Source organism: Triticum aestivum, chromosome 4B, assembly GCF_018294505.1.
Source record: "Triticum aestivum cultivar Chinese Spring chromosome 4B, IWGSC CS RefSeq v2.1, whole genome shotgun sequence".
NCBI classification, from domain to species: Eukaryota; Viridiplantae; Streptophyta; class Magnoliopsida; order Poales; family Poaceae; genus Triticum; species Triticum aestivum.
In genome coordinates, this window is record NC_057804.1 from 482,757,308 (window position 1) to 482,829,396 (window position 72,089).

Genomic DNA, 72,089 nt, shown 5'->3' on the forward strand with positions numbered 1-72,089 from the left:
GAAAGATGACATGATGTAGAGGGATAAACTCACGCAATATGATATAAACCCCATCTTTTTATCCTCGATGGAAACATTACAATACGTGCCTTGCTGCCCCTGCTGTCACTGGGAAAGGACACCGCAAGATTGAACCCAAAGCTAAGCACTTCTCCCATGGCAAGAAAGATCAATCTAGTAGGCCAAACCAAACCGATAATTCGAAGAGACTTGCAAAGATAACTCAATCATACATAAAAGAATTCAAAGGAGATTCAAATATTTCTCATAGATAAACTTGATCATAAACCCATAATTCATCAGATCTCGACAAACACACCGCAAAAAGAGTTACATCGAATAGATCTTCACAAGAGAGGGGGAGAACATGGTATTGAGATCCAAAAAGAGACAAGAAGCCATCTAGCTAATAACTATGGACCCGAAGGTCTGTGGTAAACTACTCACAACTCATCGGAGAGGCCTTGGGGTTGATGTAGAGGCCCTCCATGGTGGATTCCCCCTCTGGCAAAACCCCGGCGACGGCTCCAAGATGGTATCTCGCGGATACAGAAGGTTACGGTGGCGGAAATATTTCTTCGGTGGCTCTCTCGAACGGTTTCATGGTATATGGGTATATATAGGAGGAAGAAGTACGTCGGTGGACGCCCGAGGGGCCCACAAGATAGGGGGCGCTCCCTGTAGGCGGGGCGCGCCCTCCACCCTCGTGGCCACCTTGGGAGCTTCTTGACTTGCACTCCAAGTCCTCTGGATCACGTTCGTTCCAAAAATCACGCTCCCAAAGGTTTCATTCCGTTTGGACTCCGTTTGATATTCCTTTTCTTCGATATACTGAAATAGGCAAAAAAAAAACAATATAGGCTCAGCCTCTGGTTAGTAGGTTAGCCCCAAAAATGATATAAAAGTGTAAAGTAAAGACCATAAACATCCAAAACAGGTAATATAATAGCATGGAACAATCAACAACTATAGATACGTTGGAGACGTATCAAGCATCCCCAAGCTTAATTCCTGCTCGTCCTCGAGTAGGTAAATGATAAAAACAGAATTTTTGATGTGGAATGCTACCTAGCATAATTCTCAATGTAATTTTCTTTATTGTGGCATGAATGTTCAGATCCAAATGATTCAAAATAAAAGCTTATAAAACATAAAAATAGTAATACTCAAAGCATACTAACAAATAATCATGTCCTATCAAAATAGCATAGCCAATGAAAGCTTATCCCTACAAAATCATATAGTTAGGCCATGCTTCATTTTCATTATACAAATACTCCCATCATGCACAACCCCGATGACGAGCCAAGCAATCGGTTCATACTTTTTAATGCGCTTTAGCTTTTTTCAACTCTTATGCAATACATGAGCGTAAGCCATGGGCATAGCACTATGGTGGTATATGGTGGTGGTTGTGAGGACAAAAAGGGAGAAGATAGTCTCACATCAACTAGGCGTATTAATGGGCTATGGAGATGCCCATCAATAGATATCAATGTGAGTGAGTAGGGATTTCCATGCAACAGATGCACTAGAGCTATAAATGTATGAAAGCTCAACAAAAGAAACTAAGTGGGCGTGCATCCAACTTGCTTGCTCACGAAGACCTAGGGCATTCTAAGGAAGCCCATCATTGGAATATACGAGCCAAGTTCTATAATGAAAAATTCCCACTAGTATATGAAAGCGACAACAAAAGAGACTCTCTATCATGAAGATCATGGTGCTATTTTGAAGCACAAGTGTGGAAAAGGAGATAGTAGCATTGTCCCTTCTCTCTTTTTCTCTCATTATTTTTTTCTTTTTCCTTTTTTTTTCTTTCTTTCTCTTTTTTTTCTTTTCTTTTTTTTTCTTTTTGGTGGGCTTCTTTGGCCTCTTTTTTTCATGGGCTTCTTTGGCCTCTTTTATTTTTATAAAGTCCGAAGTCTCATCCCGACTTGTGGGGGAATCATAGTCTTCATCATCCTTTCCTCACTTAGGACAATGCTCTAATAATGAAGATCATCACACTTTTATTAATTTACAACTCGAGAGTTAGAACTCAACACTTAGAACAAAATATGACTCTATATGAATGCCTCCGGCGGTGTACCGGGATATGCAATGAATCAAGAGTGACATGTATGAAAATTATGAAGGTGGATTTGCCACAAATACGATGTCAACTACATGATCATGCAATGAGCAATATGACAATGATGGAACGTGTCATAATAACGGAACGGTGAAAAGTTGCATGGCAATATATCTCAGAATGGCTATGGAAATGCCATAATAGGTAGGTATGATAGCTGTTTTGAGGAAGGTAAATAATGGGTGCATGATACCGGCGAAGTTTGCGCGGCACAAGGAGGCTAGCAAAGTGGAAAGGTGAGTGTGCGTATATCCATGGACTCACATTAGTCATAAAGAACTCATATACTTATTGCAAAAAACTACTTAGCCCTCGAAGCAAAGTACTACTACGCATGCCCCTAGAGGGATAGATTGGTAGGAAAAGACCATCGCTCGTCCCCGACTACCACTCATAAGGAAGACAATCAAAATAGTACTTCATGCAACAAATTTGTCACACAACTTTTACCATACGTGCATGCTACGAGACTTGCTAACTTCAACACAAGTATTTCTCAATTTCAAAATTACCCACTAGCATGATTCTAACATTACTACCTTTATATCTCAAAACAATTATCAAGCATCAAATTGATCCTAGTGTTTAATGCACTTTCTATGATAGTTTTTATTATACCCAACTTGGATGCCTACCATTCTAGGACCAATTTTATAACCATAGCAAATACCATGCTGTTATAAAAGACTCTCAAAATAATATAAGTGAAGCATGAGAGATCAATAATTTCTTCAAAATTAAGCCACCGCCATGCTCTAAAAGATATAAGTGAAGCACTAGAGCAAAAATTATCTAGCTCAAAAGATATAAGTGAAGCACATAGAGTTATTCTAATAAATTTCAATCAAGTGGGCTTCTCCCAAAAGGTGTGTACAGCAAGGATGACTGTGGTAAACTAAAAATCAAAGACTAATACCATACACGACGCTCCAAGCAAAACACATATCATGTGGCGAATAAAAATATAGCTCCAAGTAAAGTTACCAATGAACAAAGACAAAAGAAGGGATGCCTTCCCGGGGCATCCCCAAGCTTAGGCTTTTGGCTATTCTTGAATATGTTGGGCTGCCATGGGCATCCCCATGTTGGGGAACGTTGCAGAAAATAAAAAAATTCTATGCTTCACCAAGATCAATCTACGGAGTCATCTAGCAACGAGAGAGAGGAGTGCATCTGCATACCCTTGTAGATCGCGAGCTAAAGCGTTCAAGAGAACGGGGTTGAGGGAGTCGTACTCGTCGTGATCCAAATCACCGAAGATCCTAGTGCCGAACGGATGGCACCTCCGCATTCAACACACATACGGTTGGGGAAGACGTCTCCTCCTTCTTGATCCAACAAGGGGAAGAAGAGGTTGATGGAGATCCAGCGGCACAACGGCGTGGTGGTGGAAGTAGCGGTGATCTCGGCAGGGCTTCGCCAAGCTCAGCGAGAGGGAGAGGTGTTACGGGAGGAGAGGGAGGCGCCAGGGACTAGGGTGCGGCTGCCCTCCCTCCCCCCTCTTTATATAGGGGCCCTGGGGGGCGCCGTCCCCCTAGAGATCTAATATCAAGGGGGGGCGGCGGCCAAGGGGGGACTTGCCCCCCAAGTCAAGTGGGGCGCCCCCACCCCTAGGGTTTCCAACCCTAGGCGCAGGGGGAGTCCCAAGGGGGGCGCACTAGCCCACCAGGGGCTAGTTCCCTTCCCACTTCAGCCCATGTGGCCCTGCGGGATAGGTGACCCCACCCGATGGACCCCCGGGACCCTTCCGGTGGTCTCGGTACAATACCGGTGACCCCCGAAACTTTCCTGGTGGCCGAAACTGGACTTCCTATATACAAATCTTCACCTCCGGACCATTCCGGAACTCCTCGTGATGTCCGGGATCTCATCCGGGACTCCGAACAACTTTCGGGTTACCGCATACTAATATCTCTACAACCCTAGCGTCACCGAACCTTAAGTGTGTAGACCCTATGGGTTCGGGAATCTTGCAGACATGACCGAGACAGCTCTCCGGCCAATAACCAATAGCGGGATCTAGATACCCATGTTGGCTCCCACATGTTCCACGACGATCTCATCGAATGAACCACGATGTCGAGGATTCAAGTAATCCCGTATACAATTCCTTTTGTCAATCGGTATGTTACTTGCCCGAGATTCGATCGTCGGTATCCCAATACCTCGTTCAATCTCGTTACCGGCAAGTCACTTTACTCGTACCTAATGCATGATCCCGTGACCAACCACTTGGTCACATTGAGCTCATTATGATGATGCATTACCAAGTGGGCCCAGAGATACCTCTCCGTCATACGGAGTGACAAATCCCAGTCTCGATCCATGTCAACCCAACAGACACTTTCGGGGATACCTGTAGTATACCTTTATAGTCACCCAGTTACGTTGTGACGTTTGGTACACCCAAAGCATTCCTACGGTATCCGGGAGTTACCCGATCTCATGGTCTAAGGAAATGATACTTGACATTGGAAAAGCTCTAGCAAACGAACTACACGATCTTGTGCTATGCTTAGGATTGGGTCTTGCCCATCACATCATTCTCCTAATGATGTGATCCCGTTATCAATGACATCCAATGTCCATAGTCAGGAAACCATGACTATCTGTTGATCAACGAGCTAGTCAACTAGAGGCTCACTAGGGACATGTTGTGGTCTATGTATTCGCACATGTATTACGATTTCCGGATAACACAACTATAGCATGAATAATAGACAATTATCATGAACAAGGAAATATAATAATAATCATTTTATTATTGCCTCTAGGGCATATTTCCAATAGTCTCCCACTTGCACTAGAGTCAATAATCTAGTTACATTGTGATGAATCGAACACCCATAGAGTTCTGGTGTTGATCATGTTTTGCTCGTGGAAGAGGTTTAGTCAACGGATCTGTGACATTCAGATCCGTATGCACTTTGCAAATATCTATGTCTCCATCTTGAACATTTTCACGAATGGAGTTGAAGCGACGCTTGATGTGCCTGGTCTTCTTGTGAATCCTGGGCTCCTTGGCAAGGGCAATAGCTCCAGTGTTGTCACAGAAGAGAGTGATCGGCCCCGATGCATTGGGTATGACTCCTAGGTCGGCGATGAACTCCTTCATCCAGATTGCTTCATGCGCTGCCTCCGAGGCTGCCATGTACTCCGCTTCACATGTAGATCCCGCCACAATGCTTTGCTTGCAACTGCACTAGCTTACTACCCCTCCATTCAAACTACACACGTATTCGGTTTGTGACTTAGAGTCATCCAGATCTGTGTTGAATCTAGCGTCGACGTAACCCTTTACGACGAGCTCTTCGTCACCTCCATAAACGAGAAACATGTCCTTAGTCCTTTTTAGGTACTTCAGGATATTCTTGACTGATGTCCAGTGTTCCATGCCGGGATTACTTTGGTACCTTCCTACCAAACTTACGGCAAGGTTTACATCAGGTCTGGTACACAGCATGGCATACATAATAGACCCTATAGCCGAGGCATAGGGGATGACACTCATCTTTTCTCTCTCTTCTGCCGTGGTCGGGCATTGAGCTGAGCTTAATTTCACACCTTGCAACACAGGTAAGAACCCCTTCTTGGACTGATCCATATTGAACTTCTTCAATATCTTATCAAGGTATGTGCTTTGTGAAAGACCTATGAGGCGTCTCGATCTATCCCTATAGATCTTGATGCCTAATATGTAAGCAGCTTCTCCAAGGTCCTTCATTGAAAAACACTTATTCAAGTAGGCCTTAATGTTGTCCAAAAGTTCTATATAATTTCCCATCAAAAGTATGTCATCTACATATAATATGAGAAATGCTATAGAGCTCCCACTCACTTTCTTGTAAACGCAGGCTTCTCCATAAGTCTGCATAAACCCAAATGCTTTCATCATCTCAAAGCAAATGTTCCAACTCTGAGATGCTTGCACCAGCCCATAAATGGATCGCTGGAGTTTGCATACCTTGTTAGCATTCTCAGGATCGACAAAACCTTCCGGCTGCATCAAATACAGTTCTTCCTTAAGATAGCCGTTAAGGAATGTTGTTTTGACGTCCATTTTCCATATCTCATAATCATAGTATGCAGCAATTGCTAACATGATTCGGACGGACTTTAGCTTCGCTACGGGAGAGAAAGTCTCATCGTAGTCAACCCCTTGAACTTGTCGATAAACCTTAGCAACAAGTCGAGCTTTATAGATGGTAACATTACCATCCGCGTCCGTCTTCTTCTTCAAGATCCATTTGTTTTCTATCGCTCGCCGATCATCGGGCAAGTCTTTCAAAGTCCACACTTTGTTTTCATACATGGATCCTATCTCGGATTGCATGGCTTCAAGCCATTTGTTGGAATCTAGGCCCGCCATTGCTTCTTCATAGTTCAAAGGTTCACCGTTGTCTAACAACATGATTTCCAGGACAGGGTTGACATACCACTCTAGTGTGAAACGTGTCCTTGTGGACCTACGAAGTTCAGTAGTAACTTGATCCGAAGTACCTTGATCATCATTATTAATTTCCTCTCTAGTCGGTGCAGGCACCACAATAACATCTTCCTGAGCTATGCTACTTACCGGTTCAAGAGGTAGTACTTCATCAAGTTCCACTTTCCTCCCACTTACTTCTTTTGAGAGAAACTCTTTCTTCAGAAAGGACCCATTCTTGGCAACAAAGATCTTGCCTTCGGATCTGAGGTAGAAGGTATACCCAATGGTTTCCTTAGGGTATCCTATGAAGACGCATTTTTCCGACTTGGGTTCGAGCTTCTCAGGTTGAAGTTTCTTGACATAAGCATCATATCCCAAACTTTTAGAAACGACAGCTTAGGTTTCTGCCCAAACCATAATTCATACGGTGTCGTCTTAACGGATTTAGACGGTGCCCTATTTAAAGTGAATGTAGCTATTTCTAGAGCGTATCCCCAAAATGATAGCGGTAAATCGGTGAGTGACATCATAGATCGCACCATATCCAATAGAGTGTGATTACAACGTTCAGACACACCGTTACGCTGAGGTGTTCCAGGTGACGTGAGTTGTGAAACTATTCCACATTTCCTTAAGTGAGTACCAAATTCGTGACTTAAATATTCTCCTCCATGATCTGATCGTAAGAACTTTATTTTTCGGTCACGTTGATTCTCTACCTCATTCTGAAATTCCGTGAACTTTTCAAAGGTCTTAGACTTGTGTTTCATCAAGTAGGCATACCTATATCTACTTAAGTCATCAGTGAGAGTGAGAACATAACGATAGCCACCGCGAGCCTCAACGCTCATTGGACCGCACACATCAGTATGTATAATTTCCAATAAGTTGGTTGCTCGCTCCATTGTTCCGGAGAACGGAGTCTTGGTCATTTTACCCATGAGTCATGGTTCGCACGTGTCAAATGATTCGAAATCAAGAGACTCCAAAAGTCCATCTATATGGAGCTTCTTCGTGCATTTGACACCAATGTGACCAAGGCGGCAGTGCCACAGATATGTGGGACTATCATTATCAATCTTACATCTTTTGGTATTCACACTATGAATATGTGTGACATCACGTTCGAGATTCATTAAGAATAAACCATTGACCAGCGGGGCATGACCATAAAACATATCTCTCATATAAATAGAACAACCATTATTCTCGGATTTAAATGAGTGGCCATCTCGTATTAAACAAGATCCAGATACAATGTTCATGCTCAAAGCTAGCACTAAATAACAATTATTGAGGTTTAAAACTAATCCCGTAGGTAAATGTAGAGGTAGCGTGCCGACGGTGATCACATCGACCTTGGAACCATTCCCGACGCGCATCGTCACCTCGTCCTTCGCCAGTCTCCGCTTATTCCGCAGCTCCTATTTTGAGTTACAAATATGAGCTACCACACCGGTATCAAATACCCAGGAGCTACTACGAGTACTGGTAAGGTACACATCAATTACATGTATATCACATATACCTTTAGTGTTGCCGGCCTTCTTGTCCGCTAAGTATTTGGGGCAGTTCCGCTTCCAGTGTCCGCTTCCCTTGCAATAAAAGCACCCAGTCTCAGGTTTGGGTCCATTCTTTGTCTTCTTCCCGGCAACTGGCTTACCGGGCGCAGCAACTCCCTTGCCGTCCTTCTTGAAGTTCTTCTTACCCTTGCCTTTCTTGAAACTAGTGGTTTTATTGACCATCAACACTTGATGTTCCTTTTTGATTTCCACATCCGCTGATTTCAGCATTGAAAATACTTCAGGAATAGTTTTCACCATCCCCTGCATATTGTAGTTCATCACAAAGCTCTTGTAGCTAGGTGGGAGCGACTGAAGGATTCTGTCAATGACCGCTTCGTCCGGGAGGTTAATGTCCAGCTGGGACAAGCGGTTGTGCAACCCAGACATTTTGAGTATGTGCTCACTGACAGAACTATTTTCCTCCATCTTACAACTATAGAACTTGTCGGAGACTTCATATCTCTCGACCCAGTCATGAGCTTGGAAAACCATTTTCAACTCTTCGAACATCTCATATGCTCCGTGTTGCTCAAAACTCTTTTGGAGCCCCGGTTCTAAGCTGTAAAGCATGCCGCACTGAACGAGGGAGTAATCATCAGCACGCGACTGCCAAGCGTTCATGACGTCTTGGTTCTCTGGGATGGGTGCTTCACCTAGCGGTGCTTCTAGGACATATGCTTTCTTGGCAGCTAGGAGGATGATCCTCAGGTTCCGGACCCAGTCCGTATAGTTGCTGCCATCATCTTTCAGCTTGGTTTTCTCTAGGAACGCGTTGAAGTTGAGGTTGACATGAGCGTGGGCCATTTGATCTACAAGACATTTTGCAAAGGTTTTTAGACTAAGTTCATGATAATTAAGTTCATCTAATCAAATTATTTAATGAACTCCCACTCAGATAGACATTCCTCTAGTCATCTAAGTGATCCATGATCCGAGTCAACTAGGTTGTGTCCGATCATCACGTGAGACGGACTAGTCATCATCGGTGAACATCTCCATGTTGATCGTATCTTCTATACGACTCATGTTCGACCTTTCGGTCTCTTGTGTTCCGAGGCCATGTTTGTACATGCTAGGCTCATCAAGTCAACCTAAGTGTTTTGCATGTGTAAATCTGGATTACACCCATTGTATGTGAATGTTAGGATCTATCACACCCGATCATCACGTGGTGCTTCGAAACAATGAACTTTCGCAACGGTGCATAGTTAGGGGGAACACTTTCTTGAAATTATTATGAGGGATCATCTTATTTACTACCGTCGTTCAAAGCAACATGATATGGCCAATATCATATTGCTCCTTTGATCTCCATCTTCGGGGCGCCATAATCATCTTCATCACCGGCATGACACCATGATCTCCATCATCATGATCTTCATCATCGTGTCTCCATGAAGTTGTTCGCCAACTATTACTTCTACTACTATGGCTAACGGTTTAGCAATAAAGTAAAGTAATTACATGGCGTTTATTCATTGACAAGCAGGTCATACAATAATTAAGACAACTCTTATGGCTCCTGCCGATTGTCATACTCATCGACATGCAAGTCGTGATTCCTATTACAAGAACATGATCAATCTCATACATCACATATATATCATTCATCACAACCTTTTTGGCCATATCACATCACAAGGCATATGCTGCAAAAACAAGTTAGACGTCCTCTAATTGTTGTTGCATGTTTTTACGTGGCTGCAATAGGGTTCTAGCAAGAATGTTTCTTACCTACATAAAAACCACAACGTGATATGCCAATTTCTATTTACCCTTCATAAGGACCCTTTTCATCGAATCCGATCCGACTACAGTGGGAGAGACAGACACCCGCTAGCCACCTTATGCAACTAGTGCATGTCAGTCGGTGGAACCTGTCTCACATAAGTGTACGTGTAAGGTCGGTCCAGGCTGCTTCATCCCACGATGCCGCCGAAACAAGATAAGACTAGTAGTGGTAAGAAAATTGACAACATCTACGCCCACAACAAGATTGTGTTCTACTCGTGCATAGAAACTACGCATAGACCTAGCTCTAATACCACTGTTGGGGAACGTTGCAGAAAATAAAAAATTTCTACGCTTCACCAAGATCAATCTATGGAGTCATCTAGCAATGAGAGAGAGGAGTGCATCTACATACCCTTGTAGATCGCGAGCGGAAGCGTTCAAGAGAACGGGGTTGAGGGAGTCATACTCGTCGTGATCCAAATCACCGAAGATCCTAGTGCCGAACGGACGGCACCTCCGCGTTCAACACACGTACGATTGGGGAAGACGTCTCCTCCTTCTTGATCCAGCAAGGGGAAGGAGAGGTTGATGGAGATCTAGCAGCACAACGGCGTGGTGGTGGAAGTAGCGGCGATCTCGGCAGGGCTTCGCCAAGCTCAGCGAGAGGAAGAGGTGTTACGGGGGGAGAGGGAGGCGCCAGGGACTAGGGTGCGGCTGCCCTCCCTCCCCCCTCTTTATATAGGGGCCCTGGGGGGGGGCGCCGACCCCCTAGAGATCTAATCTCAAGGGGGGGGACAGCCAAGGGGGGGACTTGCCCCCCAAGTCAAGTGGGGCGGCCCCCACCCCTAGGGTATCCAACCCTAGGCGCAGGGGGAGGCCCAAGGGGGGCGCACCACCCACCAGGGGCTGGTTCCCTTCCCACTTCAGCCCATGTGGACCTCCGGGATAGGTGGCCCCACCCGGTGGACCCCCGGGACCCTTCCGGTGGTCCCGGTACAATACCAGTGACCCCTGAAACTTTCCTGGTGGCCGAAACTGGACTTCCTATATACAAATCTTCACCTCCGGACCATTTCGTAACTCCTCGTGACATCCGGGATCTCATCTAGGACTCCAAACAACTTTCGGGTTACCGCATACTAATATCTCTACAACCCTAGCGTCACCGAACCTTAAGTGTGTAGACCCTAAGGGTTCGGGAATCATGCATACATGACCGAGACAGCTCTCCGGCCAATAACCAACAGCGGGATCTAGATACCCATGTTCACTCCCACATGTTCCACGATGATCTCATCGAATGAACCACAATGTCGAGGATTCAAGTAATCCCGTATACAATTCCCTTTGTCAATCGGTATGTTACTTGCCCGAGATTCGATCGTCGGTATCTCAATACCTCGTTCAATCTTGTTACCGGCAAGTCACTTTACTCGTACCATAATGCATGATCCCGTGACCAACCACTTGGTCACATTGGGCTCATTATGATGATGCATTACCGAGTGGGCCCAGAGATACCTCTCCGTCATACGGAGTGACAAATCCCAGTCTCAATCCGTGTCAACCCAACAGATACTTTCGGGGATACCTGTAGTATACCTTTATAGTCACCCAGTTACGTTGTGACGTTTGGTACACCCAAAGCACTCCTATGGTATCCGGGAGTTACACGATCTCATGGCCTAAGGAAATGATACTTGACATTGGAAAAGCTCTAGCAAACGAACTACACGATCTTGTGCTATGCTTAGGATTGGGTCTTTATCCATCACATCATTCTCCTAATGATGTGATCCCGTTATCAATGACATCCAATGTCCATAGTCAGGAAACCATGACTATCTGTTGATTAACGAGCTAGTCAACTAGAGGCTCACTAGGGACATGTTGTGGTCTATGTATTCACACATGTATTACGATTTCCGAATAACACAATTATAGCATGAATAATAGACAATTATCATGAACAAGGAAATATAGTAATAATCATTTTATTATTGCCTCTAGGGCATATTTCCAACACCCCAAGCTTAGGCTCTTGCCACTCCTTATTCCATAGTCCATCAAATCTTTACCCAAAACTTGAAAACTTCACAACACAAAACTCAACATGAAATCTCATAAGCTTCGTTAGTGCAAGAAAGAAAAACCACCACATAAGGTAATGTAATGAACTCATTCTTTGTTTATATTGGTGTTAACCCTACTGTATTCCAAGTTCTCTATGGTTCATACCCTTACATACTAGCCATAGATGCATCAAAATAAGCAAACAACACACGAAAGGCGGAATCTGTCAAAAACAGAACAGTCTGTAGCAATCTATAACTTTCGGTTACTTCTGTAACCCCAAAAATCCTACCAAAATAAGAAGTCATAAGAAATTTGTCTATTGATCTACAGCAAAAAGAATCAATGCAAAAGCACATTTTTGTGATTTATCGAATTTTTTCTCGTGAGCGCAAAGTTTCTATTTTTCAGCAGAATCAAATTAACTCATACCATAGGTTATCCTATAGGTTCTACTTGGCACAAACACTAAATAAAACATGAAAACACATCTAAACATAAAGTAGATGCAAATTTTACTATTAAACAGGAACAAAAATAAATAACACAAAGAAAATTGGGTTGCCTCCCAACTAGCGCTATCGTTTAACGCCCCTAGCTAGGCATAAAAGCGAAGATAGTTCTAAGTAGTGCCATTTATCTTTTTAATGGAGTTATGCTCGGATCCGGGAGGCTCCTTGCGTTTCCCCTCATGCTCAGAGATCTTTTGATCTAAAGCATCCAACCGCTTATTGCAAAGTGTAATCAAATTATTCATGCGATTGATATTCGCACCAATATTTTTAAGAGGTTCAACAAATTTTTGCAATTCACATAACTTCTCTAGAATTTGGGTTCCTTCTTGAGTGAAGGGTGATCCCTTTTGTAGAGGAAGTACTCCTACTATCCCCTCTATAATTTCATAAGCGAAACTAGGATCAATTTCAATAAAACTCCCTTTAGCTGCAAAATCAAGTAGTTGTCTATGGGATAAGGTTAACCCAACATAGAAATTGCAAAGCAAAATCTTGAAGTCTCCTTCTATGGTGCAACTACGATAAGATTCTAACATCCTAAACCAAACATCCTTTAAATTTTCTCCTTGTCTTTGCTTGAAGTGAAGAACTTCAAAATCGGGAGACGAAGGGATAAAGACCGAGCTAGCCATAATGACGAGATAAACGATCTAACACACGGGCAAAAAGGCAAGCGAAAGAGAGAATAAGGAGAAGGCAAGCGGAAAAGAGAGGAGATTGGGAAAGAGAGGGCGAATAAAACGACAAGGGTGAAGTGGGGAGAGGAAAACGAGAGGCAAATGGTAAATAATGTAAATGCGAGGGAGATGAGTTTGTGATGGGTACTTGGTATGTCTTGACTTGAGCGAAGACCTCCCCGACAACGGCGCCAGAAATCCTTCTTGCTACGTCTTGAGCTTGTGTTGGTTTTCCTTGAAGAGGAAAGGGTGATGCAACACAGTAGCGTAAGTATTTCCCTCGGTTTTTGAGAACCAAGGTATCAATCCAGTAGGAGGCTCCTCACAAGTCCCACGCACCTACACAAACAAACAAAAGAACTCGCAACCAACGTGATAAAGGGGTTGTCAATCCCTTCACGGCCACTTGCGAAAGTGAGATCTGATAGAGATAATATGATAAGATAAATATATTTTTGGTATTTCATGATATAGATTGGAAAAGTAAAGATGCAAATAAAAGTAGATCGAAAGCTTATATGATAAAAGATAGACCCCAGGGCCATAGGTTTCACTAGAGGCTTCTCTCAAGATAGCATAAGTATTACGGTGGGTGAACAAATTACTGTCGAGCAATTGATAGAAAAGCGAATAATTATGAGATTATCTAGGCATGATCATGTATATAGGCATCACGTCCGTGACAAGTAGACCGACTCCTGCCTACATCTACTACTATTACTCCACACATCGACCGCTATCCAGCATGCATCTAGAGTATTAAGTTCATAAGAACAGAGTAACGCTTTAAGAAAGATGACATGATGTAGAGGGATAAACTCATGCAATATGATATAAACCCCATCTTTTTATCCTTGATGGCAACAATACAATACGTGCCTTGATGGCCCTGCTGTCACTGGGAAAGGACACCGCAAGATTGAACCCAAAGCTAAGCACTTCTCCCATGGTAAGAAAGATCAATCTAGTAGGCCAAACCAAACCGATAATTCGAAGAGACTTGCAAAGATAACTCAATCATACATAAAAGAATTCAGAGGAGATTCAAATATTTCTCATAGATAAACTTGATCATAAACCCACAATTCATCGGATCTCGACAAACACACCGCAAAAAGAGTTACATCGAATAGATCTCCACAAGAGAGGGGTAGAACATGGTATTGAGATCCAAAAAGAGAGAAGAAGCCATCTAGCTAATAACTATGGACCCGAAGGTCTGTGGTAAACTACTCACAACTCATCGGAGAGGCCTTGGGGTTGATGTAGAGGCCCTCCATGGTGGATTCCCCCTCCGGCAGAACGTCGGCGACGGCTCCAAGATGGGATCTCGCGGATACAAAAGGTTACGGTGTCGGAAATATTTCTTCGGTGGCTCTCTCGATGGTTTCGGGGTATATGGGTATATATAGGAGGAAGAAGTACGTCGGTGGATGCCCAAGGGGCCCACGAGATAGGGGCGCGCCCTGTAGGGGGCCCCCTCCACCCTCATGGCCGCCTCGGGAGCTTCTTGACTTGCACTCCAAGTCCTCTGGATCACGTTCGTTCCAAAAATCACGCTCCCGAAGGTTTCATTCCGTTTGGACTTCATTTGATATTCCTTTTCTTCGATATACTGAAATAGGCAAAAAAAACAGCAACACGGGCTGGGCCTCCGGTTAGTAGGTTAGCCCCCAAAATGATATAAAAGTGTAAAGTAAAGCCCATAAACATCCAAAATAGGTAATATAATAGCATGGAACAATCAAAAATTATAGATACGTTGGAGACGTATCACCTATGCAAGCATGTTCCTTATTACTTGGTAGACCATGACAATTTGATAAAAATTCTATACACAATGGTAGAAACAATCATTATACTATTGTTCATAAGGATAAAAATATTACTTTGCTTCCAATGAATCCTGATTCTATTTTGAAAGATGATATTAATAGATCTAATAAAGCAAAACAGGAGAAAAATAAGAGTAAAAATCAGATTGTGGCAAAATAATTTGAGCAACAAATGAAGCCTAATAATAAACCATCTACTGTTGCTTCTGAAATTAAATTGAAAAGTGCATGTTTACTTGCCACCAAATCTGATATTGATGATCTAGATTTTAACAAATCGGTTTGCTATGCTTTTGTGTGCAAAGAGGCCTTATTTTCTTTCGAGGACGTGCCTTCCTCTTTGCCTCCTGCTGTCACTAACATTTCGCAGGAGTTCACCGATGTCTTTCCACAAGACGTGTCACCGGGATTACCACCCATTCGAGGGATTGAGCATCAGATTGACTTAATTCCCGGTGCATCACTACCCAACCGTGCACCATACCGTACCAATCCAGAGGAGACAAAGGAGATTATGCGTCAAGTACAGGAGCTGCTCGACAAAGGTTATATACGTGAATCTCTTAGTCCTTGTGTTGTTCCTATTATACTAGTGCCAAGAAAGGATGGTACGTCGCGTATGTGTGTTGATTGTAGAGGCATTAATAATATTACTATTCGTTATCGTCATCCTATTCCTAGGCTAGATGATATGCTTGATGAATTGAGTGGCTCTATAATATTCTCCAAAGTTGATTTGCGTAGTGGATACCATCAAATTCGTATGAAATTGGGGGATGAATGGAAAACAACATTTAAAACTAAGTTTGGATTATATGAATGGTTAGTCATGCCTTTTGGCTTAACTAATGCACCTAGTACTTTCATGAGATTAATGAACGAAGTTTTACGTGCTTTCATTGGACTATTTGTAGTAGTCTATTTTGATGATATACTGATTTATAGCAGATCTTTGGAGGAACATTTGGAACATTTACATGCTATTTTTATTGCTTTACGTGATGCACGTTTGTTTGGTAACCTTGGGAAGTGCACCTTTTGCACCAACCGAGTATCTTTTCTTGGCCATGTTGTTACTCCACAGGGAATTGAAGTTAATAAAGCCAAGATTGAAGCTATTGAGAGCTGGCCGCAGCCCAAAATGGTCACACAAGCGAGAAGTTTTCTTGGACTCGCTGGTTTCTATAGGCGTTTTGCGAGATATTTTATCACCATTGCTGCACCTCTCAATGAGTTTACAAAGAAGGATGTGCCTTTTATTTGGGGTACCGCACAGGAAGAAGCCTTCACGGTATTAAGAGATAAGTTGACACATGCTCCTTTACTCCAACTTCCTAATTTTAATAAGACTTTTGAGCTTGAATGTGATGCTAGTGGAATTGGATTAGGAGGTGTGTTATTACAGGATGGCAAACATGTTGCATACTTTTCTGAAAAATTGAGTGGGCCTAGTCTGAATTATTCTACTTATGATAAAGAATTATATGCTCTTGTTCGGATTTTACAAACATGGCAACATTATTTATGGCCCAAAGAATTTGTTATATATTCTGATCATGAATCTTTGAAACATATTAAAAGTCAAGCTAAACTGAATCATAGACATGCTAAATGGGTTGGATTCATTGAGACTTTCCCTTATGTCATTAAACACAAGAAGGGTAAAGAAAATGTTATTGCTGATGCATTGTCTCGTCGCTATATTATGCTTTCACAACTTGACTTCAAAATATTTGGTTTGGAGACCATCAAAGATCAATATGTGCATGATGCTGATTTTAAAGATGTAATGCAGAATTGTAAAGAAGGAAGAATGTGGAACAAGTTCGTCGTTAATGATGGATTTGTGTTCCGTGCTAACAAGATTCCAGCTAGCTCCGTTCGTCTTTTGTTGTTGCAGAAGGCGCATGGAGGAGGATTAATGGGACACTTTGGTGTGAAGAAGACAGAGGACGTACTTGCTACACATTTCTTTTGGCCAAATATGAGACGGGATGTTGAGCGTTTTATTGCTCGCTGCACTACATGTCAAAAAGCTAAGTCACAACTCAATCCTCATGGTTTATATATGCCTTTGCATGTACCTAGTGTTCCTTGGGAGGATATATCTATGGACTTTGTTTTAGGTTTACCTCGAACAAAGAAGGGGAGGGATAACATATTTGTTGTCGTGGATAGAATCTTGAAAATGTCACACTTTATACCATGTCATAAAAGCGATGATGCTGTTAATATTGTTGATTTGTTCTTTCGTGAAATTATTCGCTTGCATGGTGTGCCAAATACTATTGTTTCAGATCGTGATACTAAATTTCTTAGCCACTTTTGGAGATGTTTATGGGCTAAGTTGGGGACTAAACTGCTTTTTAGTACTACTTGTCACCTCCAAATTGATGGACAAACTGAAGTAGTCAATAGAACATTGTCTACTATGTTTAGGGCTGTTTTGAAGAATAATAAGAAAATGTGGGAGGGATGCTTGCCTCATATTGAATTTGCTTATAATCGTTCATTGCATTCTACTACTAAGATGTGCCCTTTTGAAATTGTGTATGGTTTCCTACCTCGTGCACCTATTGATTTGTTACCTCTTCCATCTTCGGAGAAGGTTAATTTTGATGCTAAACAATGTGCTGAATTGATTTTAAAAATGCATGAGTTAACTAAGGAAAACATTGAGCGTATGAATGCTAAATATAAACTTGCTGGAGATAAGGGTAGAAAACATGTTGTGTTTGCACCTGGAGATCTTGTTTGGTTACATTTGCGTAAGGATAGATTTCCTGATTTGTGCAAATCAAAGCTAATGCCACATGTTGCTAGACCTTTTAAGGTGTTAGAGAAAATAAATGATAATGCATATAAACTTGAGCTGCCTACAGATTTTGGGGTTAGTCCCACTTTTAACATTGCAAATTTGAAGCCTTATTTGGGAGATGAAGATGAACTTCCGTCGAGGATGACTTCATTGCAAGAAGGGGAGGATGATGAGGACATCAATACCATTATTACACCCACAACCCCTATTGCTATACATACTGGACCATTTACTAGAGCTCGCGCACGCCAATTAAATTACCATGTGCTTTCGTTTCTTGGTGATGATTCTAATGTTCATGAGAATATGATGTTGCCTAAATTGGATACATTTGTTTTGCTTACAAATGAAGGGCCTAGCTTGGAGAAGGATGAACATTGGAGCAAGAACAAGCATGGAGGTGATGGCATGCGCAAGGGGAACAAGAACGGAGTTACAAGTGATGATTTCAGGATGTTGAAGCCACCATAATGAGTGCATGAAGCCTTGGACGAAATATACAAGATGCTACTTCATAATTTTCGTCCACATGCTATTCTAGGTGCCGCGTCACCTTATTATTGGGCCAGGTCCATGTAATTTCGAAATACTTGATTATAGGCTGTTTTTAGAGTCCGTATGTGTGGGGAAACAAAAGTTAGGGTTGGTTTCGGACCCCTCCCTCAAGGGACACGAAATTCCCCCCTCTTCCTCCATATATACAGCCCTTAGGGCGTCGTTTAGACTTTGGGGTTTTTTTTAGATTAAAGTTCGCCATAGCTGCAACTTCGCGTACTTCGTTTGTGTTCAACGACCAGACAAAGATGTCATAGAACCCCACATTCATCAATAAAGCTTTCCACTTATATTCGTAATATCCAGATTGCAATCTCAGTTTCTTGCTTCTTCTTCATTTGCTTGCAGGAAATAGACCCTTGTGGTCAGGTTGATCATGCTCTGGCGTGGTCAATAACCTCTCGGAGTTGGTTTAGTGATTGCTAAGGTGCGACGTCCTCGCACGTTCGTAGTCGGATTGTCGAAGTCTACTCCACCCAAAATGATACTACAATCTCATCGAAAGATGGGACACCTTTGCATCTATCATAAGGTCTTTTGACCTAAAAAATAAAGAGATGACTTTCAGGACGGAGTGCCGTCGTCTCGAGGCGGAACTTGGGCAGTAGCACTTTTGCCCTCCAACGGAGCGATTCTTCAACAACACCATCTCATGTCAAACCCTAGTTAATCTCTTGTGTTCAATCTTTGTATTAAAACCTCAGATTGGCACCTATGGGTGACTAGTAGTGTTGATTACATTTTGTAGTTGATGCTAGATGGTTTATTTGGCGGAAGATCATATGTTTAGATCCATTATGTTATTTAATATCCCTCTGATCTTGAGGATGAATATTATTTGTGAGTAGTTGTCCTTGTTCTTGAGGCCACAAGAGAAGTCCTGTTGCAAGTAATCATGTGAACTTTATATTCGTTATATATTTTGATGGTATGTATGTTGTGATTCCCTTAGTGGTGTTATATGAACGTCGACTACATGACACTTCACCATCTTTGAGCCTAAGGGAATGCATTGTGGAGTAGTTATTAGATGATGGTTGCTAGAGCGACAGAAGCTTAAACCTTGGTTTATGCGTTATTTTGTAAGGGGATGATTTAGATCCACATGTTTAATGCTATGGTTAGGTTGCTATCTTAATTCTTCTTTCGTTGTTGCAGATGCTTGTGAGGGGGTTAATCATAAGTGGGAGGCTTGTTCAAGTAAGAATAACACCCAAGCACCGCTCCATCCACATACCATATTATCAAAGTAGCGAACATGAATCAAACCAACATGATGAAAGTGACTAGATGAAATTCCCGTGTGCTCTCAAGAATGTTTTACTTACTATATGAGACCGTTCCGACCTATCCTTTTCCACAAAAGGATTGGGCTACCTTGCTGCACTTTTGCTACCGTTACCATTACTTGCTCGTTACAAATTATCTTACTATCAAACGATCTGTTACCTACAATTTCAGTGCTTGTAGAAATTACCTTGTTGAAAACCGCTTGTCATTTCCTTCTGCTTCTCGTTGAGTTCGACACTCTTACTTATCGAAAGGACTATGATTGATCCTCTATATTTGTGGGTCATCAGTGCCCAGTCTTTGTTTGTCAGAATGTTTCAGCTGGGCGCAATAGTTGATGGGGAGGAGGCATTGATGAACATGATCCACGACAATGGTGCCCACGTAGAAGGGCAAGTGGAATACTCCTAGTCGGAGCCGAACACATAGAAGATGCACACCCATATGCCATCCACCCAGTAGACGCACACCCAGCAGCCGGACGACGACCAGCCGGATGGTGATCCGGACAACATCTAGGCACCCGGTGCGTACCCAAAGAAGAAGACATGGGGATTTTCAACTTGAAGGAGGATGAATTGTTGCTCCATGTGTGGTTGGCCACAAGCATTGATCTTATTCATGGCACAAAGCAAATGGGTGAAACCTTTTGGGTAAGTGTGCATGCTTGGTTCCATGAGAAAAAGCACTATGGTTCCTATCGCAAGGAAGTGATCCGTGAGCGCAATTCAAAGCTGCTCGCTCATTAATCGATGGTACACCATTCAAGAGGCCACAAGCAAGTATTACAACTTTTACAAACAATAGGAAATTTGGTGACCAATTGGCACGACACCCCAAAAGATTATAAGTTAGTTTATGTGTGTTGTCATTTGGTCACATATGCTCGATGTGTTGGTCATTTGGCCAAATATGTTATACGTGTTGGTCAATTGAGCAGATATGCTATGTGTGTTGGGTCATTTGGCCGGATATGCGACTTGTTGTTCATGTCTTTTCTTTCTACTAGGTCGGTCGTGCGTGCACATTGTTCTTTATGACAGAGAAAACTCTTCATGTATTTTTGGTCGAAGTTGAATGGGCACCCAAAATGGCTCAACATCGTTGCCAATTTCATCAAGGCTGCCGCCATAGGGAATGTAGATGAAGATGGTGATACAACAAAAGGAGGCCTTGCTCTGGCCAAAAGGATGACTAGGAACAGGGGAGGAAGTGGGAGGAGAAGAAAGGAAAGTTAGAAGGGGCGGCGACCAAGATGACGAAGTGGTTCGAGGACATCATGGCGAAGGAGCTAAGGAGACATGCGTCAAGCGCCAAGGAGGAAAAGAATATCGAGATGGTTGATGGCATTTGGTGCACCGTGTTGGATGATCGGATCCTCTACCGCTGTCCGCAAACACGACACGTCCGGATGTGTCCGCGGACATTTGGGATGTCCGATTTGATGCACGAGGTTGGAGTTGCCCTAGCAAGAAATAAAGTTTTGCAATTATATAAGTTCAAGAGGACATGGATGCAATATTGCCAATAAAAATGAAGACTAATGAGGAGGCAGCAGCGGAGATAATCTTCGCTGCTTCGCCGTCGTCCCTGTCCCTGGCTTCAGTAATTGACTAGAGGTGGCTGTTGCGCTAGTCTCCAAATAAGGAGGAGTCAACTCAGCGTTCATCGAGCATTCGGAGCTTTATTTGAAAGGGGAACAGCCCTCGGAGCTTCCAAGCCGCATTCATGGGTTCGTCGGTGGGAGGAGAAGAGGAGGAACGGATCCTGCTAGCGCGCGCGACGCCGCCGGAGGTACTCCCGTCTTCTCAATTCTCATCCTCCCTCCATGAAATTTCCAATGGTTCCGCTTGTTTGTTCCATCAAGATTCAAGAATCCTGAGTAGGGTTGCGACTTCTCTAATCCCCTTTAGTTTCTTGTTTTGGTTGCGTATTGCTATCGATTGTTTGGTCCTTCTCAATGGTTTCTTGTGATTGGACGCAAACGCTAGAAAAAAGAAGAGGGGATATACTTGGGAAAAAAATTCTATGAGACCAGGTCTCACGGATTAGCAGGTGAGACCCATCCTGATGGATGACACGTGGCATTTACAAATCAAAAAGCATGCACCCCACCCCCACCTGAAATCAGGGGGGAAGATTAGATGCTTTATGATTTGTGAATGCCACATGTCATCCATCAGAGCGGGTCTTACCTGATTTATACTTCGATTGTTGGATTCTTGGATCCGCTTTCAGCTTGAGTGGTTTGGCATGCACTTCCCTGATTGATTTGATGCGAAATAATGGTCGTCGGGAAGAAAAAAGACGAAGGGGGGATTCTGTAGAGGACTAGTGGCGGCTGACAAATGAGGCCCACATGAGGACATCTACCGCTTAAGAATTGCGGCCCCATTTTAGACTGAATTCTGGTATACCTTGCCATTGGATGTATTATATTGGAGCACACAATTATTCTGAGGGCTGCAGATCGCTTGACTTGTAGAAAATACTTAAATTTTGAAATTGAATAAATTGTTTTTCCTGAAATTAACATTTGCTTTTTTCTGTGAACTTGCTTGTGAGGTTGGATGGTTAATTTGACTGGTGCGTTCTTTGATGGTTTGGTTGAAAGCGATGGAATGGAATGGGATAAACGTGTTTGACTGGAAGGTTATGATTGTGAATGTTATAATATGGATCACTGTCTTTCAATCAACTTATCCGCGAAAAGAAACTTCAAATATTGAGCAATAGGCTATTCCAGATTACTACGTAATAAAAGTAGAACACTGTAAAATTTGGAGTTATATACTTATATGCATCTAGGATGTATCGGATTATTATTTTATCCAAAATGATAGTTGAATTTTGGATGCTTTACTGTACTATTCATAAAAAACACTATAAAGTGACAATCGGATGTACACTGTCTCTTTATCCAGTTGTCATATCTGAACTATCGGATCCCTTTCCAATCCATCAAAACATGATATGCCTCCCTGCTAATTTGTGTTCTTAAACTGTAGCTGTAGTAATCTGTACTTGAGTAACAAGAAGGAAAAGCCCTGTGAAATGTTCAACTCTTTAGACTGATCATTCATTTTGGAAAATAATGTACTGCATACTATTTATGAAGTTGAAAATTTGTTGCATGACTAGAATTTTCCAGATGGACAACTCTTTGGTCTGAGCGTCTCAGATTTCTTTCCCACTTTGTGCATATTTTTTCTCAATGCCTTGTGCATACACACATGCTCCTAAAACATCAAGCATCTTGGTAGCTCTTTTTTGCATGTTTGAATCTACATTTATTCTGAACCCACAATGTTTTTTCCTTTTCTTTTTGAGCAACACAGAAGCTCTGTGTATCAATGTACTGGTAGATGGAAAAAGTATTTACATGGTTACAAGCATCCAGTCACAACGACCACCTGTGCCACAGCCTTAAGCGCTAAGCTCCTCCAGTACTGACGCTTGGAGTCTAGTCACTCCCGCTCAGATACAAAACCTTGCCTCCCGTGGCCAAGTAGCACGAGCCAGTGAACGCGTCTCCAGCAGCAGAAGGGCACACAGTCGATCAGATCCATGAGAGCACCTTGTTCCTCCAGGGTCGGGAGAAGGGATAGTCCAGCAAGAGGTATCCCATGGAAACTAGGGCCCTCTCCAGAGAAACCCACGTATAGGATCTTGTCAACACGTTTTTGCATTTTCTTGTAGAGTCCGAGCACCGTAAGCTAGCAAAGTGCATAGACATCAACACCGATTTGACCAGAACCAGTCATCATGCCCCCTTTCCAGTATGGTAGGTGGCCAGCAATCCGATCCACCAGCTGCTTAGAAGGCTCGCTGGGTAATTTGCGAACCGTCACTAGGGTCCCTAGGTACTTCGCCCGGAAGGTGGTAATGGCATCCCATTAGCTTTCTTGCTTATTTTCGTGCTGTCCTTCTGAGGCTAATCTGGTAAGAAATCTGTCCGTATGAAAATAAAGACAAATTTCCTTCTTATTTTGTGTGTGCTAGTTCTACTTTTAGTACAAATGCTAATCAGTAATTTGATAAGGATCAATAAATAAAGCACATAATGATATTTTGTTGATAAGTAGATGTGTCTGAACAATGTATGATGATCATATGGACACCTGCCAAGGGCATCTTCTCATATTGATTCTGAGAAAGATCAGGGATCATCTGCTGTACTAGTTTTAGGAAGCCTGCTTTACATAATTGATCACTATGAGAATGCTGGGTCACATTTTCTGCAATTAATTGTAGTGATCTATATTGGATTTATTTTATCTGTGGGGTCAACTAGGAGTATTAATTTTAAATATTCAGTGAGACAGATCCTTTAAAAAATACAACTGTTCACGTTTATCACGCTGTCACAGGCTCACAACCTCTGCCAATGTATATTGTGTGTTCTTTTTGTTTCATTTAACAGTTTTTTCATGCTTCAATTTTCTGCTGACTTGGATGGAGCTATGAAAAGCTTCCACTTGTCAAATGATTTGTAGATCAACCATTAACAAGTTTACTTTATTCACAGAACTTTGATGAACACACAGGCGATGGCTCAGTTGATTTCAGAGGTCACCCTATTTTAAAGCACAATACAGGAAACTGGAGAGCATGCTCATTGATTCTTGGTAATAATTCATCAAGAAATCTCCATTAAGGAACAACGTAACCCTCTTCTTTGTTAGGGACAAAACCATCAAGATCCTGTGAGACCATCTTTAAGAAAATACATTCTTAGTTGACTTGCAAAATTTTAAGCTTGCAATTCATTGAATTGGATATAGTTTCATTAAAGTCTATGGGAAGCATTTGTCAGCTTAAGACACTATGTTTGACGATATTTTATTTCGAGAATTGAGTCTATGTTTCATGATAATCTTGTATCCCTAAACATAAGAAAGAAAAGCCTTTGTACTTGTATGATTAAATGTAATGTTAAATTCACATGACATTCTTTTATTTATTACATGGCAGGGACTGAAGTGTGCGAACGCTTAGCCTACTATGGGATCTCCAAAAGTTTGGTCACTTACCTTTCAACAAGACTGCATGAAGGCAATGTGTCTGCAGCCAGAAACTTCACGACCTGGCAAGGAACTTGTTATCTCACACCACTTATTGGAGCAACCTTAGCAGATTCTTACTGGGGAAAGTATCGGACTATTGCTGTTTTCTCAACTATTTACTTCCTTGTAAGTTTCAACTAACCACATCCAAATGCACCTCAAAATTTCTTACTGGGGGAAAAGAACTCTCTTTCTCGTTGGTTCAGTTGAATTGGCTTTGTAGTAATGTTTAGTACTTTACACATGTTAATGTATTTGGTGCCAAATAATCATGTCCTGGTGTTATTTTCGTTGGTATTTCTTGATGGATGAAAGATTAGCCATAGACAATTTGATTGTGGACCTGTGGAGCTTATCTTTTTCTCGAACACCCATACATAGCTTATTTTATCGAATGCGTGTATATAGCTTATTTCATGACAAAGATTATGAACACTGCATGATAGTGAGTTCAGATATACTCCATCCGTTCACTATTATAAGATGTTCTAACTTTTTTCTGATTCGGATGTATATAGACACATTTAGTGTGTTTGTTCACTCATTTCAGTCTGTTTGTAGTCCATATTGAAATATCCAAAACATCTTATATTTGTGCACGGAGGGAGTAATTCTTAACATGATAGATAACTAGCATATTTTCACATATGTTTGCAAACCTACATGTCTTAGTTGTGCATCTGATGTCCCAGTACGTGCTTATTTCTGCTGATATATTGTGCTAATGACTCCTCAATGTGCATTTTGATTGAAGGGGATGTCAGCATTGACACTTTCAGCATTGATTCCTTATCTCCAGCCCCCTCAATGTATTGGGTCTTTTTGTCCACAACCAGCCTTACACCAGTATTTGATATATTTTGTTGGACTATACATGATTGCTTTAGGGGCTGGAGGTATCAAGCCATGTGTTTCGTCCTTCGGTGCAGACCAATTCGATGATACCGATCCAGTTGAGCGAACAAAGAAAGGCGCTTTCTTCAATTGGTTTTATTTCTCCATAAATATTGGTTCATTGATCTCTGGCACTGTTCTTATTTGGGTACAAGAAAAATATGGATATGGCATTGGATTTGCAATCCCTACCTTTTTCATTGCCTTAGCTATCGGAAGCTTTTTTCTAGGCTCAGAGGTATACAGATTTCAGATACCTGGAGGAAGCCCGCTTACAAGAGCATGCCAGGTAGTTGTTGCAGCCATTTACAAGCGAAATGTGGACTTGCCAGTTGATAGTTCTCTTCTCTATGAGTGTCGTGGCAAGAGATCAGCTATTGAGGGGAGCCGTAAGCTGGAGCACAGCAGTGAATTCAGGTACTTTTCTTGGTTATCATCAGGAACCATTTGTTGTGCAAGATGCTTTTACCTTGCCAAATTAATTAGTTGCAAAAACAATTCACATGCTGTTCACATGTTGGTATTAATTAATTAATTTGGTGGAGTTCAGATTGCTGTTCTGGAAGAAATAAAAACATATTTTTAAAGTTCAAGAACTAAAAGAAAATATTTTACAATTTAACAAAGCTGACACGGATTTGCAAAGTATGGTACTCTTTTGCTCTGACATTTGCATGCTTGCAAAGCTTGTGTCTTGGGGCTTCCTGGACACAGCAATCCCTTTTCAGAACCCTAACAGGTAAACCTTGCACAAGATGTAAGTAGCATAAGATTTGCATACCCACTGACCCGATGCATATTTTTCCTCTACAGTTTTCTTGACAAATCAGCAGTCGTTTTGCGGAGTGAATGCGGCGGTTTTCACAATCCTTGGAGGCTTTGCACTGTCACACAGATTGAAGAGCTCAAAATATTAATGAGGATGTTTCCAATCTGGGCAACGGGCATTGTGTTCTTCACTGTCTGCGCTCAGAATTCATCAATGTTCATAGAGCAAGGAATGGCACTCAACAACCAAGTGGGATCATTTAAGATCCCACCGGCCACCCTGTCGTCCTTGGACGTAATCAGCATCGTTGTTTGGGTCCCTATTTACGAGAGATTCATCGTGCCGATAGCAAGGAGATTGACTGGTAAGGAGAGGGGCTTCTCGGAGCTTCAGCGTATGGGGATCGGTCTTTTCGTGTCCACCATTGCAATGGCGGTCGCAGCATTGGTTGAGGTCAAGCGCCTGGAGAGCGCAAGATCCGAGGGCCTGGTCCATCAGAAGGTGCCTGTTTCCATGAGCATTCTCTGGCAAGCGCCTCGGTACCTGTTGATCGGTGTCGGTGAGGTGTTCACGTCCATCGGGCAGGCTGAGTTCTTCTACAACCAGTCTCCGGATTCCATGAGAAGCCTGTGCTCGGCTTTCGCCCTTGTCACCGTGTCGCTTGGAAGCTATCTTAGCTCGTTCATACTGACCCTGGTGTCGTATCTTACGACGCGGGGGGAGCAGATGGGGTGGATTCCTGACAACCTGAATGAAGGCCACCTTGACCGCTTCTTCTGGCTCATTGCTGGCCTCAGCTCTCTGAATTTTCTTGCTTTCGTTTACTTTGCGCAGCAGTACAAGTGCAAGAAAGCTTCTGTACTTTGATGTTTCCGCCTTTGCCTTGTATTGTGCAGAAAGTTGTGTGGATATTTCTCTGATGAACAAGCTAACAATGTACAGGCTACAATGTACAGTCTTCTGTAGTGTACAGTCTTGTATCCTTTGATAGTTGTATACATTTGTTTACTTGGAGAGTGGGAATAGTGTACCTTTTCCCCTTGTTAATGAAGCTTATAACCATGTAGCTTTAACCAACACGCCTGCTATGTCAATCATTTCAGTTTCTGGCCTCAGACGTCAGGGATCTGCGTGCTTTCCAGCGGCAGAAGAACTATCTGGAAAGTGATTGCAAACATGCTATGGTGGGTGGCACTACAGTGCACCCATGTGTCTTGAGTTTTTTTTAAGTTAGAAGTGTGCTCCGAGGAGCACATGCTCCCTTTATATTTTACAAAATTCAAAGCTAAGTTAAAACTCTTTCCAAAGGAATCCAAAAAAAGGTATGGTGTGTAGGTACTAGAGTCACGCGTCAGCAATTTTTTGTGGAAAAAATCCATTCATTTGTGGTCTATGTAAAAAACAAAATTGGAAAGCTATAATAGCAAATAATCTCTTGAAAAGAGAGAGAGGGGGGGGGGGGGGGCTGAGTTTTTTCTCTTTTTGCGCTAGCAATTGAACCGAGCCTTTGCGGAACTTGAAATCCAAAAATGTTAAAAGAAAGAAATCTAAGAAAAACTGATTCACTATGTTGAAGTATATATGTGGATTGCCAAACTCTTCCCACCAACTTAGGCTTTTGGTTGCGTTGGCTAGTGCATGAATCTTAACATGGTATCAGAGCTAAGGTCTTAAGTTCTCAATCTTGGTGAAGTGTTGGTGTGTAGAGATCCTGTGTATTGTGGGATAGTGATCAGAATTAGCGTGCTACTAGTGGACAGCCATCACAGCGGGTGGGGCAGCGCCACGGTCCACCCAACTACATTTTTTCATTCTGAATACACTCGTCGCTTTTGATAAGCTTTGGTCACAAGCAACTGCGACTTATGATAGTGTTAAAAAAGTCTTATATTTTAAGACAGTTGGAGTATTTATCACCTCCAAGTTGAACTTTTCAAAAGCCTAATCTTCCCAGCTCAAAACCAAAATATTGGGCTGTTTGCTCCACCATCCGCATCAACTTCAGTTCTTCACCATCTTGCCACCCACAACAACGCGACAACTCCGACTTCTTTAGTTTCTATCACACGGTGAACGAATTCAGAAGTCACATCGGCCAATCCATGCCGACCAATCGGCACCGAAGCCCATCCTGCCTTCCAACTTGGCTCAACATCATTGTCGTTGTCACATGAGCTGGGCCAAAATCACTGTTTTAACCTTGTTAGAATTATTTTAGCACAAAATGGCCTCTCCTGAAAATTTTAACACGACCTAACCCTTTTTTTAACAATGCCATGACTTGCAGCGTTTCTGGCCCATATAGAAACGCCAAACTGCCGGGCATTTCTAGCCTGGTCAAGTAGCAGTTGAGTTCCTTTGTGGCATGAAAGATACGCCATTGATTATGGGGTTGCTCTACCCCAGTGAGAAACGACACTGCTTATTGTGTTTCCAGCAACGTCTGCCCGTGGCCACTTATCTATTCAGGGTCGGAACGGCCAGCGGTATGGTATGGCGTGTCTAGATTGACCAGAAAAGTCACACGCCATAGCGTTACCAAAAAGATGAGATCGTGCTAAAAATTCCAAATGGGTTTAGATCATGCTAAAAAAATCCTAACAAGAGCCGCCGCGCTAACAACTGCTGCCTCCTGCTCTGGAAGGCTTATCGTCAAATCCATGCACAGGAAAATTCAATGCAGAAGGAATCTCACGAGTACACGGTGCATGTCCATGATACGTGCAGTGCACCACCGAGCATGATCTGCATTCTCGGCTGAAAATAATAAATGTGAGCGGCCTGCAACAGCAGGGAATAGAAACATGCGCGGTCATGGACCCTTTTCGCTGAAGATGCACTCTCAGGCCAATGTCAGCTGGCAGACGCTTAATTACTCGATCTACGGAAGCACTATGTTTTGTTCTCAATAAGCACATGCACGCGTTAGAATTATATATAGTCGACTAGGATCTGGGTGCTGCTAGTGGACAGGACGATTGGTCTGGACAACCATTACAGCTATGCAGGTACCGGTGGAACAACACTAGTGTCCACCCAGTTACTTTCTCTGTTTGAATAACTTATCATTTTTGACCAACTTTGATTACAAGTGAGTGTAACATTTGTGGTCCTAAAGACCAAGGAGGTCTAGGGTAAAAGGCCTAGAGATTAGAAATTACTCCCTCCGTCCGGGTTTATTAGGCCCGCGAGCAAATAAGGCATGTCCGTTTTTATTAGACCCCATTGGCAACCGTGTACACTTCATCCCTCGATTTAATTGATAGCTGTAATGTGTGCTACGCTGCATGCGCGTGAGCATGCATGCGCACCATTGGTGGAGGGTTGGTGGGCTTGGTGTTGCATGCATAGTTAACATTAATTTACATGCCAAACGAGGCGTTAACCAACAGCATGAGGAATTAATGCCTTGAAAAACGTAGGCAATTACTAGCTGCCTTGGTACTGCTGATTTGGTCTTTGCCCCTAATAAATCCGGACGGAGGTAGTAAATGTCTATCAAGCAAATGGCTGTATAATTAAGATATTGTTGGGATATCCTTCTCATGTGAGATGTGAGGAGATGACCACTTGAGGCCTTTTAGGCAGCCCAAAGAGGTGCAGAAGCCCACTACTCATTAGGGTTATGACCTAGGGTCATTTCGGATTTTGCACATGAGAGGATGGGGATGCTTTACCCTCCATCCAGCAACCACCATCAAGGGTGACGAAATCAGTTTATCCTCCAAAAGAGAAGAAGAGAGAAAACCAAGAGTGCAAGGGAAGAAGAGGAAGATTGAAGGAAGAAGCACAGGGAGCTCCTCCCCAAGGTTGTGATGGTCCAGATCCACTACCCTGTCTTCTTCAAGCTTCGGTTCCACCATCTTTGGTGAGATTGTTCCAATTCCTAGTTCTTGAGCCCCAAATCTTGTTGTGTTCATCCAAGATTCAGAAATCTTGATGTATGAGATCCTCTAGTGTTGTCTAGAGAAGAACTTGGTGTATCCCACATTTGATAATAGTGGAAGAGGATTTGGTGGCTTCGGCCGTGTTTTTTACCCTCGAGTTGGGGGGTTTTCCACGTAAAAATCTGGTGTCTCTTTGTTGATGCTTGGTGTTGTCCAGAAACTTCTACCACAAGACATCAGGCTGAGGAGTGTCTTGCTTGCTGAGTAACATTTTGCCTCCATATATGCTGCTGCATATGTTTCCTTTCGTGCTAAGTAAATATCCTTGAGTTAGTACATGATGTGGAGCTGAGATTACTTTGTTTCCGCTGCAGTTTTCAGTTAAACACAAGTGCATTTGTGTGCTAATTTCCATCAGAGTGGCATCAGAGCCTTGGTTGCTTAGAAGGTTGCAAATCCCAGTTGCTGGATTATTGTTGTAAGTGCTGCTCACAATGGCTTTGGAAGAAAGCACTACTACAAGTGGCATGATAAAACTTGATTCTTTCAATTACTCATTATGGAAACCCATGATGAAAGACATCCTTTATTGCAAGGATTTGTATGAGCCAATTGTGAAAGACAAGATACCCACCGGTATCACAGAAGAAGAATGGAGAGTGTTGCATAGAAAGGCAGTATGTATGATTCGATTGTACATCAACCACAATATTTTCCATCATGTTGCAAATGACACAAATGCTTATGAGATGTGGCAGGAGTTGGAGTCTATGTATGAGAGGAAGACATCAATGAACAAAGCCTCGGTGATCAAAAGACTTGCAAAGCTTGAGTACCAAGATGGCACAAGTGTGATTGAGCACTTAAATGTCTTTCAATGCCATATAAATCAACTTTCAGCCATGAAGGTCAACTTTGAAGATGAGGTGCAAGCATTGTTGCTGCTGAGTTCCATGCCTGATAGTTGGAACACGCTTGTTGTGTCACTTAGCAATTCAGCTCCGGATGAGAAGCTGACTTTGGAGATGGTGAAGAACAATATGCTGAATGAAGAAGCCAGAAAGAAGGAAAAAGGTGATGCCTCTTCTTCTGATGTGTATGTGGCTGAAACCCATGGAAAGAATGAGAACCATGGACGCAACAATACAAGATTTCAGCAAGGCAAAAGCAAATCCAGGGGGGATCAAAGTCAAAACAGAGAAACGATATTACTTGCTTTCATTGTGGCAATCCGGGACACATAAAGAGGGAGTGCAGGAAGTACAAAAGAGAGTTTGTAGAGGGGAAACTCACAAAGAAAATCGAGCAAAAGGCTGAGAGCAGTTCAACCATGACTGCAACAGATGAAGACTATCTAGTCATTGAAGATGAAGATTGCTACAATGTTGTTCGTGATGATGGAGTGAATTACAAGAAACCACCACATTTGGGGCTTATCTTGCAGAAAACAACCTGGTCGCTAATCATTTGCAAAAGCCACCACGGATTCAGTAAAAGTGTTGCAAATTGCACTGAACATGTAATTTGGCGCGGTTGAGGGCGTTTTCGACAAGTGGGACACGATTGTAAGGATCTAACTCAGCAAACAATTAACACACACACCCCTATATCTAACAAAGAAAAGCAATCAACCCCTCCCCTGTGGAGCAGCGCGAGCTCGGCCGACACGGCGACGCCCTGACCCTGCTGACCATCGGGATGCCGTGGCAGGGAGCATGAGCCCCGGCAGGGCGGACATGGAGACGAGGAGGAGGTGGAGCAGGCAGGAGATGGACATGAGCGAGCAGTCGAGCGCGGCGTGCGTGCCCCCGAGCGTGTCGCGGTGGCGGACGGTGACGGCGAGCAGGTCGGCGCGCCCGCGGCACAGTCCCACGGCCTCCTGCTCGGCGTGCCCGCGGCACAGCTCCCTGTCGCCGGTAGCGTGACCTGGACGACGAGCAACGGGACCGGCAGCCTGCCCACCTCACGCTCCTAGCATGAGCCTGCTTCGAAATGTGCCGCCCAGTATGAACGGCACTGACGGGTCCCCGCTGTCGTTGACGACGGCGACCGACACCACCTGCGAGTCCAGCGGTTCCGCCTCCCGGGACACGAGGCTCTGTAGGATGGGCCGCGGCGCGCAGGAGCTCGTCCTCGCCGGAGTTCGGAGCAGTTGAGCGGCGCGTCCGGGTCGTAGGTCCACCAGGTGGAGTTATTGTTGCCCGCGGGCACGGCGGCCTCGTCTGCGGCATCGCGCTGTGCGGCGACCCGGAGCAACACGACGGCCAGGGCGTGATCACAGCGGCTCAGATGCGTGTTGGCTGCTCAGTCCTGCACGGCGGCTCGGACGCAGAGACGCGCGATGGTGGCCACCACGCGGCGGTGAAAGCGCACGGCGGACGGCAGGGCCAGGGCGGACCGCGCAGTGCTTGTCGGTGGCCTCCATCCCGCCGGCGCCGCCCGTCGTCGGAGAAGAAAGACCCTGGGGCGCGCTCAGTTCCGTGACCGCCCTCCTTGCTCCACCTCCTCCTCGTCTCCGCGACCGTCGGTCGACGGGCGTCTTCCGGCGGCGGCGACGGGAGCCGTGCTCTGCTGGGCATGGTCCAGGGGGCTGATTGCTTTTTTAAAAGTCTACTAGGGGTCTGTGTGTGATTATTTTGCCAAGTCAGCTCCTTACAGTTCGGCCCCACATGTCAGAAAGTGATTAAATGGGCTAAATCACCTGTTCAGTGCTTTTTGCAACACTTTTACTGAATCCGCGGTGGCTTTTGCAAATGATTAGCGACTAGGTGGTTTTCTGCAAGATAAGCCTCAAATGTGGTGGTTTCTTGCAATTCACTCTTGGGTTGTGGATTCAGGTGCGTCCTTCCACATCACATCACACAAGGAGTATTTCACATCTTACACTAGTGGTTACCGTGTATGTTTCCATCTGTTTGGCTCATAAGTGCCTCCTTGGTTGGATTTGGTGATATCTACCTCTGATAGTACTCCTTCTGTTTCTCTTTACTTCGCGTGACAAGTTTTTCTAAGATTAAACTTTGTGAAGCTTGACCACGGCTACCGAACATATCATTCATGGATTAACAAAGCCTGAAATATAACATTAGATTTACGATTCTTATGTGTAAATTAGTAAACACGTTTGTTTTATATACGAAGTAAGTGTACAAGGAATGGATGTGGGTGAAGCGGGGAGTCTTAGGCTCCCACTGTTGGCTATTTTGGCAATGTGTTGGGATAGGTTTGCTTTTACTAAACTGCTTTTGCTCACTTTGCTTTCGTGTAAAGATTTAGTTTCCACATGAAGGAAGGTCAGGGCATGAAAAAAACCTGCAATCTATTCGACTGGTCAAGTAGTCAACAATGCAAACGTGATGTGAATATAATCATTTACGGTTGCATGCATCGACTGATGCAGAGGCCGGATGCAATCCTCCTCTTCAAAAAAGAGAGAATATAATCATTTGTATAGAACTCGGAAAAACATACAACCCGGAAAAGCGGCTCACGGGCGCCAGCCGGTCAGGGTCCGCGACGGCAAGGATCATGGTAGGCAAAGCTCGGGTAAAAGTGTCGCGCAGCGCCCGGACGTGCAGCGCGCTGACCCGGCCGTATGCTAACAAAGTCGGCCAACTAAGTCCCTCCCAGCCCCACATGTCAACGTTAGGCATGCAACACGCCGAGTAGGGCGCACACGCACGCCTCGAAGGACCCATGCCCAGATATATGAGATAAAGACCTGACTAAGAAGGACGTCTAAATCGACCAGTACGGACAAACAGCTTCTATGATCCAGAGGTAATTATCCGTGTTTGTTAGCCCGTCTATTGCTTCTCGGTGTTCTTTACCGTATGTATTTTTTTCAAGAAAACTTTCGATCTATTTATCTTCAATGGTGATAGTACAACAAGTACTAGAAATAATAAAAATTACATTCAAATTCATAGACCACCTAGCAACGGCTACAAGCACTGAAGCGAGCTGAAGGCGCGCAACCGTCATCGCCCCCCGTCATCGGAGCCGGGCTAAACTTGTTGTAGTAGACAGTTTGAAAATCGCCGTGTTAAGACCCCATAGGACCAGCGCACCAAAACAACAACCACTATCGATAAAGAGTAACCTCCGTCCCGGTTTATTGCCCCCCATTGAAATCTGCGCCAAATATTGACCATAAATTTAACTAACAAAATGTTCATGCTTGTTACTAAAAATTATATCATTGAAAAAATTTGTTCAAATACTAATCCAATGCTATAATGTTTGTTGACATGCACTAACATTTTGTCAGTTAAATCTTTGGTCAAAATTTAGCACAAATTACAAAGGGGACTAATAAACCAGGACGGAGGTAGTATCGTAGATCGGATCCAACCTGAAGACTCACGAACATAGACGAACGACGACCAGATCCATCAAAGACAGATCCGCCGGAGACACACCCCACACGCCCACCGATGATGCTGGACGCGCCACCGGAATGGGGTCTAGGCGGGGAAACCTTATCCCATCTTCAAGAAGCCGTTGTCGTCTCGTCTTATTGAGTAGGACACAAACCCTAATGAAACTCGAAGTAACGTCTAAAAGCGGAGCCCTCCCACCAACAAGGGCCGGGATCCATCGCGTCCCCATGGCCATAAGGCCATCGGAGACGAGGCGGACCGTCAGCGACGCTGGTGGGAGAAAGAGAAACCCTAAACTTGAGAGAGGAGGCGGCGGAAAGAGAAACCCTAAACTTGAGAGAGGAGGCGGCGGTTGCGTGTGATTTTTTTAAATCTGGACAGTGTTGGCTTACCGTATATATTTCTATCCATGTTAATTTCCTTTGATAATAGTTTATAAAACAAACATCTATTAAAACATGTTGCCTATAATTTGCTAAACTTCCTGGTTGTAGTTGGTCTTTGCGCCAATGACGCAACGGGTCATGTAGTACAATAGGAAGCCACGTGCAATTTCATTAATGGTTTATTTTCCTATTCTCAGGTTCAAGGGCTTGCCATTTAATTCCGATCACTGGGGTTCATGGATACCATGCAATATGAGAAAAGAGTAGTTTAGGCCTATGCGGACCGCGTATAAAGCCGTGACCCGTAAAATAACCGCTAAAATACAGGTCGACGTGAAAAATGCTGCCCAACTAGACCCCTGCAAACGCGTCCGACCCGTAAATATTTTTGAGGGGCGCGGCAAAATCTCATCCTCAACCCACGAATACGCAGGTTTCTGCCTCGCCCCTACGGTGCCCCGTATCCCAGGAAAGTGGTTGGCGGGAGGGAGATTTCAGCCCGCGCCCTTTCTCTACCTCTTTCAATCGCCGTCCGCCATTGGTTCCGCACGTCCGCCGCCATCGATTTCGGCCAAATTTGCGGGCGGAATCGCGCCGCGGGGCGCCCCTACCCTCTTCCACCGAGCATCTGTGCCGCCCCCCTGATCCGGTGACCCGAGCCGCCCCTAGTCGTCGCCGCCACCCGGGATCGACCGTCCATGAGCCATCGGAGAGCCACCGCCCTCAAGCAGCCGGTGAGTTTTTACTTGTGCTTGTGCCAAGCGGTATGCATAGTTGGTTAATGTGGCATGCGATTTTATGAATTTAGACAGAATTAAGCCCGTGCGAGAAGTTTTTGCTCGACGATTCATCCGATTCGGACGACTCGGATGTTGAGACGCTACTTGTCAACTATCGCCAACAGACGTTGGTGATGACCCAGTTGGAAATATGCCCTAGAGGCAATAATAAAATGCTTATTATTATATTTCCTTGTTCATGATAATTGTCTATTGTTCATGCTATAATTGTATTGACCAAAAACCGTAATACATGTGTGAATACATAGACCGTAATATGTCCCTAGTAAGCCTCTAGTTGACTAGCTCGTTGATCAATAGATGGTTGTGGTTTCCTGACCATGGACATTGGATGTCATTGATAACGGGATCACATCATTAGGAGAATGATGTGATGGACAAGACCCAATCCTAAGCATAGCACAAGATCGTGTAGTTTGTTTGCTAAGAGCTTTTCTAAATGTCAGGTATCATTTCCTTAGACCATGAGATTGTGCAACTCCAGGATGCCGTAGGAATGCTTTGGGTGTGCCAAACGTTACAACATAACTGGGTGGCTATAAAGGTACATTACAGGTATCTCCGAAAGTGTCTGTTGAGTTGGCACGAATCGAGACTGGGATTTGTCACTCCGTATGACGGAGAGGTATCTCTGGGCCCACTCGGTAATGCATCATCATAATGAGCTCAATGTGACTAAGGAGTTAGTCATGGGATCATGCGTTACGAAACGAGTAAAGAGACTTGCCGGTAACAAGATTGAATGAGGTATCGGCATACCGACGATCGAATCTCGGGCAAGTAACATACCGGTGGACAAAGGGAATTGTATACGGGATTGATTGAATCCCCGACATCGTGGTTCATTCGATGAGATCATCGTGGAACATGTGGGAGCCAACATGGGTATCCAGATCCCGCTGTTGGTTATTGGCCGGAGAGATATCTCGGTCATGTCTGCATGGTTCCCGAACCCGTAGGGTCTACACACTTAAGGTTCGGTGACGCTAGAGTTGTTATGGGAAATAGTATGTGGTTACCGAAGGTTGTTCGGAGTGCCAGATGAGATCATGGATGTCACGAGGAGTTCCGGAATGGTCCGGAGGTAAAGATTTATATATGGTAAGTCCAGTTTCAGTCACTGGTATAGTTTCGGGGGTTATCGGTATTGTACCGGGACCACCGAAAGATGTCTGGGGGTCCACGGGGTGGGGCCACCTGCTCCCGGGGGCTCAATGGGATGAAAAACGGTGGGAACCAGCCCCTAGTGGACTGGTGCACCACCCAAGGGCCCAAGGCGCCTAGGGTTGGAAACCCTAGGGGTGGGGCGCCTCCCACCAAACTTGGGGGGCAAGCTCCCCCCCTTGCCCCCCCTAGATGAGATCTAAGGGGGCCGGCCCCCTCCCCCCTTCCCCTACAAATAGTGTGTGGGGGGGGGGGAGGGTAGTGCTGCCGCACCCCTTCCTCTGGCGCAGCCCCTCCCTCCCCAACACCTCCTCCTCCTCCGTAGAGATTGGCGAAGCCCTACAGAAATACTACAAGCTCCACCACCACGCCGTCATGCTGCTGGAGCTCTCTCTCAACTTCTCCTTCCCCCCTTACTGGATCAAGAAGGAGGAGACGTCACCGAGCTATAAGTGTGTTGAACGCAGAGGCGCCGTCCGTTCGATGCTAGATCGAATCTTCCGCGATTTGAATCGCCGCGAGTACGACTCCATCATCCGCGTTCTTGTAATGCTTCCACTTAGCAATCTTAAAGGGTATGAAGATGCACTTCCTCTCTCTCTCTCTCTCTCTCTCTCTCTCTCTCTCTCTCTCTTGTTGCTAGAATCTCCTAGATTGGTCTTGGTGATACATAGGAAAATTTTGAATTATTGCTACGTTCCCCAACAGTGGCATCATGAGCTAGGTATATGCGTAGATTCTATGCACGAGTAGAAAACAAGTAGTTGTGGGCGATGGTTTGTTCAATTTTCTTACCGTTACTAGTCTTATCTTGATTTGGCGGCATTGTGGGATGAAGCGGCCCAGACCGACCTTACACGTACGCTTACGTGAGACAGGTTCCACCGACTAACATGCACTTGTTGCATAAGGTGGCTAGCAGGCGTCTGTCTCTCCCACTTTAGTCGGATCGGATTCGATGAAAAGGGTCCTTATGAAGGGTAAATAGCAATTGGCATATCACCGTTGTGGCTTTTGCGTAGGTAAGAAACGTTCTTGCTAGAAACCCGTAGCAGCCACGTAAAACATGCAACAACAATTAGAGGACATCTAACTTGTTTTTGCAGGGTATGCTATGTGATGTGATATGGCCAAAGGATGTGATGAATGATATATGTGATGTATGAGATTGCTCATGTTCTTGTAATAGGAATCACGACTTGCATGTCGATGAGTATGACAACCGACAGGAGCCATAGGAGTTGTCTTAATTTATTGTATGACCTGCGTGTCATTGAAAACGCCATGTAATTACTTTACTTTATTGCTAACCGTTAGCCATAGTAGTAGAAGTAATAGTTGGCGAGACAACTTCATGAAGACACGATGATGGAGATCATGATGATGGCGATCATGGTGTCATGCCGGTGACGAAGGTGATCATGCCGCGCCTCAAAGATGGAGATCAAAGTTGCAAGATGATATTGGCCATATCATGTCACTTTATGATTTGCAAGTGATGTTTGTCATGTTTACATCTTATTTGCTTAGAACGACGATAGCATAAATAAGATGATCCCTCACTAAAATTTCAAGAAAGTGTTCCCCCTAACTGTGCACAGTTGCGAAGGTTCGTTGTTTCGAAGCACTACGTGATGATCGGGTGTGATAGTGTTGGGGAACGTAGCAGAAATTTAAAATTTTCTACGCATCACCAAGATCAATATATGGAGATTCTAGCAACAAGAGAGAGAGGGAGTGCATCTTCATACCCTTGAAGATCGCTAAGCGGAAGCGTTACAAGAACGCGGTTGATGGAGTCATACTCGCGACGATTCAAATCGCGGAAGATCCGATCTATCGCCGAACGGACGGCGCCTCCGTGTTCAACACGATCTGATCCAAGAGACTTGCAGGGTTTCAAACCCTACGCGCCTTGGGCCCTTGGGGGGGGGGGTGCACCAGCCCACTAGGGGGCTGGTTCCCTCCCATATTTAGCCCATTAAGTCCCTCAGGGCAGGTAGTCCCACCCGGTGGACCTCCGGACACCTTTCGATGGTCCCGGTACAATACCGATAACCCCCGAAACCATTCCGATGACTGAAACTGGACTTCCCATATATAGATCTTCACCTCCGGACCATTCCGGAACTCCTCGTGACGCCCAGGATCTCATCCGGGACTCCGAACAACATTCGGTAACCACATACTAATTCCCATAACAACTCTAGCGTCACCGAACCTTAAGTGTGTAGACCCTACGGGTTCAGGAATCATGCAGACATGACCGAGACATCTCTCCGGCCAATAACCAACAACGGGATTTGGATACCCATGTTGGTTCCCACATATTCCACGATGATCTCATCGGATGAACCACGATGTCGGGGATTCAAGCAATCCCGTATGCAATTCCCTTTGTCAATCGGTACATTACTTGCCCGAGATTCGATCGTCGGTATCCGAATACCTCGTTCAATCTCGTTACGGGCAAGTCACTTTACTCGTTCCGTAATGCATGATCCCGTGACTAACTACTTAGTCACATTGAGCTCATTATGATGATGCAATACTGAGTGGGCCCAGAGATACCTCTCCATCATACGGAGTGACAAATCCCAGTCTCGATTCATGCCAACCCAACAGACATTTTCGGAGATACCTATAGTGCACCTTTATAGCCACCCAGTTACGTTGTGACGTTTGGTACACCCAAAGCATTCCTACGGTATCCGGGAGTTGCACAATCTCATGGTCTAAGGAAATGATACTTGACATTAGAAAAGCTCTTAGAAAACGAACTACACGATCTTGTGCTATGCTTAGGATTGGGTCTTGTCCATCACATCATTCTCCTAATGATGTGATCCCGTTATCAATGACATCCAATGTCCATGGTCAGGAAAGCATAACCATCTATTGATCAATGAGCTAGTCAACTAGAGGCTCACTAGGGACATGTTGTGGTCTATGTATTCACACATGTATTACGGTTTCCAGTTAATACAATTATAGCATGAACAATAGACAATTATCATGAACAAGGAAATACAATAATAACCATTTTATTATTGCCTCTAGGGCATATTTCCAACAGATAGATTCTAACATTTGCATACAACGGGTGTAAGCCAGATTTACACATGCAAAACACTTAGGTTGACTTGATGAGCCTAGCATGTACAAACATGGCCTCGGAACACAAGAGACCGAAAGGTCAAACATGAGTCGTATAGTAGATACGATCAACATGGAGGTGTTCACCGATGATGACTAGTCCGTCTCACGTGATGATCGGACACGACCTAGTTGACTCGGATCATGTATCACTTGGATGACTAGAGGGATGTCTATATGAGTGGGAGTTCATTAAATAATTTGATTAGATGAACTTAATTATCATGAACATAGTCTAAAATATCTTTACAATATGTCTTGTAGATTAAATGGCCCACGCTAATGTTGCCGTCAACTTCAACGCATTCCTGGAGAAAACCAAGTTGAAAGACGATGGTAGCAACTATACAGACTCGGTCCGAAACTTGAGGATCATTCTCATAGCTGCCAAGAAAGCATATGTCCTTGAAGCACCGCTAGGTGACACACCCATTTTTTCCAGCAACTCAAGATGTTATGAACGCCTGGCAGTCGCGTAGTGATGATTACTCCCTAGTTCAGTGCGACATGCTTTACAGCTTAGAACCGGGGCTCCAAAAGCGTTTTGAGCAGCACGGAGCATATGAGATGTTCCAAGAGTTGAAAATGGTTTTCCAAGCTCATGCCCGGGTCGAGAGATATGAAGTCTCCGACAAGTTCTATAGTTGTAAGATGGAGGAAAATAGTTCTATTAGCGAGCATATACTCAAAACGTCTGGGTTGCACAACCGTTTGTCTCAGCTGGGAGTTAATCTTCCAGATGACTCGGCCATTGGCAGGATCCTCCAGTCGCTCCCACCTAGCTACAAGAGCTTTGTGAAGAACTACAATATGCAAGGGATGGAGAAGTCCATTCCTGAGTTATATTCAATGCTGAAATCAGCGGAGGCGGAAATCAAAAAGGAACATCAAGTGTTGATGGTGAATAAGACCACTAGTTTCAAGAAAGGCAAGGGTAAAAAGAACTTCAAGAAGGACGACAAGGGAGTTGCCGCGCCCGGTAAATCAGTTGCCGGGAAGAAGCCAAACAATGGACCCAAGCCCGAGACTCAGTGCTTTTATTGCAAGGGAAATGGTCACTGGAAGCGGAACTGCCCCAAGTACTTAGCGGATAAGAAGGCCGGCAACACCAAAGGTATATGTGATATACATGTTATTGATGTGTACCTTACCAGCGCTCGTAGTAGCTCCTGGGTATTTGATACCGGTGCGGTTGCTCATATTTGTAACTCAAAACAGGAGCTGCGGAATAAGTGGAGACTCGCGAAGGACGAGGTGACGATGCGCGTCGGGAATTGTTCCAAGGTTGATGTGATCGCCGTCTGCACGCTACCTCTACATCTACCTATGGGATTAGTTTTAAACCTTAATACTTGTTATTTAGTGCCAGCTTTGAGCATGAACATTGTATCTGGATCTCGTTTAATGCGAGATGGCTACTCATTTAAATCCGAGAATAATGGTTGTATTTATATGAGAGATATGTTTTATGGTCATGCCCCGCTGGTCAATGGTTTATTTTTATTGAATCTCGAACGTGATGTTACACATATTCATAGTGTTAATACCAAAAGATATAAGGTTGATAATGATAGTCCCACATACTTGTGGCACTGCCGCCTTGGTCACATTGGTGTCAAACACATGAAAAAAAACTCCATGCAGATGGACTTTTGGAGTCTCTTGATTATGAATCATTTGACACGTGTGAACCATGCCTCATGGGCAAGATGACCAAGACTCTGTTGTCCGGAACAATGGAGCGAGCGGCCAACTTGTTGGAAATAATACATACTGATGTATGCGGTCCAATGAGCATTGAGGCTCGCGGGGGCTATCGTTATGTTCTCACCCTCACTGATGACTTAAGTAGATATGGGTATGTCTACTTAATGAAACACAAGTCTGAGACCTTTGAAAAGTTCAAGGAATTTTAGAGTGAGGTAGAGAATCAACATGACAGGAAAATAAAGTTCTTACAATCAGATCGTGGAGGAGAATATTTGAGTCACGAGTTTGGTACACACTTAAGGAAATGTGGAATTGTTTCACAACTCATGCCGCCTGGAACACCTCAGCGTAATGGTGTGTCCGAACGTGGTAATCACACTCTATTGGATATGGTGCGATCTATGATATCTCTTATCGATTTACCGCTATCATTTTGGGGTTATGCTTTAGAGACAGCCGCATTCACTTTAAACATGCACCGTCTAAATCCGTTCAGAGGACACCGTATGAATTATGGTTTGGGAAGAAACCTAAACTATCGTTTCTAAAAGTTTGGGGATGCGATGCTTATGTCAAGAAACTTCAACCTGAAAAGCTCGAACCCAAGTCTAAAAAATGCGTCTTCATAGGATACCCTAAGGAAACCATTGGGTATACCTTCTACCTCAGATCCAAAGGCAAGATCTTTGTTGCCAAGAACAGATCCTTTCTGGAGAAAGAGTTTCTCTCGAAAGAAGTAAGTGGGAAGAAACTAGAACTTGATGAAGTACTGCCTCTTGAACCAGAAAGTAGCGCAGCTCAGGAAGATGTTTCTGTGGTGCCTGCACCGACTAGAGAGGAAGTTAATCATGATGGTCATGAAACTTCAGATCAAGTTACTACTGAACTTCGTAGGTCCACAAGGACATGTTCCACACCAAAATGGTATGGCAACCCTATCCTGGAAATCATGTTGTTAGACAACTGTGAACCTTCGAACTATGAAGAAGCAATGGCGGGCTTGGATTCCAACAAATGGCTTGAAGCCATGAAATCCGAGATAGGATCCATGTATGAAAACAAAGTATGGACTTTGACAGACTTGCCCGATGATCGGCAAGCCATAGAAAATAAATGGATCTTTAAGAAGAAGACTGACGCGAATGGTAATGTGACCGTCTATAAGGCTCGACTTGTCGCTAAGGGTTATCGACAAGTTCAAGGGGTTGACTAGGATGAGACCTTCTCACCCATAGCGAAGCTAAAGTCCGTCCGAATCATGTTAGCAGTTGCCGAATTCTATGATTATGAGATATGGCAAATTGACGTCAAAACGATATTCCTTAACGGTTTCCTTAAGGAAGAATTGTATATGATGCAGCCGGAAGGTTTTGTCGATCCTAAGAATGCTGACAAAGTGTGCAAGCTCCAACGCTCCATCTATGGACTGGTGCAAGCATCTCGGAGTTGGAACATTTGCTTTAATGAAATGATCAAAGCGTTTGGGTTTATGCATACTTATGGAGAAGCCTGTGTTTACAAGAAAGTGAGCGGGAGCTCTGTAGCATTTCTCATATTATATGTGGATGACATACTATCGATGGGAAATGATATATAACTTTTGGAAAGCATAAAGGCCTACTTGAATAAGTGTTTTTCAATGAAGGACCTTGGAGAAGCTGCTTACATATTAGGCATCAAGATCTATAGAGATAGATCGAGACGCCTCATTGGTCTTTCACAAAGCACATACCTTGATAAGATATTGAAGAAGTTCAATATGGATCAGTCCAAGAAGGGGTTCTTCTTGTATTGCAAGGTGTGAAATTGAGCACGGCTCAATGCCCGACCTTGGTAGAATATAGAGAAAAGATGAGTGTCATCCCCTATGCCTTAGCCATAGGGTTTATTATGTATGTCATGTTGTGTACCAGACCTGATGTGAACCTTGCCGTAAGTTTGGTAGGGAGGTACCAAAGTAATCTCGGCATGGAACACTGGACAACGGTCAAGACTATCCTGAAGTACCTGAAAAGGACTAAGGTTATGTTTCTTGTTTATGGAGGTGACGAAGAGCTCATCATAAAGGGTTACGTTGATGCTAGCTTCGACACAGATCTGGATGACTCCAAGTTACAAACCGGATACATGTACATTTTGAATGGTGGGGCAGTCAGCTGGTGCAGTTGCAAGCAAAGCGTCGTGGCGGGATCTACATGTGAAGCGAGTACATGTCAGCCTCGGAGGAAGCACATGAAGCAATCTAGATGAAGGAGTTCATTACCGACCTATGAGTTATTCCCAATGCGTCGGGCCCGATGACTCTCTTCTGTGACAACACTGGAGCTATTGCCCTTGCCAAGGAGCCCAGGTTTCACAAGAAGACCAGACATATCAAGCGTCGCTTCAACTCCATTCGTGAAAATGTTCAAGATGGAGACATAGATATTTGTAAAGTGCATATGGATCTGAATATCGCAGATCCGTTGACTAAACCTCTTCCACGAGCAAAACATGATCAACACCAGAACTCTATGGGTGTTCAATTCATCACAATGTAACTAGATTATTGACTCTAGTGCAAGTGGGAGACTGTTGGAAATATGCCCTAGAGGCAATAATAAAATGGTTATTATTATATTTCCCTATTCATGATAATTGTGTGTTGTTCATGCTATAATTGTATTGACCGGAAACCCATAATACATGTGTGAATACATAGACCGTAATATGTCCCTAGTAAGCCTCTAGTTGACTAGCTCGTTGATCAATAGATGGTTGTGGTTTCCTGACCATGGACATTGGATGTCATTGACAACGGGATCACATCATTAGGAGAATGATGTGATGGACAAGACCCAATCCTAAGCATAGCACAAGATCGTGTAGTTTGTTTGCTAAGAGCTTTTCTAAATGTCAGGTATCATTTCCTTAGACCATGAGATTGTGCAACTCCCGGATGCCGTAGGAATGCTTTGGGTGTGCCAAACGTGTGGGAGCCAATATGGGTATCCAGATCCCGCTATTGGTTATTGGCCGGAGAGATGTCTCGGTCATGTCTGCATGGTTCCCGAACCCGTAGGGTCTACACACTTAAGGTTCGGTGACGCTAGAGTTATTATGGGAAATAGTATGTGGTTACTGAAGGTTGTTCGGAGTCCCAGATGAGATCCTCGACGTCGCGAGGAGTTCCAGAATGGTCTGGAGGTAAATATTTATATATGGGAAGTCTAGTTTCAGTCAATGGAATAGTTTCGGGGGTTATCGATATTGTACAGGGACCACCGAAAGGTGTCCGGGGGTCCACTGGGTGGGGCCACCTGCCCCGGGGGGCTCAATGGGCTGAACAAGGATGGTAACCAGCCCCTAGTGGGCTGGTGCGCCCCCAAGGGCCCAAGGCGCCTAGGGTTGGAAACCCTAGGGGTGGGGCGCCTCCCACCAAACTTGGGGGGCAAGCTCCCCCCTTGGCCGCCGCCCCCCTAGATGAGATCTAAGGGGGCCGGGCCCCTCTCCCTTTCCCCTATAAATAGTGGGGGGGTGGGAGGGCTGCCGCACACCTTCCCTTGGTGCAGCCCCTCCCTCCCCAACACCTCCTTCTCCTCCGTAGAGCTTGGCGAAGTCATGCAGAAATACCACAAGCTCCACCACCACGCCGCCGTGCTGTCGGAGCTCTCCCTTGTTGGGGAACGTAGTAATTTCAAAAAATTTCCTACGCACACGAAAGATCATGGTGATGCATAAAAACGAGAGCGGAGAGTGTTGTCCATGTACCCTTGTAGACCGTAACCATAAGCGTTATGACAACGCAATTGATGTAGTCGTACGTCTTCAGGATCGACCGATCCAAGTACCAAACGTACGGCACCTCCGTGATCTGCACACGTTCAGCTCGGTGACATCCCACGAACTCACGATCCAGTAGAGAGTCGAGGGAGAGTTCTGTCAGCACGACGACATGATGACGGTGCTGATGAAGCTGTCGACGCAGGGCTTCGCCTAAGCACCGCTACGATATGACCGAGGTGGATTATGGTGGAAGGGGGCACCGCACACGGCTAAAGATCAATGATCAACTTGTGTGTCTATGGGGTGCCCCCCTCCCCGTATATAAAGGAGTGGAGGAGGGGAGGGGCCGGCCCTCTTTATGGCGCGCCCTGGGGAGTCCTACTTCCACCGGGAGTAGGATTCCCCCCTTCCATGTAGTAGGAGTAGGAGTCAAGGAAATGGAAGAGAGAAGAGAAGGAAGGAGGGGGCGCCGCCCCTCCCCCTAGTCCAATTCGGACTAGGCATTGGGGGGCACGCGGCCTACCTCTCTCTCTCTCCCTTAAAGCCCAATAAGGCCCATATACTCCCCGACGAATTCCCGTAACTCTCCGGTACTCCGATAAATACCCGAATCACTCAAAACCTTTCCGATGTCCGAATATAGTAGTCCAATATATCGATCTTTATGTCTCTACCATTTCGAGACTCCTCGTCATGTCCCCGATCTCATCTGGGACTCTAAACTACCTTCGGTACATCAAAACACATAACTCATAATATAAATCATCACCGAACGTTAAGCGCGCGGACCCTACGGGTTCGAGAACTATGTAGACATGACCGAGACACGTCTCCAGTCAATAACCAATAGCGGAACCTGGATGCTCATATTGGCTCCGACATATTCTACGAAGATCTTTATCGGTCAAACCGCATAACAACATACGTTGTTCCCTTTGTCATCGGTATGTTACTTGCCCGAGATTCGATTGTCGGTATCTCAATACCTAGCTCAATCTCGTTTCTGGCAAGTCTCTTTACTCGTTCCGTAATACATCATCCCATAACTAACTCATTAGTCACATTGCTTGCAAGGCTTATAGTGATGTGCATTACCGAGAGGGCCCAGAGATACCTCTTCGACAATCGGAGTGACAAATCCTAATCTTGATGTATGCCAACTCAACAAGTACCATTGGAGACACCTGTAGAGCACCTTTATAATCACCCAGTTACGTTGTGACGTTTGGTAGCACACAAAGTGTTCCTCCGGTAATCGGGAGTTGCATAATCTCATAGTCATAGGAACATGTATAAGTCATGAAGAAATCAATAGCAACATACTAAACGATCAAGTGCTAAGCTAACGGAATGGGTCAAGTCAATCACATCATTCTCTAATGATGTGATCCCGTTAATCAAATGACCACTCATGTCTATGGCTAGGAAACTTAACCATCTTTGATTCAACGAGCTAGTCAAGTAGAGGCATACTAGTGACACTCTGTTTGTCTATGTATTCACACATGTACTAACTTTCCGGTTAATACAATTCTAGCATGAATAATAAACATTTATCATGAAATAAGGAAATAAATAATAACTTTATTATTGCCTCTAGGGCATATTTCCTTCAGTCTCCCACTTGCACTAGAGTCAATAATCTAGTTCACATCACCATGTGATTTAACACTAATATTCACATCTGTATGTGATTAACAACCATAGTTCACATCGTCATGTGACCAACACCCAAAGGGTTTACTAGAGTCAATAATCTAGTTCACATCGATATGTGATTAACACCCAAAGAGTACTAAGGTGTGATCATGTTTTGCTGATGAGAGAAGTTTAGTCAATGGGTCTGTCACATTTAGAGCTGTATGTATTTTGCAAAATATTCTATGTCTACAATACTCTGCATGTAGCTACTCTAGCTAATTGGTCCCACTTTCAATATGTATCCAGATTGAGACTTAGAGCCATCTGGATTGGTGTAAAAGCTTGCACCGATGTAACTCTTTTATTACCTCCATAATCGAGAAACATTTCCTTAGTCCTTACTAAGGATATTCTTGACCATTGTCCAGTGATCTACTCCTAGATCAAAATTGTACTCCCTTGCCAAACTCAGAGCAAGGTATACAATAGGTCTAGTAAACAACATAGCATACTTTATAGAACTTATGACTGAGGCATAGGGAATGACATTTCATTCTTTTTCTATTTTCTACCATGGTCGGGTTTTGAGTCTTACTCAACTTCACACCTTGCAACACAGGCAAGAACTCCTTCTTTGACTGTTCCATTTTGAACTACTTCAAAATCTTATCAAGGTATGTACTCATTGAAAAATCTTATCAAGCGTCTTGATCTATCTTTATAGATCTTGATGCTCAATGTGTAAGTACCTTCACCAAGGTCTTTCTTTGAAAAACTCTTACTCAAGTATCCTTTTATGCTATCCAGAATTTCTATATCATTTCCAATCAGCAATATGCCATCTACATATAATTTTAGAAATGCTATAGAGCTCCCACTCACTTTCTTGTAAATACAGGCTTCTCCAAAAGTCTGTATAAAACCATATGCTTTGATCAACTCATCAAAGCATATATTCCAACTCCGAGATGCTTGCACCAGTCCATAGATGGATCGCTGGAGCTTGCACATTTTGTTAGCACCTTTAGGATTCACAAAACCTTCTGGTTGCATCATATACAACTCTTCTTTAATAAATCCATTAAGGAATGCAGTTTTGACATCCATTTGCCAGATTTCATAAAATGTGGCAACTGCTAACATGATTCGGACAGACTTAAGCATCGATAAGTGAGAAAATCTCATCGTATTCAACACCTTGAACTTGTTGAAAAAACCTTTTGTGACAAGTGAAGCTTTGTAGATAGTAACACTACTATCAGCGTCTGTCTTCCTCTTGAAGATCCATTTATTTTCTATGGCTTGCCGATCATAGGGAAAGTCCACCAAAGTCCACACTTTTGTTCTCATACATGGATCCCATCTCAGATTTCATGGCCTTCAAGCCATTTCGTGAAATCTGGGCTCATCATCGCTTCCTCATAGTTCATAGATTCATCATGGTCTAGTAACATGACTTCCAGAATAGGATTACCGTACCACTCTAGTGCGGATTGTACTTTGGAAGACCTACGATGTTCTGTAGTAACTTAATTTGAAGTTTCATGATCATCATCATTAGCTTCCTCACTAATTGGTGTAGGAATCACTGGAACTGATTTCTGTGATGAACTACTTTCCAATTTGGGAGAAGGTACAATTACCTTATCAAGCTCTACTTTCCTCCCACTCACTTCTTTCGAGAGAAACTCCTTCTCTAGAAAGGATCCATCTTAGCAACGAATATCTTGCCTTAGGATCTGTGATAGAAGGTGTACCCAATAGTTTCCTTTGGGTATTCTATGAAGACACACTTCTCCGATTTGGGTTCGAGCTTATCAGGTTGAAACTTTTGCACATAAGCATCGCAGCCCCAAACTTTAAGAAACGACAACTTTGGTTCTTGCCAAACCACAGTTCATAAGGCATCATCTCAACGGATTTTGATGGTGCCCTATTTTAAGTGAATGCATCTGTCTCTTATGCATAACCCCAAAATGATAGTGGTAAATCGGTAAGATACATCATAAATCACACCATATCTAATAAAGTGTGGTTACGATGTTCCGACACACCATTACACTATGGTGTTCCAGGTGGCATGAGTTTGTGAAACTATTCCACATTGTTTTAATTGAAGACCAAACTCGTAACTCAAATATTCGTCTCCGCGATCAGATCGCAGAAACTTTATTTTCTTGTTACGATGATTTTCCACTTCACTCTAAAATTCTTTGAACTTTTCAAATGTTTCAGACTTATGTTTCATCAAGTAGATATATACTCATATATGCTCAAATCATCTGTGAAGGTCAGAAAATAACGATACCCGCCACAAGCATCAACACTCATTGGGCCGCATACATTGGTATGTATTATTTCCAACAAGTCAGTAGCTCGTTCCACTGTTCCGAAGAACGGAGTTTTAGTCATCTTACCCAAAAGGCACGGTTCGCAAGCATCAAATGATTCATAACCAAGTGATTCCAAAAGTCCATCTTTATGGAGTTTCTTCATGCGCTTTACACCGATATGACCCAAATGGTAGTGCCACAAATAAGTTGCACTATCATTATCAACTTTGCATCTTTTGGCATCAATATTATGAATATGTGTATCACTACGATCGAGATCCAACAAACTATTTTCATTGGGTGTATGACCATCGAAGGTTTTATTCATGTAAACAGAACAACAATTATTCTCTGACTTTAAATGAATAGCCGTATTGCAATAAACATGATCAAATCATATTCATGCGCAACACAAACGCCAAATAACATTTATTTAGGTTTAACACTAATCCCGAAAGTATAGGGACTGTGCGATGATGATCATATCAATCTTGGAACGACTTCCAACACACATCGTCACTTCACCCTCAACTAGTCTCTGTTTATTTTGTAACTCCTGTTTCGAGTTACTAATCTTAGCAACCGAACATGTATCAAATACCCAGGGGCTATTATAAACACTAGTAAGGTACACATCAATAACCCGTATATCAAATATACCCTTGTTCACTTTGCCATCCTTTTTATCTACGAAATATTCAGGGCATTCGCTTCCTGTGACCATTTCCTTTGCAGTATAAGCACTCAGTTTCAGGCTTTGGTCCAGCTTTGGGCTTCTTCACGGGAGTGACAACTTGCTTGTCATTCTACTTGAAGTTCCTTTTCTTTCCCTTTGCCCTTTTCTTGAAACTAGTGGTCTTGTCAATCATCAACACTTGATGCTCTTACTTGATTTCTACCTTCGTCGATTTCAGCATCACGAAGAGCTCGGGAGTCGTTTTCGTCATCCCTTGCATATTATAGTTCATCACGAAGTTCTAGTAACTTGGTGATGGTGACCAGAGAACTCTTTCAATCACTATCTTATCTGGAAGATTAACTCCCACTTGATTCAAGTAATTGTAGTACCCAGACAATCTAAGCACATGCTCACTTCTTGAGCTATTCTCCTCCATCTTTTAGCTATAGAACTTGTTGGAGACCTCATATCTCTCAACTCGGGTATTTGCTTGAAATATTAACTTCAACTCCTAGAACATCTCATATGGTCCATGACGTTCAAAACGTCTTTGAAGTCCCGATTCTAAGTCGTTAAGCATGGTGCACTAAACTATCAAGTAGTCATCATATTGAGCGAGCCAAACGTTCATAACATCTGCATCTGCTCCTGCAATAGGTCTGTCACCTAGCGGTGCATCAAGGACATAATTCTTTTGTGTAGCAATGAGGATAAATCTCAGATCACGAACCCAGTCCGCATCATTGCTACTATCATCTTTCAACTTAGTTTTCTCTAGGAACACATATAAAACATAGGGAAGCAACAACGCGAGCTATTGATCTACAACATTATTTGCAAAGTACTATCAGGACTAAGTTCATGATAAATTAAAGTTCAATTAATCATATTAATTAAGAACTCCCACTTAGATAGACATCCCTCTAATCATCTAAGTGATCACGTGATCCAAATCAACTAAACCATGTCCGATCATCACGTGAGATGGAGTAGTTTTCAATGGTGAACATCACTATGTTGATCATATCTACTATATGATTCACGCTCGACCTTTCGGTCTCAGTGTTCCGAGGCCATATCTGCATATGTTAGGCTTGTCAAGTTTAACCTGAGTATTCTGCGTGTGCAAAACTATCTTACACCTGTTGTATTTGAACGTAGAGCTTATCACACCCGATCATCACGTGGTGTCTCGGCACGAAGAACTTTCACAACGGTGCATACTCAGGGAGAACACTTATATCTTGAAATTTAGTGAGAGATCATCTTATAATGCTACCATCAATCAAAGTAGAATTAGATGCATAAATGATAAACATCACATGCAATCAACATATGTGACATGATATGGCCATCATCATCTTGTGCCTTTGATCTCCATCTCCAAAGCATCGTCATGATCTCCATCGTCACCGGCATGACACCATGATCTCCATCATCTTGATCTATATCAATGTGCCGTCACATGGTCGTATCGCCAACTATTGCTCTTGCAACTATTGCTATCGCATAGCGATAAAGTAAAGCAATTATTTGGCGCTTGCATCTTATGCAATAAAGAGATAACCATAAGGCTTCTGCCAGTTGCCAATAACTTCAACAAAACATGATCATCTCATACAACAACTTATATCTCATCACGTCTTGACCATATCACATCACAATATGCCATGCAAAAACAAGTTAGACGTCCTCTACTTTGTTGAGTTTTACGTGGCTGCTACGGGCTGAGCAAGAACCGTTCTTACCTACGCATCAAAACCACAACGATATTTTGTCAAGTTAGTGTTGTTTTAACCTTCTCAAGGACCGGGCGTAGCCACACTCGGTTCAACTAAAGTTGGAGAAACTGACACCCACCAGCCACCTATGTGCAAAGCACGTCGGTAGAACCAGTCTCGCGTAAGCGTATGCGTAATGTCGGTCCGGGCCGCTTCATCCAACAATACTGCCGAACCAAAGTATGACATGTTGGTAAGAAGTATGACTTATATCACCCAGAACTCACTTGTGTTCTACTCGTGCATATAACATCTACGCATAAACCTAGCTCGGATGCCACTGTTGGGGAATGTAGTAATTTCAAAAAAATCCCTACGCACACGCAACATCATGGTGATGCATAGCAACGAGAGGGGAGAGTGTCGTCCATGTACCCTCGTAGACCGTAAGAGGAAGCGTTATGACAACGCGGTTGATGTAGTTGTACATGAAAGCACAAGTGCTCCATAGGTGATTTTGGTAATTAATGTCAACATATATCTTATTGGACTAACACTTTTACCTAGTATGTTTCAGATAAGTTCAACAATGAAGTGGCATGGACTAAAGGATGTGGAACCCCTTCAAGATGCTAAGGACAAAGGATTGGCTCAAGCTCAAAGCTCAAGACTCTACATTATATATATTAGTGATCCAAGATCACATTGAGTCTATAGGAAAAGCCAATACTATCAAGGAGGGATGAGGTGTTGCTTAATGAGGTTCTTGCTCAAAGTGCTTAGTGATATGCTCCAAAACCCTCAACTACTTTCTCACATCCACATATGACCTAAACCAAAAGTCAAACTCGGCCCCACCGATTCTTTCTATCCGGCGCCATCGAGTTCAGATGTCATAGCCACTGCCACAAACCCTAGGCAAATCGGTCTCACCGATAGGGATCTCGGTCTCACCGAGATGGGATTGCAATCTCTCTATATGTCCATTACCAAAATTGGTCTCACCGAGTTTGAGTAACCGGTCCTACCGAGATTGCAATGTAAACTCTCTGTTTCCCTTTCGTAACATTTCGGTCTCACCGAGATGAGCGAATCGGTCCCACCAAGTTTACCTAACCAACTCTCTGGTTAGATTATTACCAAAATCGGTCCCACCGAGTTTGTGTAATCGGTCTCATCGAGATTACGTTATGCCCTAACCCTAACCATATCGGTCCTACCGAGTTGCATGTCGGTCCCACCGAAAATCCTAACGGTCACTAGATTTGCTGAATCGGTCCGACCGAGTTTCTCAATTCAGTCCCACCGAGATTGGCAAGTTGTGTGTAATGGTTAGTTTTTGTGTGGAGGCTATATATACCCCTCCACCTCCTCTTCATTCGTGGAGAGATCCATCAGAATGAACCTACACTTCCAACTCACATTTTCTGAGAGAGAACCACCTACTCATGTGTTGAGACCAAGATATTCCATTCCTACCATATGAATCTTGATCTCTAGCCTTCCCCAAGTTGCTTTCCACTCAAATCTTCTTTCCACCAAATCCAAATCCTGTGATAGAGAGTTGAGTGTTGGGGAGACTATCATTTGAAGCACAAGAGCAATGAGTTAATCATCAACACACGATTTGTTACTTCTTGGAGAGTGGTGTCTCCTAGATTGGCTAGGTGTCACTTGGGAGCCTCCGAGAAGATTGTGGTGTTGAACCAAGGAGTTTGTAAGGGCAAGGAGATCGCCTACTTCGTGAAGATCTACCGCTAGTGAGGCAAGTCCTTCGTGGGCGACGGCCATGGTGGGATAGACAAGGTTGCTTCTTTGTGGACCCTTCTTGGGTGGAGCCCTCCGTGGACTCGCGCAGCCGTTACCCTTCGTGGGTTGAAGTCTCCATCAACGTGGATGTACGATAGCACCACCTATCGGAACCACGACTAAAACATCGTGTCTCCAATTGCGTTTGAATTCTCCAAACCCTTCCCTTTACATTCTTGCAAGTTGCATGCTTTACTTTCCGCTGCTCATATACTCTTTGCATGCATGCTTGATATGTATTGTGATTGTTAAACTTGAGCCAAAACTCCACTTAAACTTAAAGAAAATAAAAACTACAACTTTTGGCACTTAGTGTCTAATCACCCCCCTCTAGACACCTCTTCTCGATCCTTTCAATTGGTATCAGAGCTTTGGTCTCCATTGCTTTGGTTTAATCACCATTGGAGGAAGATGGATGAGTCTACTTTGGGGAGTCTTAGACATAGAGTGCCTATACTTGATGGAGAGTATTTTCATGAGTGAAAAAATGAGATGCTTGTTATTTTCAATCAATATCATTTGAACAAGTACATTGCTAGCCCTTGTGCACCTCATGTTGATCCTATGCATCCTACCCTTGATGAGTCAATTGACATGATTAGGAATCTTAGAACTGTTAATCTTATCACTAGAGGCTTGCCTAGAAACTTGATTGGAAACTTGCCTACTCTTGAGTGTGCCTACACTATATGGAAATTTCTTGAGGAACGATTTCCGGATTATTCCTTGAAAAATCTAGATGAAATTCTCCATAAGTATATTGCCTTGAGTAAGATGAATTCCAATGATCCTATGTTTGGTAATTGTCTATTCGATCTTACAACTCTTATGCGTACCAAAGGAAATGTTGGAATCATTAGCGATATTATTTCCGAAGCTATTAAAATTCATAAAGAAGATCATTGTCAAACTCATTTTAACGAATCACCCTCTCTAGGAATTGATCCACCACATGACGATGTTGAACATGGATACTATGATGAGGATGATGATTGAGGGAGTCCTAGACTAGGGGGTGTCCGGATAGCCGAACTATCATCATCGGCCGGACTCCAAGACTATGAAGATACAAGATTGAAGACTTCGTCCCGTGTCCGGATGGGACTTTCCTTGGCGTGGAAGGCAAGCTTGGCGATACGGATATGTAGATCTCCTACCATTGTAACCGACTCTGTGTAACCCTAGCCCTCTCCGGTGTCTATATAAACCGGATGGCTTTAGTCCATAGGACGAACAACAATCATACCATAGGCTAGCTTCTAGGGTTTAGCCTCCTTGATCTCGTGGTAGATCTACTCTTGTAATACCCACATCATCAATATCAATCAAGCAGGACGTAGGGTTTTACCTCCATCAAGAGGGCCCGAACCTGGGTAAAACATCGTGTCCCTTGTCTCCTGTTACCATCCGCCTAGACGCACAGTTCGGGACCCCCTACCCGAGATCCGCCGGTTTTGACACCGACATTGGTGCTTTCATTGAGAGTTCCTCTGTGCCGTCGCAATCAGGAGGGATGCCTTTTCCCGTCTTTAAAGACGGCGCCGTCGCCAAGGGAGCTTTGGCCACCGGCCAAACTATCCGGCTTGGTGGTTTTCTTATGACCGCCTGTTCGGCCACCGCTCCGACAATGACCTCTCAGGTCATCAAAAGCGATCTTCACGTCAACTCGGAATTCGCCGAGCAGCTAGATCCGATGGAGCTCTCCTCCGTAAATGAGCTCTTGGATCGCATCGCCGCCCTGGGAGTCGCTACAGACTACGATCAGATTGGGCTTAAAACCGATCTGAGAGAAATTAACTCTCCCCAGGCTACCCACCACGTTACTGTGGTAGAGGAACAACGCGGCGACTCTTCTTCTATGTTAAAGACCAGTTATGTCCGGATTCCCGATCCCTCCATGCCGGATTCCCGCGGAGGGACGGACGTCAATCAAGTACTGAACCTAAAGTCAGGCATCGGACCAGATTTGTTGGATAACATCCAGCAATCCAAGCTTCCAAATCCGGAAACTTCTCGGCCTTTGAGCCTCAGATTGGGCGGGATTCCGAATTTAATTCCGCCCGCCCACCCAAACATAAGCGATCTATCTCAAATACGGCAAGAGCCCGATGAAACAGTACATCATTACTGGGCCAGATTCCTCCTGGTTATGGACAGGATAAAGGACTGCCGTGAGGAAAGCGCAATCTCAATTTTCTGCAACAATTGCACGGACAAGGGAATCATGAACGCCATAAGTCGTCGCGAAGTTACACGCTTCGCCGACCTGGCGACCATAGTACAAAAATACTGTGCGATGGAGAGTGCCTGGAAAACCGAAACCAGGTTTTGGGACAATCCGGCCCTGAACATAACCCTAGTTCGAAATAAAAGGGTGCGTCATACTCAAGCACCTGGGTCAAAAACCAAAAAGCAAAAAACCCCTAAAGGGCACGGAACCGTACTGGAGGGATGGCTCAACGGACCCTGTAAAATCCATAGTACAGAGGGCGCCACTCCAACACATAGCCTTCGAGCATGTTGGATACTACGGCAGGTGGCCAAAAGTGGCGAAGGTTTTCTAGCCCCGGGTAACCAGCCCAACAGTACCAGTACGGTATTAACAGTCTTCGAGACTTTCGCATCAAATAATATGCGGAAACGAACAATCCGCAGCCTCGCCGAAGTCTACCAAGTAGCAACAACAAATCCATGGAGCGACACGGCTATCACCTTCAATGCCAGCGACGAACCTAAATTCCGAACAGCCCGAGCACCAGCCGCATTGGTCCTCAGTCCGATAGTGGACGGCTTTCGTCTTACCAAGGTACTCATGGATGGCGGCAGCGGATTAAACCTCATCTACGAGGAAACCCTCCAAAAAATGGAAATAGACTGGAGCCGCATTGAGCGAAGCAGCACAACCTTTAGAGGAATAATCCCTAGTCGGGAAGTACGCTGCACAGGAAAAATCACACTAGATGTAGTGTTCGGCTCACCGGACAATTACAGGTCCGAGGAGGTCACGTTCCAAGTGGCCCCGTTCGGCAGCGGATATCACGCCTTGTTAGGGCGAGAGGCATTCACAATTTTCCAAGCTATACCCCATTACGGGTACATGAAGCTTAAAATGCCCGGGCCCAATGGAATCATCACTCTTGTCAGTGATCCAGATATAGCACTCCGCGCTGAAAATAAGACAGCCGCACTAGCCCTAGAGGCACTATCCGAAGCCCTAGCGGCAGAGGAACTCACTGCGCTGCGCTCCACGGTGATAGGGACGATGTGATACTCGATAAGAGATCTAAGTCCACCTCTTTTAAACCAGCAGACGAAATAGTCAAATTCCAGGTCCATCCAACGGACCCCACAAAGACGGCCTCCATTGGGGCACAATTAAACCCTGATGTAGAAGCCGCACTACGAGAATTCCTTCGGGAAAATTGGGACATTTTTGCCTGGCACCCTTCAGATATGCCAGGAATCCCACGCAGGCTGGCAGAACACAGCCTAAATATCCTAAAAGGATTCAAGCCAGTCAAACAGGCTCTTCGGCGATTTTCCGAACCCAAAAGACAGGCAATGGGAGAGGAGCTAGCCAAACTCTTAGAAGCCGGATTCATCAGAGATATAAAACATCCGGACTGGCTAGCAAACCTGGTAATGGTACCAAAAAAGGACAAATCCTGGCGCCTTTGTGTCGATTTCAAAGACCTTAACAAGGCCTGTCCAAAGGATCCTTTCCCCCTCCCCCGCATCGACCAAATCATCGATGCTACCGCAGGGCACGATTCATTGTGCTTCCTCGACGCATACTCCGGATACCATCAAATCAAGATGGCGGAAACAGACCAGGCCGCAACGGCATTCATTACTCCATACGGACCATTCTGCTTCAACACAATGCCCTTCGGACTCAAAAACGCCGGCGCAACATATCAGCGCATGATTCAGACATGTCTGGCTACCCAGATAGGCAAAACAGTGGAGGCATACGTAGACGATGTGGTCGTTAAGACCAAACACGTCGAAACTCTAGTAGACGATTTGAGGCTTACATTCGACAACCTCCGAGCATATGACATTAAGCTCAACCCGGAAAAATGTGTTTTCGGCGTACCAGCCGGAAAGCTCTTGGGCTTCATTGTATCCGGTAGAGGAATTGAAGCAAACCCAGCCAAGATCCGAGCTCTGTCACAATTGGATATCCCAAAAGACCTCAAACAAATACAAAAACTAACTGGATGCGTGGCGGCTCTAAGCCGCTTCATCTCCCGTTTGGGAGAAAAGGCACTGCCCCTCTATCGCCTCCTCCGGCGCACCGAACACTTCGAATGGACGGATGCTGCCACGGCCGGACTCGAAGAAATTAAGGCCATATTGGCAACAAATCCGGTCCTGGCCGCGCCCAACCTGGGCGAACCGATGTTATTATATATCGCGGCAACACATCAAGTTGTCAGCACGGTACTCGTCATCGAACGAGAAACAGAAGGGCACAAATTCCCTCTTCAAAAACCAGTGTACTACGTATCCACTGTCTTAACTCCATGCAAGTCCCGGTACCCACATTATCAAAAGATAGCGTACGCGGTGTTCATGGCATCCCGGAAGCTGCGACACTACTTTCAAGAGTGTTCCATAACAGTGGCCTCCGAAGTACCTCTCAACGACATTATAAACAACCGCGACGCGACGGGCAGGATTGCAAAATGGGCCATTGAGCTCTTACCATTTGACATAACCTACAAACCACGGCGAGCTATAAAGTCGCAAGTTTTGGCTGACTTCATCGCCGAATGGACCGAAGCCGAACTCCCTAAAGAGTACGGCGCATACTCCAATTGGATCATGCATTTCGACGGCTCCAAAATGTTGGCCGGCTTGGGGGCTGGCGTCGTCTTGACGTCCCCAACCGGAGACACAGTCCAATACGTACTTCAAATAATGTACACGGACTCCAACAACGCAGCCGAATACGAGGCCCTTCTACATGGTCTCCGGATGGCAATCTCCATGGGTATTCAACGCCTAGAGGTGCAGGGGATTCAAACCTCGCAATATCCCAAGTAAATGGAGACTTTGACGCCAAGGATCCGAAAATGGCAGCCTACCGTAACGCCGTCCTAAAAATGTCAGCTCGGTTCGAAGGACTCGAATTCCACCATGTAGCCCGGGATAATAACCAGGCAGCAGACGTGTTGGCACGCATCGGCGCAAAACGCGACGCCGTCCCTCCAAACATCTTCCTGGAGCGGCTCTTTAAGCCATCCGTATTATGGGAAGAGGAGTCCGGAAATAACAACCCGGAACCAACTGCACCACCCAACACGGAACATTCTGACACAATCGGTGGCTCAGCCAATGAAATAACACCTTCAGCCCACGAAATAATGGCAGTAATTGCCCCGTGGACGGAACCATTCCTAGCCTACTTAATTAGGCAGGAACTTCCCGAAGACCAAAATGAGGCCCGCTGCATAGTTCGGCGATCTAAAGCCTACAAGGTCCATGAGGGAGAACTTTATAAGAAAAGCACAACCGGAGTCCTTCAAAGGTGTATCTCCGAAGAGGAAGGGCGAAATCTCCTGGCTGAAATTCACGCCGGACTCGGCGGGCACCACGCCGCAGCCCGGGCCCTTGTAGGCAAGGCCTTCCGTACAGGATTTTATTGGCCGACAGCCCGGGCAGATGCTCAGGACTTAGTCCAACGATGCGTCGGTTGCCAGCTCTTTGCTAATCAAAGCCACATGCCACCCACCGCCCTCAAAACTATACCCATCACTTGGCCGTTCGCGGTCTGGGGGCTTGACATGGTTGGACCCCTTAAAGGGGGAACCCACAAGCAAAAATACTTATTGGTCATGGTGGACAAATTCACCAAATGGATAGAGGCCAAGCCAGTTAAAACGGCAGAATCCGGACCCGTGATAGACTTCATATCCGGGGTAGTACACCGTTTTGGCGTCCCCCACAGCATCATCACTGATAACGGCACGAATTTCACGGCCGACGAGGTTAAACTCTGGTGCAAAAACATGGGCATCAAGCTCGACTACGCTTCAGTCTATCACCCTCAAACTAACGGTCAAGTCGAACGAGCAAATGGTCTAATCATGAGCGGCATTAAACCCAGATTAGTGCGGTCCCTCACGGAATCTAACACGCACTGGGTAGAGGAGCTCGACTCCGTACTCTGGGGGCTGCGGACCACGCCAAACCGCACTACCGGATTCACACCATTTTTTATGGTATACGGCGCAGAGGCAGTTTTGCCCTGCGATATAATTCATGACTCACCTCGCGTGCGCATGTACGAAGAAAGAGAAGCCGAGTTGGATCGGCAGGACAGTTTGGACGCCTTAGAGGAGGAGCGCGACGTGGCAAAATCCCGTTCCGCATTCTATCAGCAGCAGGCTCGAAGATATCAAAGCAGAGAAGTACGGGCCAAAACTTACAATGTTGGCGAGCTAGTTCTACGCCTGCCGGACAAGAAAAAGGACAAACTTAAGCCCAAATGGGAAGGTCCCTTCATCATCGACCAAGTCCTTACCGGCGGTGCATACCGTCTACGCAACGCATCTGACAACCGACTCGAGCCGAACCCATGGAACGCAGCCCGTCTCCGAAGATTCTACGCCTAGCGCCGGACTCAGAGTTCGTCTCCTTCCTCCGTCCACCTTTCATATTTTTTCGCTGTCTTTTGTTTCCCTCCTTTTTCCTCCCTCTTTCAGTAAAAGCCTTTGAGGGCTGATCTGCGCATTGTTCGCACACACTTGATGTGCTACTCGCACTCGTTATACCTGGGGGCTTCTTTAACAGAAGCTTATTTATACGGGCTTCATGCCCAACACATGTGTCATACTTCCGCATGTACCTTTTACTCACCATTATATGCATCGATATGACTTAAGTTTTGGCCAAGCTGGGTTGCCTGGCTCCTGTGCTTACCCCTACGTTCCCGATTGTTCGGCTAGGAGGTAAAGGGAGCACCTCTGCGATTGTTACTGCCGGGTCAGCCGGATGTGTACCTCAGACTGGGTGAAGCCGAAGGCTAGCGTTCTTAAGGGAATATCGGTCGGTGACTTGAAAGATGATTTATTACTTATTTATTTATCTGCCCCCAGATGCTTTTTCTGCTCTTTTCGCAGTCCGGACATGCACTTTAGGGCATGCCTCCCAGGGAAAGGAACCCCTAACGGAACTATTCTCCCTGGAAGATGTTTCTTACTAACCATGTAATATAACATAGCTAGTTGGGCACTTGTCTGATAAAGCACTTATGACCCCTACGCCTGGTCTCCATGCATGCCCTGGTTTTTGTATAACCGTGAGGGTATTCGGACACACTCCGGACTGTTGGGTCCCGAGGTTGAAGCGAAAAGGTCCGCAAAGACAAACGATCTACAATCCGGCTAGAAGGATTTTACATGTCATTTTAATTACATCGTCAAACTGACTGATTGTACTCCTCCTCAATCCCATCTAACAGGTTGTCTAGTTTACAGTCCCGTTGGGAATATTTCGCGGCCAACTCTACTTGGCCGTACATCAGGCTCACAGGGATCTCCTTCCCATCGGGCCCCACAGGTCCGACCTCGGCCATGTGGTTGGGATCAGCCTTCGTGTACCGCGTCTTCACCATGGCCCAGGCCTCCCTGGCGCCTTGACGGCAGGCCGATATCTTCCACAGACGGAAGCGCTGCCGTACTCCCTGAAGCTTCTCAGCAAGCCCTCCAAGACCCTCGGGTAGGGAGACGGACGACCATAAGGCCTGAACGACGCCGCTCATCGCCTGCCGGACATGTTCGTGCAGTTGCAGCAGCTCGGGAAGAAGGTCACCCGTGGAACCAGGCATTTCCTCCGCCGGACGACCCGTGAGCACACCTACAGACACATTTCTGTCAATCGACTTCCTCGCCGAACTCTTCTTTTCAAAAGAGTTTGCTCAAGCACTTACTGTAAATGCCGCGACGAAGCCGCCGATTCTCCTTTACGGAGTTAGACAGCTGGACCCGAACATCTTTTAGTTCTTCGCCCAGCTGGGTGTTGGCATCTTGGAGTTTGTTCCTCTCCTGCTGCACCCTCATAAGCACCTTCTCGCCGGCCTTCAGCTGGCGCAGCAGATGTTGCTTGTCCGGATCTAGTCCGGCACCCTCTGCAATATTATTGTCAGACTAAACGCACACGCCGCACTTCATAAACTACTTATCTTTTCGAAATATGTATTACCAGAGGGGGTCTCTGTGGCTCCCCCGGCGGCGGCTAGTGCGGCCTCAAGTTGGGCCTTGCATTCTTGAAGCTCCTGGGACAGGTGGGTATTCTTCTCCGTAAGATCCTGCATAACAAATGATCCTTAAATCAGTTAGTTTAACTATTTTAAGTCTCGGGGGCTACTGGCATAAATAACTATTAAAATTCCTCACCCGTATGTCTTTCACATACTGCTTCATGGCTCTGGTTAAACCATCTTGAGCAGCACAGAGGTGCGCGTCTCCCGCATTAAAGGCATTCAACGCCTCTGGGGAGAAACACGCGTCACGAAGAACTGTCCGACGGCGCCTGTGATTCATGGCGCTCTCCACCTTAGACCTGGTGGCGGACAGCCTGTCGGCATCCTCCGTTGGAGGAGCATCCGGCTCGCGCCTTGCGCTCGCCTCCCCCTCCGGACCAGGTGTTGGAGCCTGGCTGGCGGAGGCTTGGTTGGCAACCTCTCCGGGCACAGTTCGGCGAGCGCTCTTTCTCCTGGAAGAATCATGAGCATTAATATACCTCCCAGGAGTCTTTCCCTTAAAGATAATGGTGCGCCATACCTTTGCGGCGATGTTTTGATTCGCGCTGCACTCCTCTTCCACCTGCTGGGCCGCACTGACCCTGGTTAGTCAGTCGCCGCGGGCCTGGCTTCCTGCTGTAAAGGCACCTCCTGCGAAGCGCCGTTGGTATACGATGGTCAGAAATAAGCATTAAAAAAGTAATGGTGTCAGGACTTCGGTCGTACTCACCTGGGAAGCCGGAGATAAACCGGGGTAGTCAGCCGTAATGGCGACTAGAGCATTGTCTATGCTGAGTTGGTGGAACACCCTGTCAATCAGCTCCACCTTTATGTCTGGATCCTCTCCGGAGGCCGGATCAAGGGATCTTCCCGGATCCTCAGGTTGTGGAGTCGGGCTTTGTATGCCCTCCACATCCCGGCGCAGTTCCTGCGTCGAAATCATAAAGTAAGACACTTAACTTTGAAAGCACGGATCGGATATATAAACGTCCGCTTACCCAGCTCCGAGGGTTATTCATGGAGAATCCATTCAATGGGCTCGTGCGGAGGAAGTCCTCCTTCTCCCCCTTGTACAAGCCGGACAAGATCTTCACCAGATCGGCGGTCGATCCCGGTCCCTTGCGGCCATGACGGGTGGCGTCATTCTCCCCGTTGAAATCCCACATGGGGTGGCCCCTATATTGGAGCGGCTGCACCCCTCGCATAATGCATGTGGCCATAACTCCAATCATGGTCAATCCGGAATGGGCCAGTAACCTTATCCGGCCCATCAGATATTGGACGCTCCTATCATCTTCCCGTTGAGGGCTCTGCGGGCGCCAACCCAGGCGTTTCTTCAGAGGAGCGTTACTAAACTCCGGGAGGCCGATCCGAACTGGATCCGGCAGCGGGGCGTCTTCCATATAGAACCATTCCGAAGGCCAGTCTTCGGACGCCTTCTTCGGGGTTCCGGATAGATATCCGGTCCCGGCGATGCGCCATATTTCGGCTCCGCCCACTTGATATATCGACCCCTCGTGAGAACGGGGTACGAGGCAAAACAATCTCTTCCACAGCGCAAAATGGGGCTCGATGCCCAAGAACAGCTCGCAAAGAGCTACAAAGCCCGCGATGTGCAAGATGGAGGCAGGTGTGAGGTGGTGAAGTTGGAGTCCATAGAACTCCAGGAGCCCCCGGAGAAACGGATGTATGGGAAATCTGAGTCCCCTTATTAGGTAGGGGACGAAGCATACCCGCTCTCCTTTGGAGGGATTGGGGACGCTCTCCGCCTGCTTCCCACCCTTGTAGGTGGCCAGTCCGGCTCGAACCGGAACCATAAAGGCTGGGGGAAGGTATCCCTCTGCTTGGAGCGTCACTAACTCGCTATGCGGGACTGAACATCTCCTCCAATCTCCTGGCTGAGGACTGGGAGCGCGAGAGGAGGAGCCGCGTCGACTGTCCATGTTGGAATGGATTTTTGTCAGATGCGCTTCGATGAGTACTTGCGGAAGGAGGATGGTGTGATTCGGATCTGGATCCTCGCCTCTCTTATAGGCAGCTTATTCGCGCAGCTAGGGGGTAAAACATAAAAATACCCTGGCTTTTCGCATTCATACGACACGTGGAAGAGGGCCATTATTGGACGTAGAAGCCAAGGAGCGCAACATTTATAAGGAAACCGGACACTATTCGGCAAACACATGGAATATGGAGGAGAACCCGCCTTGCAAACGCCAAAGACAATATACGCGCCGGACTCGTCGTCATTGAAGCCTGGTTCGGGGGCTACTGAGGGAGTCCTGGACTAGGGGGTGTCCGGATAGCCGAACTATCATCATCGGCCGGACTCCAAGACTATGAAGATACAAGATTGAAGACTTCGTCCCGTGTCCGGATGGGACTTTCCTTGGCGTGGAAGGCAAGCTTGGTGATACGGATATGTAGATCTCCTACCATTGTAACCGACTCTGTGTAACCCTAGCCCTCTCCGGTGTCTATATAAACCGGATGGCTTTAGTCCATAGGACGAACAACAATCATACCATAGGCTAGCTTCTAGGGTTTAGCCTCCTTGATCTCGTGGTAGATCTACTCTTGTAATACCCACATCATCAATATCAATCAAGCAGGACGTAGGGTTTTACCTCCATCAAGAGGGCCCGAACCTGGGTAAAACATCGTGTCCCTTGTCTCCTGTTACCATCCGCCTAGACGCACAGTTCGGGACCCCCTACCCGAGATCCGCCGGTTTTGACACCGACAATGATAGTGACTTTGATCTTGATGATGCAATGAGACACTTTGGTCTTATGGCAAATCTTCGGGGATATATGGCAGGAGGAAAGGAATGGGTTCTTGACAATGGATGTACCGATCACATGACTGGAGATAAAGACATGTTTCGTGAGCTTGCTGAAAATGATGGTCCTCGAAAGTATGTCACTTTCGGTGACAACTCAAAGGGTAAGGTGGTTGGCCTCGGTAAGGTGGCCATCTCACATGATAGATCCATTCAAAATGTTATGCTCGTTGAATCTCTTGGCTACAACTTACTTTCAGTATCTAGACTTGCTGATTTTGGTTTCAATGTCCTATTTACTGAAGTAGATTGCCAAGTGTTTCATAGAGATAATCATAAAATGGTCTTTACCGGTATACGTAGAGGTGATCTTTACATTGTTGATTTCACTAAAAAGGCTCAACCTAGAAATTGCTTTATTGCTAAATCCTCTACAGGTTGGTTATGGCATAGACGATTAGGTCATGTTGGCATGCGGAATCTTGACAAGCTTATTAAAGGAAATCATATCCTTGGTGTTAACGATGTCATATTTGATAAGGATAGACTTTGCAGTGCTTGTCAAGCAGGTAAACAAGTTGGAGGAAGGCATCCCGTAAAGAACATCATGACCACAAGGAGGCCACTCGAGCTACTTCACATGGATCTTTTTGGTCCCAATGCCTACAAAAGTCTCGATGGAAATTCTTTTGGTCTAGTTATTGTTGATGATTTTTCAAGATTTACGTGGGTGTTCTTTCTCGATGACAAATCGCAGGTCCAAAAGATCTTCAAAAACTTTGCTAGGAAGGCCCAAAATCAATTTGAAGTGAAGATCAAGAAGGTTCACAGCGACAATGGAACAGAGTTCAAGAACGCAAATGTGGACACCTTTCTTGACGAATAAGGGATTTCACATGAGTTCTCGGCTACGTACACACCTCAACAAAATGGAGTTGTTGAGAGGAAGAACCGGACGCTCATTGAAATGGCAAGAACGATGCTTGATGAGTACAAGACGCAGAAGCACTTTTGGGCAGTAGCGGTTGAGACAACTTGTCATGCAACAAATCGCTTGTATCTTCACAAGCTACTCGGCAAGACGGCATATGAGCTCCTCACCGGTAACAAACCCCAAGTTGGATACTTTCGAGCCTTTGGCTCAAAGTGCTACATTCTTGATAAGCATCGTCGTTCTAAATTTGCTCCTAAGTCTCATGAAGGTTTCCTACTTGGTTATGGCTCAAACTCTCACACTTACCGTGTCTACAACAATTTCACCCGAAAGGTTGAAGAAACGGTAGATGTGAAGTTTGATGAATCTAACGGCTCGCAAGTAGAGAAATTGCCAATTGATGTAGGAGACAAAGACCCCTCGAAAGCAATCCAAGACTTGTCTATTGGCAAGATTCGTCCAAAGGAGGTGAAGGAGAGTACCTCGTCCATCCAAGTGGAAGCTTCTACCTCACGACAAGGTGAACCAAGAGTTGATACGGAAGCATCCACAAGTGGGACACACCAAGATGAAGAAAACGAGGAAGTACACCAAGAACGTCAACAACCTCCTTCTCCACCATGACAAGAGAACGAGAACGCCAACAATGAAGAAGGCCAAGAAGAAGAACAAGATGAAGAATATGTTCAACCAAGACCCAAGCAAAAGCTTTCACGAGTTCGAGAAAGAATTGCTAAAGACCATCCCGTCGAGCAAATCTATAATGATATCCAAACCGGGAGAATCACTCACTCAAGAACTTGTTTAGCTAACTTTTGTGAACACTATTCATTCATCTCTAGCATTGAACCTATGAAGGTTGAAGAAGCATTGGAAGATCCATACTGGATAAACGCTATGCATGAAGAGCTACACAACTTTGAGAGAAATCAAGTTTGGACATTAGTTGAGAAGCCCGACAACAACCACAACATCATCGATACCAAATGGGTGTTTCTCAACAAGCAAGATGAAGATGGAAAAGTAGTTCGCAACAAAGCATGTCTCGTCGCCCAAGGCTACACACAAGTCGAATGTATGGACTATGGTGAGACATATGCTCCCGTTGCTAGACTTGAGTCCATTCGCATCTTACTTGCCTATGCTAATCACCATGGTATCACCTTGTACCAAATGGACATTAAAAGTGCTTTTCTAAACGGTGAAATAGAGGAGGAAGTCTATGTTAAACAACCTCCTGGCTTTGTCAATCCTAAGAAACCTAATCATGTTTACAAACTCCACAAAGCTCTTTATGGACTTAAACAAGCTCCTAGAGCTTGGTATAAATGCTTAACCAAGTTCCTTATTGAAAAAGGCATTGAAATTGGAAAAATTGATTCTACACTTTTTACTAAAAGGGTCAATGGAGAATTATTTGTATGCCAAATTTATGTCGATGATATTATATTTGGATCAACTAACCCTCATTTTAGTGAGAAGTTTGGAAAGCTAATGTCGGAGAAGTTTGAGATGTCGATGATGAGTGAACTCAAATTCTTTCTTGGGTTGCAAATCAAGCAAACTAAGGAAGGTACCTTTGTCTCTCAACAAAGTACACCAAGTACTTATTCAAGAAGTTCAATATGCAAGAATGCAAAGGTATGACTACACCCATGCCTACTAGTGGACATCTTGATTTGACCAAAGATGATGAACCGGTCGATCAAAAGGTTTATCGCTCTATGATTGGTTCATTGTTGTATCTATGTGCTTCACGTCTCGATATTATGCTAAGTGTGTGCATGTGTGCACGATATCAAGCTGCACCTAAAGGATGTCATCTTAAGGCCGTGAAAAGGATAGTGAGATACTTAATTCATACACCAAATTTTGGCATTTGGTATCCTAAGAGGGCCTCTTTCGATCTTGTTGGCTACTCCGACTCGGACTATGCCGGTGACAAGGTTGATTGAAAGTCCGCTTCGGGTACTTGTCAATTCCTTGATAGATCTCTTGTATCTTGGTCTTCCAAGAAACAAAACTCGGTATCCTTGTCCACCGCCGAAGCGGAATACATTGCCGCTAGATCATGTTGTGCTCAATTACTTTGGATGACCCAAACTCTTAAAGATTATGCGATATATGTGAAACATGTTCCATTACTTTGTGACAATGAGAGTGCAATCAAGATTGATCACAATCCCGTGCAACACTCTCAAACTAAGCATATTGAAGTTCGTCATCATTTCATTCGAGATCATGTTGACAAAGGGGACATTAATCTTAAGCATGTTCGCACTGAAAAACAATTAGCGGATATTTTCACCAAACCACTTGATGAGAAAGTGTTTTGCAGATTAAGAGGTGAATTGAACATCATTGATGCTTCAAACTTGGAGTAGGAACTCCATTTTGGATACATGCAAGGCATGAGCCTATGACTAATCCTTGATATTTCTCTTATGACGACTATCTTATGTCTTGGATATGTTTGCACCTTGCATGTTATCTAACCCTTGTAGGTACTTGGATGAATCGAAATCTATGAGATTGCAACTTACTCACATCTTGAGCAATCTCTACATCACCAAGTCTCTATGTAATGGTGGTTGAAGACAAGGAAGCACGTAACCATTCAAACATATCGTTTGACAAATTCTATGTTGAAATTCATGATTGTCATTTTGGATACACAAGTGCTCTTCCTTGCAAAAACTAACCCATGTAGGAAGATGAACTCAAACACCAAGTGGTGCTCCCAACTCTTGATGAGCTACATCAACCTTGAGCAACCCACACAAGTTCAACTACATGATCACGATCAACACCACCACCCAAGGTATGTTATTCCATCTTAGAGAAGCTTTACTCCAAGACATGAGTCAAAGCAACTCGACAAGATGAGAATACATCAAGATGCTTAAACAAAAAATGGTAACCCCATTTTGAGCTTAAACGATGAGTATGACCTATGATCAAGTGATCTCACTTGACTCCTAAGTCAATATACTCTAACATAGGTGACTTTGTCGCCGACCTATTCTAGATGAAGTTCTCTTGTGTTCTTTTCTGTGCTCTTGCATTCGTCTCATGCATATTTGTTTCCCCTTTCAAAACAAAACTTCATCTAGATTTCTTTTAAGTTTCTTCTCTTTTACTTTATGATCTGCATTCCCTGCATCCAATTCATTGCAAATCCTTTAGTTAATTCCTTGCAAATCCTTGTGAGATCTTACTTGTCTAGTGAGCTGAGGTGACAAGAGTTTTCTCTGTGATGAATTCAGTCACACCGGTCCTTTGGTTTCAGTCCAACCAAATCCTTTCGGTGCAACCGAAGCATACAACTCGATGCCACTGATTTCACTACAGGAAAAACATTTTGCCACTTGTTTCTGCATTACCTTTGATCTAGCTCCACTCCATGAATCTTGTCCTCTACCAGCATCACATTTAATTTGTCGCTTTGTGCTGTGACTCAAGGACCAAACCCACTCACAACAAATTCCAGAAGACCCTTCTTGGAAATTGATGTCAAAGGGGGAGAGAGAGATCACATCAAAGCTTAATCATATCTCTAGGGGGGAGAGAATACTCAAGGAGAGAGAGTAATATTCAAGGATCCCAGATGCTTGGTGCTCAAGAGGAGAGATGTTACATGTCTTCTAGAGGGTTAAGACATGTTCATATGTGCTTATTTGCATTAGCTCTGTTCATTTGTCTCTTTGAGCTCCGATTTTCTGTTCCTTACCTTCTCCCAGTATCCCATGCTAGATTCAGGGGGAGCAAGACTTTCAAGGGAAAGCAATTCTTTAAATTCATTGCACATCTTTACCTTTGGGGACATGTCGATATCCAATGTGGTACTTGGTACTCACTCTCTACATATCATCCCAGTCTTGGTACTCTTGTGGCTTCTTCTTGTTTGCTCTGGCTAGTAGTTGCATCTGTGTTATATAACCTTATTTTTACAGGTTCATTCCATCCTAAGCCAACTCAAGACCACAAGGTAAGTATATGCATCACAGTCATGTGTATGAGTAATTCTTGCTGATGTACATACTGTTTGCAAGAAGGACTCATGAGCATGAAGGTACATTTCCCACAATTCTTTGCTCTGATGCATATAGCCAAGATACATGTAACACATTGCCTACTCTGTCATGATTATGCATTCACATGCTTCTATTTTCCATATTCACATGACTGCATACATGTAGGGGGAGCCTATGCATGTTACATGTCTTTCCAAAGCTTTACTTGTTATTCACTATATCCTCTATCTAAAAGCTTTGATGTATGTTGTCATCAATTACCAAAAAGGGGGAGATTGAAAGCACAAGTGCTCCCTCGGTGGTTTTGGTAATTAATGTCAACCTATCTCTTGTTGGACTAACACTTTTACCTAGTATGTTTCAGATAAGTTCAACAATGAAGTGGCATGGACTAAAGGATGTGCAACCCCTTCAAGATGCTAAGGACAAAGGATTGGCTCAAGCTCAAAGCTCAAGACTCTACATTTTATATTTTAGTGATCCAAGATCACATTGAGTCTATAGGAAAAGCCAATACTATCAAGGAGGGATGAGGTGTTGCTTAATGAGGTTCTTGCTCAAAGTGCTTAGTGATATGCTCCAAAACCCTCAACTACTTTCTCACATCCACATATGACCTAAACCAAAATCCAAACTCGGCCCCACCTATTCTTTCTATCTGGCGCCACCGAGTTCAGATGTCATAGCCACTGTCGCAAACCCTAGGCAAATCGGTCTCACCGATAGGGATCTCGGTCTCACCGAGATGGGATTGCAATCTCCCTGTATGTCCATAACCAAAATCGGTCTCACCGAGTTTGAGTAACCGGTCCTACCGAGATTGCAATGTAAACTCTCTATTTCCCTTTCGTAACATTTCGGTCTCACCGAGAGGAGCGTATCGGCCCACCGAGTTTACCTGACCAACTCTCTGGTTAGCTTATTACCAAAATCGGTCCCACCGAGTTTGTGTAATCGGTCTCACCGAGATTACGTTATGCCCTAACCCTAACCATATCGGTCCTACCGAGTTGCATGTCGGTCCCACCAAAAATCCTAACGGTCACTAGATTTGCTGAATCGGTCCGACCGAGTTTCTCAATTCGGTCCCACCGAGATTGGCAAGTTGTGTGTAACGGTTAGTTTTTGTGTGGAGGCTATATATAACCCTCCACCTCCTCTTCATTCATGGAGAGATCCATCAGAACGAACCTACACTTCCAACTTACATTTTCTAAGAGAGAACCACCTACTCATGTGTTGAGACCAAGATATTCCATTCCTACTGTTGAGGATATAACTACTAAGTGTAAACCGCCCAGGAGGGGCCGGTTCAGGCTCATCTATATTGAAGCCCATGAAGACAAAGAAGATGTCACTTTACTATTAAAGCTTAGAGGTCCAGAGGCCAAAGGCAGATTAGGGCCCATAGTTGTAAGCTGCCATAGTTGTATAACTTGTATTGTAAGTTAGGGAGAGGGAGAGACCAAGCCGGACACTTGTATGAGCCGGCCTCGAAACTCTGTAAACCGGCCGGGCGTCAACCTGTGTATATAAAGGGACGACCCGGTGGCGGTTCAGGGACAAGAAACAACAACTCGAGACTCAGGCAAAGCGTATTTGCTCCCTGGTCATCGAAACCCTAGTAATTCCATCACAACTAGACATAGGCTTTTACCTTCATTGTAAGTGGCTGAACTAGTATAAAACTCTTGTGCCCCTTGTCCGGTTTAACCCCTTTAGCTAATCTCGTTGTGATGGCTCCACGACTAAGTCCTTCTGCTAGGACATCTGACGTGTTAATTCCATGACAGTTGGCGCCCACCGTGGGGCTATCGCACGATGGTTTCGAGTTCTTAAAGGGCAACTTTGAAGGACTCAAGGGATACACGGTTGGCCGGATGACCAAGAGTCGTCGTGGCAAGCTCTACATCGATGACGCAGGCTGGGGCCCCGAGGCCGGCTCAATCGAGTATGGGTACCGGGCCCCCTTTGGCGGAATTCACGTTTTCATCGGCAAGATCGGTGAATCGAGCCCTGAGCCGGACATGTCCACCGACCTCGTCGAGACGGCTCAGCGTGCGAGTCCTGCCCGGGTTCAGCCTGCCATGAAGCGTGCGTTCGTAGGATTCATCCACGGTGTGGGATCTGAACCGGTGTCCGATGGTGAGACGGCCATCTACTCAGATGGCGAGTCATCCACTGGTGAAACCGAGTTATTGTACCAACTGCAAGACGACTGGATTGGGGGCTATTCCGATGGCAATAGTATTTCGAACCCCTTTGAACTGCCGAATCGGGTTGCAGTCTTCATGGCCGGAACAC

General features: G+C 44.7%; 1 protein-coding gene across 1 annotated transcript; it reads left to right on the plus strand.

The window, feature by feature from the left end:
* The first annotated feature begins 21,160 nt into the window (after positions 1–21,160).
* Positions 21,161–27,416, plus strand: LOC123092846 (protein NRT1/ PTR FAMILY 8.3). Its single transcript, XM_044514698.1, has 5 exons — positions 21,161–21,419; positions 24,154–24,253; positions 24,600–24,817; positions 25,446–26,002; positions 26,399–27,416. Exons 1-5 carry the CDS (start codon positions 21,354–21,356, stop codon positions 27,219–27,221), a joined length of 1,764 nt encoding a protein of 587 aa, XP_044370633.1. The 5' UTR covers positions 21,161–21,353; the 3' UTR covers positions 27,222–27,416.
* The last annotated feature ends 44,673 nt before the right edge of the window (positions 27,417–72,089 follow it).

Bases quoted from the DNA above. Each gene is read 5' to 3' on its own strand.
- LOC123092846 (XM_044514698.1), top strand. From the start codon at position 21,354: ATGGGTTCGTCGGTGGGAGGAGAAGAGGAGGAACGGATCCTGCTAGCG. The intron at 24,254-24,599 runs GTAATAATTCAT...ATTACATGGCAG, and splicing joins AGCATGCTCATTGATTCTTG to GGACTGAAGTGTGCGAACGC. The intron at 24,818-25,445 runs GTAAGTTTCAAC...TTTTGATTGAAG, and splicing joins TCTCAACTATTTACTTCCTT to GGGATGTCAGCATTGACACT.